The 60,948-nt window shown below is 38.2% G+C and overlaps 1 protein-coding gene and 1 long non-coding RNA gene across 3 annotated transcripts; both read right to left on the reverse strand.

Annotated features, from left to right (window-relative positions):
• Positions 1-32,800: 32,800 nt before the first annotated feature.
• Positions 32,801-37,471, reverse strand: LOC142182557 (uncharacterized). Of its 2 annotated transcripts, XR_012711365.1 has the most exons (3): positions 36,508-37,465; positions 34,020-34,087; positions 32,801-33,075 (listed from the first exon to the last, which is right to left on the reverse strand). It is a non-coding gene; the product is annotated as an uncharacterized LOC142182557 (long non-coding RNA). The 2 variants fall into 2 exon arrangements; XR_012711366.1 differs by lacking the exon at positions 34,020-34,087 and having other exon boundaries at positions 36,508-37,471.
• Positions 37,472-48,781: 11,310 nt separating this feature from the next.
• On the reverse strand, positions 48,782-53,068 carry LOC142162200 (uncharacterized). The gene is made up of 4 exons (XM_075218523.1): positions 51,769-53,068; positions 50,458-50,601; positions 49,106-50,250; positions 48,782-48,877 (listed from the first exon to the last, which is right to left on the reverse strand). Exons 1-4 carry the CDS (start codon positions 53,066-53,068, stop codon positions 48,782-48,784), a joined length of 2,685 nt encoding a protein of 894 aa, XP_075074624.1.
• Positions 53,069-60,948: the final 7,880 nt, after the last annotated feature.

The following is a 60,948-nucleotide window of genomic DNA, read 5'->3' on the forward strand; positions in this document are numbered from 1 at the left end:
GATAATATACTGATTTTGGCTAGATTTGGAGCATCCGGAGATCGATTCGTGAGGGCAAAGGTGTCGCGGGCTAGAGTTTGGACCGGATCAAGGTAAGTAATGATTGTAAATACTGTTCTGAGGGTTTGGAACCCCGGATTTCACATCATTGTGCTACTTTGAGGTGACGCACACGCTAGATGACGAGTGTGGAGTCGTGCACCATTGGGGATTGTGACTTGGTCCATCCCGTAGGACTGTTAAGTCGCGTATTTGATTTGAAATCTTATGATATTCCATATTTTAGAGATTGATATTATATTTTGGGTTGTATACCATGTTTGGGGCCTTGTGCCGACCTGTTGATACCCTTAGAGGCATTTTTATTGTTTTTCCTCACTCTATTTGTTTCGACAGCATATCCTCAGTCATATTTTACCTGATTATTGTTTAAATCTTGTTTTATCACTTTACTTCTTAAATATGTGAAAACTGTTTGGGTTGAGTTCCCTGATTTGCTGATGGCCCGAATGATTGTGAGGTTGATAACTGAGATAGACCGAGGGTCCAATTATGAGGCTAATAACTGAGATAGACCGAGGGTCTGATTGTGAGGTTAATGACTGAGAGAGGCTGAGGGCCTAGTTGTGAGGATTATATATTTATGGATCGGGCTGCACGTCCGTGCAGCACGCGAGTTGTCCATGTGGAACCAGATATTATTATAGCATGTGAGTTGTCCGTGCAGTTTATAGCGCTTGGGCTGAAGGAGCCCCTCCAGAGTCTGCACACCCCTAGTGAGCGCAGTCGACTATATATATGGATCGGGCTGCACGCCTTATTATAAGGTACCTGCTAAGTGTGAGTGATGACTATATGGTACTATTGAGTGTGAGTGCTGAGTGTGAGCGCTGATTGGTAAGAGTTGAGTCATGAGTGACTGAGAGGCTTGCCCGAGGGGCTATAATATATACGTACATGAGTGATGCTTTTGTGATGCTTTGCCTGAGAGGACTGTTTATGGACTTACTGTTTTTCACTCCTCCTTAAAGTGAGTTCTATTGAATATGTTGATTTAATTTATGCTTTTCACTCATCTTTAGATCGAGCCTCTATTGAAAATGTTGAACAAATTCTTTACACAACTTTCATTTAAACTGAAGTTTTTTTAAGTTATGAAATGCTATGAATTTTTGTTATGCCGAGGGGCTGTATACGAGTTATGCTTTGCCCGAGGGGCCGATTATGATTTTCATCACTTTCACTATATATATATATATATATATATATATATATATTTCCTTAAACCTCTATTGAAAAGGTTAGAAAGATATTTTCCAAAGGATTTTTGCCGAAGTTGGAAGTTTAACGAAATGATTTAAATGGTATCCTGTTTTGGGAATATGCTGTAATCATTGTGGTGCTATGACGTGGTCTACGTGATTTCTTACTTCTCAGTCTTTATTTACCTTTATTACTTACTGGGTTGGAGTACTCACATTACTCTTTGCACCTTGTGTGTAGATTCAGGTAATTTTGAGCTTGGTGGCAGTTTCATCGAAGTTAGCAAGGTAGCTGCCCGGCGATCGCGGCTCTGCTTTCTCCCTCATTCTTCTTTCTTATGTATTTTTTGTGATTTTCCCGACCATATTGGTCATGATGTGGTTAGACAGTTGTAGTAGATGCTCATGACTAGTGACACCCCAATGTCGGGCTTGTATATTATTTCTGCACTGTTCATGTAGACTTACATTATGAAACGTTTGTTTAATTAAAGGATTAAAATGATTCTTATTGATCAATGGTTAATTTGGGTGTTGTGTCTGTTGGCCTTATCTTCACGAGAGGCACTGGTCCGAATTCTTGTTTGAACAAAGCTGGCCCATATTGGACATGTAAGAGGCGGGCTCAGTCACTATTTGTTTTCTAACTGGGCCTTTCCACCTCTACTCACGCATTTATAACAATTAAAAATCAACTTGCTTTCAAATAAAATCAGGATATACAACATAGCTCTAATTCATCAATTGATTACATGGTTTACAAGATAAATAAAAATCTATATTTACAATATGACTGACACAGGGAACCTTTTACAGGCGAAAGACGAATTTTCAGGCTTGTGGCTCAGGCCCAATGGCCTAAGCCCAGATTCTTTGGTATTTTTCACCTGGGCTTACTCATAGCTTCAGCTCATTCGAATTAGAGGATAGCCCTTTATCCTTACGAATAGGGCTCATAACTTGGCTTGTTCCACCACAATGGTGATAATAAAATGACAAACAAATGTACTCCTAAAGCAAACATTTTGATCCTTAACATGATATAAAAATCTAATTTATTACAGTTCCGAATAAATAACAAATAAAAGAAGAAATTTTTTTTCAAAAAATCAAAGATGCTGCATCAGATCTATTAACACATATAAACTATTATGTAAACTACTCTATTACATTTTTTAGCAACCCAAACAATCCTTGCCTCTTCTAGACATGATTTGTCCTCACAAGCTGATCCACCATATGGAAAATACTAGTTTCAGCATAACTTTAACCATCAGAATCCTATCTTTAGCTTAGATCTAGCTGATTTGGGCCAACCGGTGGCCAAATCTACAGATTACAGCCATGTGACCAAAAGACATCTTCACACAAAGTTACTTCTAAAAGGAGAAACTACAAGGTTTTTTTGAACAAACTGACCAAATCAAAAGATCATGAAATAGAAAACTAATCAAATCCAATCAACACAATCACAAGTTAATCATGAGAATACATTATCATATGAATTCTAGCAGCTTCAGTTTCATATCATTTCAAATAAGAGCTTTACATGAAAAAGGTCAAGCATAGTACCCAGAACAAACAGCAATAACAGCAAGTAAGCAGGTGAACAAAGAAAATCAGCTGAAGTTTGAAGGAGCAGAAATCAAACAAACAGCAACAGTAGCCTAAAGAAATCAGAAGTTTGAACCAAATCAAGACAGCATTGAAACCAGAAAATCCAGCTCAAGGAACCCAGAAAATCCTCCACTTCAAACCATATTTTCCAGCTTGTGAAAACCAAGAATAAGAAGTTTTTGAATGTTTTCTAAAATTTCTGAAATTTGATCTTTTTTCAGAAAAGAAAAGAGAACTTTGTGCAGTAAAAAATGAAGCTCAATCTCTGTGTGTGAGTGAGGAAATGTTTTACTTTTATAGAGTGCCCAAAAAGACATCAAAAAGGAATATTCTAACATAAAAAATTCTGAAAAACAGAATAGTACAGCATCTTTTATAGCTGTTTGTCCTTTTCCTTATCCAATACCAGCATTTTAGGCTAAAGATAGGGACAGCTGTGCAAAATCTAGAACGTTCTGATATTAGCCTATGTAAAAATCCATTTTTACCCTTCTAATTACTGACTATTTAAGTTTTATCCTAAGTTCTTTTAGTTCAATTAGGTCCCTACAAGTCTTAATAATTTACAGACTAGGGCAAACCAAAATAAAAGTCTATCAACAAATCAAAAAAATGCAAATTGAAAAAATATCAACAGAAACAAAAATAGAAAGAGAGGATGCAATTTGAACTAAAATTAACCTAATTGGTAGACAAGAGTGTTTATCTAATAAAAACAAGACTAAAGTTAAACGGCTAAGCTGAATTTTAAAACCTCACAAAACAAATCAAGGTGGTGAAGCCAAGAAAAATCTAAGGATTATCAGCTAACCAATATTTCTAAGGCTAAATCAATTAAGTCCAGAATTAAACTCAATCAACAATTTCAGCCCCTAAACTTGCACGATTTACTGAAAACGAAAATTGACTAATTATAGAACATTAAAAACTAATTAAGAAGTTTAAAACCCTAAACTAACCAATTAGTTGACAACTAACTACCAATTAAACCTAATCGACAGAAGAAAATAAATAACATAACAGATGAACATGTAAAGAAAATTAAACATAAGGGAAATACTAATTACTGGTTATTTGAAAAAGAACTTTTTTGTTCATGAAAGAAAAACACAAAGATGAGACATATATCAAGAATAAGGAAAAGAAGAAGAAGAAGAAGAAGAAGAAGAAGAAGAAGAAGAAGAAGAAGAAGAAGAAGAAGAAGAAGAAAGGACCTGAGGAGTAGGTAGTTTCGAACTTGGCCAGACTTGAAAAGGGGAAAATATGAACTTGTTGTCCATTAATCGACTGTTCTTTATTAAGAACAATCGGCTAATGGGCGCTTTGGGTTCATATAACCCCACCTTAAACAAAACTCGAGCAAGGACAATTAGGGTTTCCGGAATCTTGGATTTATGATTCGACGAGGCGAGGGATGATTTGAGAGGAACCAAAGGGATATTTAGGAAAAGGAGGAGGAGGATATTGCATGGTGAAGTTTTGGGTTGATTTGGAGAAGTTAGGGTTTGGGTCCGGTTTTTTTAATCTAAAATTGGAGGGATTTGAGAGGGATTCAAGGGAATTGGTTCTGAGATTTGGAAAGAAGAGGAGGTGAGGAGTGTCTGGTATGAATTTGGGGCCCTTTGGAGCAGTTCCACCGCCTTGAGGCGATTTCCGGCGGCGGAGGGCGATGGAGTAAAATATGGCAGCTAGGTTTTCTTTAGTTTAGGTTGAAGAAGATGAATTGAAGGGTTTCAAATGGGGGGGTTCTAATTTCGGACAGTCATATAGTTAGTGGGAGGTGGCTTCAGATGGGGTCTGGACCGGGTATGGATGGTTTGGACTTGGGTTTGGGAGGTGTTTGGGATGGGTTTTTTGGCTTAAAATCAGCCCAGTTTCACAATTGAGCCCTTTTGTCAATTAACCCCTTATTTCCTTTTCATTTCTTTTTTCCTCTTTTTTTTTAATTAATAATCCTAAATTCAAAATCCTAAATTAATCTAAATTGAAAAATTAAACTAATTATCTAATTACCTAATCCTACATTAAAAGAGAAAAATCCCTAATCTAAAAAATTAAAAGGTAAAAATGGGCCTTTTTGTAATTTTTATTTTTAATAACACAAATAATTAACTAACTAATCCTAAAAATGTAAAGATAAAATCTAAATGCAATGCATGGTATTTTTGGAATTTTTCATGATTTTAATAAAAGTTAAACGTGCACAAAATACAAATAATTAATAAAAATCCTACAAAATTCATATAAAATGGCAAATAATTAAAAAAAACTATTTTCTTGGATTTTATAGGAGTAATTCATATAGGGCAAAAATCACATGCTCACACCTGACCCTCTTTGCTCTGAAACACGAAGGGTTTTCGGGCAAAGATAAAATGAGTAATTACGAGGGATTTTTGCCCGTTTGAAACTTCATGAGAAGCATCTTTTGAAAAAGTCTGACCGAACCTTGCTTCAGAGGTTGTCTATATATCCTTGGCTATAAAGGAATCAGGTCAGTGTAGTTCTGAAAGTTTTGGTAGCTAGGACTACCGAAAAACTGTGATTTCACTGTTGTTGCTGTTGTTTCTGCTTGCTGAACTCCTTATTACACCAAAGTGAAAGATGAAAAGCTAAACGAGCTAAGTCTATGTCACGACCCAATTACCGAAGCCGGTCTTGATGGCGCCTCTCGTGAAGACAAGGCCAGTCAGACCAAATAGAACACCTCTTTTAAATAGTTAAATATCATAAATAATTCTAAAGCATGATATAATATCCATAAATTGCGGAATTAATAATAACAACAGTAAAAACCATCCCGACACAGCCCAAACCGGGGTGTCACAAGTCATGAGCAACTAAGAAATCTGAACACAAGTCTACTGAACACTAAATCCGATACAATAGTTCTACAAACATGAAAATGATAAGATAAGGGAGGCACGGGGCTGCGAACGCCAACAGCTACCTCGTAGTCTCCGAATCACTGCCTGAACTAGGAGAATCAGCACTCAGGAGCGGACTCTACGATGCTTGAATCTGCACATATGGTGTAGGAGTAATGTGAGTATTCCGACTCAGTGAGTAATAATTATAAATAATGGCTGAAAGTATGAAAACACTTAAAGGCACAAAGCAATTCTATATCAAGCAGTAAAATCATTTAAAGCAGTAAATCAGTGAAGAAATCAAATGATATTCCTTTTTAAAAACAAGTAAAACAGGTAATTTAACAGGTAAATAACAAGTAGAAATCCGCCCCTCGGGCATAGTATCAATCGCTTAAAACAGTATCATCCCCTCGGGCTCACTCTTAGTACAATATCAGCCCCTCGGGCTCACTCTCAGTACAATATCAGCCCCTCGGGCTCAGTATCAATCACTCAAAACAGTATCAGCCCCTTAGGCTCACTCTCAGATCATAATGGGTACCCGCGCTCACTGTGGGTGTGCAAACTCCGGATGGGCCCCTTGCGGCCCAAGCGCTATATCAAGCCACCTCGTGGAAACATCACTCAGCACTCGGCTTCACATCACTCAAGCCACCTCGTGGCATAGAAAGTATCTCATATCACTCAGCATGTCCTCATATATGGCCCTCAGCCTCACTTAGTCCAGAAATTATCACAAGCCCCTTGGGCATCAATAAAACAGTAGCGCTCAACCCAAACAACATTTTAAAGATCATTTAAGTCTCAAATTCAAGTAAAAGTGGCTGAGTTTGTAAAGCAGTGTAAATCAATAGGACTGAGTTCAAGTAGTATGTCAAAATAGTGAGGAAACAGTGATAAAAGTCCACGAAGGATTCTAATAGTCGGCACGAAGCCCAAATATGGCAATAATCCCAAGTCATGATGATAACAATTAAGTCTCAGTCAAATACGCGGTAAAAACATCAATCGGGATGGACCAAGTCACAATCCCTAATAGTAAATGACCCCGCGCCTGCCATTAAGCGCGTGTCTCACCTCAATATAGCACTACGTTGTGCAATCCGGGGTTTCAAACCCTCAGGACATCATTTACAATCATTACTCACCTCAAGCCGGCCAAAACTCTAGCTCTCTATGCCCTTGCCTCTCAAATCGGCCTCCTCGCGCGTCAAATCTGACCAAAACCACAATGAATACGTCATAATAGGCTAAGGGAACAATACCCATTCGAAAACAATCAAAAATCCCGAAATTGGCAAAACCCGAGCCCCGGGCCCACTTCTCGAAACTTAGAAATTTTTACATCATTAGATTCCTTATCTCGCCACGAGTTCATACATATAAAAATCACAAGAATCGGAGTTCAATTGACCCCTCAAATCCCTAATCTTAGCTCTCTTAAGTTCAAGCCCTAACCTCCATTTTTAGTCCATGATTTTCTTAAATTTCCAGTCTTAATTCATGTAATAACACCATAGGATTGTGTTTTAGGTCCAAAAATCCTTACCTTTTTGAAGCTCCTTGAAATCCCTCTTCAAAATCGTCCAAAATTCTCCAAGTCCGAAGTTAGAAATGAGAAACCCTTCAAAATTCGCGAAGAAGAACTTAAATACCTTCTGCCCAGCCATAACCACATCTACGGTCAAATAGACGCTTCTGCGGTACCACTTCTACGGTTGATACTCTGCATCTACGGAACCTCATGAAGTCCCGCCTGGCCGCATCTGCGGTCTAATAGCCACATCTGCGGCTCCGCAGGTGCGGCTCCCTATCCGCATCTGTGGTCCCAGCCAATCCTTGCCTTTTCCGCTTCTGCGACCCCAACCCGCATCTGCGACACTGCACCTGCGGTCCCCAAACCGCAGGTGCGAAAATACCTGAAGCACCAGAAAATCTGCAACAACACAAGTCCAAACTCTTCCCGTTAGCCATTTGAAACAACCCCGAGGCCCCCGGGACCTCAACCAAACACACCAATGCATCTTAAATCATCAATCAAACTTGTTCCAATCATCAAATCACCTCGAACAACACCAAAACCGTCAATTCACATCGAATTCAAGCCTAAGTTCTTCTAAAACTTCTGAAACACGCATTCGATTAAAAACCCGACCAAATCACCTCCGAACGACCTGAAATTTTACACACATTCTAAATCACCTAATGAAGCTACTGCAACTCTCGGAATTTCGTTCCGACCCTCGGATCAAAATCTCACCTACCAACCGGAAATTGCCAAAATAGTAACTTCTCCAAAACAAGCTAATTTCTACACCGGACCTCCAAAACCCCTTCCGATCACGCTCCTAAGTCACAAATCATCCCCCGAAGCTAACTGAACCACCGTAAATCACATCCGATCCCTCTAACTCATAAGTCAATATCTAATTGACTTTTCCAAACTAAGCCTTCCTTAAAGAGACTAAGTGTCTCATTTCCTACCAAAACCAATCCAAATCGACTCGATTCCACCAATTACAGATAATGAAGCATAAAGAAGCTAAAAACAGGAAAAACAGAGTGGTAACTCATGAGACGATGGGTCGGGTCATCACATCCTATCAACTACGAGTTACAAGATTCCTATCAATAAACCTTCTAAAGCTTGATCTTGAGTCTTGGCCAGTTCTCCATGCAGACTCTGATCTGAATCTTGATGCTCGTTAGCTGCAATCGCTGGTTCATTCTTCTTCGGCTTTTGGATCAAGGCGGGACAATGCAAAACTTGTGACTTCAATCTTATCCTGGGTAGTCTACATCTTTTCTCTGCTTCTACACTGAGAGTTCAACTTCTTTACTTGTTTCTCCTTTTCTTTTATTTGGGTTGAGACTTCTTCTTTTGGTCATCTCGAACCTTGTGCCTCACCGTAAAAGACTTGTTCCAGCACCAAAGCAAACAAACGAACGAAATTTTCTGCCCTAATTTTCACTAGGAAAATTTCGTGAGTTATTAGTAACAAAATCTAAACTATTTTTTATTGAAAGCAATAAAATCAAGATTGTGCATCCTTGGGAAAAAATAGGGAGTGGAGCCCTATATCTATAATGACTTCAACTAGGGAGTGGAGACCCTATATCTAAAATAACTTCAACTAGGGAGTGGAGACCCTATGTTGGAAAAGCAACTAGGGAGTGGGGACCCTATGTCTAAAATAACTTCAACTAGGGAGTGGAGACCCTATGTTGGAAAAAGCAGACTACGGAGTGGAGACCCTATGTCTAAATTAAATTTAACTAGGGAGTGGAGACCCTATGTTGGAAAAGTGACTTGGGAGTGGAGACCGTATATCTAAAATAAATTCAAATAGGGAGTGGTGACCCTATGTTGGAAAAGCAGACTAGGGAGTGGAGACCCTATGTCTAAAATAACTTCAACTAGGGAATGGAGACCCTATGTTAGAAAAGCAGACTAAGGAGTGGAGACCCTATGTCTAAAATAACTTCAATTAGGGAATGGAGACTCTATGTTGGAAAAGTGACTAGGGAGTGGAGACCCTATGTCTAAAATAAATTCAACTAGGGAGTGGAGACCCTATGTTGGAAAAGTGACTAGGGAGTGGAGACCCTATGTCTAAAATAAATTCAACTAGGGAGTGGAGACCCTATGTTGGAAAAGCAGACTAGGGAGTGGAGACCCTATGTCTAAAATAACTTCAACTAGGGAATGGATACCCTATGCTGGAAAAGCGACTAGGGAGTGGAGACCCTTTGTCTAAAGTAAATTCAACTAGGGAGTAGAGACCCTATGTTGAAAAAGTGACTAGGGAGTGAAGACCCTATGTTCAAAATAACTTCAACTAGGGAGTGGAGACCCTATGTTGGAAAAGTGACTAGGGAGTGGAGACCCTATGTCTAAAGTAAATTCAACTTGGGAGTGGAGACCCTATGTTGGAAAAAATGTAACTAGAGATTGGGGACCCTATGCTACCATGTTTTTGAATTTTCTTCTCTTTTTTTATTTTATTTAATAAAAAATGAGTAAGAATGCACGAAAGAATTTGGAAGAGGCTTCCTTTTGGATTGATTATTGTTGCAAGACTGTTTCTAGCCATTGTGCAGTTTCTTTTAGTTGTACCTGCTTCTTGTAAGGTTGCTTTGGATTGCACATGTTTCATGTTTTCAAATAAAGAACAATTGTTAGTTTGAAACGATGGTTAGTTTTGTGGCTTTGATTGTTTTGATCCCTTGATCTCAGCCCAAATATTTCGATAAAACTCTTTGTTGCTCGCTGGCTTTCTGGAGATCAATCCACTTTTAAAACCAGGGATCTTGACCTTCCAAAATTTCACATGATGGTTCGCCCGTGTGGGGCTTTGGTCTTTTCATCTTATTTTGCCTTTATGGGCACTTGACCTTGGATTTCTTTCCTTTTCAATAATTTTAACTTTGAAGTATTGGCCATCATGACCAGTCGAGATCGCCTTGATGCACCTGCTGAGGCTGGATGCTTTTCTTGAATTTCGTTTTTGTTAAGCAGAACCATGTAAAACCAATCTTGCCATCTTTTCTTTGTATTAGTTTTGGAGAAGGATTAAACCGAAAAGAATTCAAAGAACAGTAAACAAAAGAGATGGTGATGAATTTAACAAGAAGTGCCCCTTTTGGGGGAAGAAAGAAGGACTTATCTCGAGTGCATGCAGACTTCAATAGGCATGACATACTTCTTGGACTAGATACCCGATCTGCACAACCATCCAATCTCTCATAAACCCACCATAACTTATGTCTTAAAACCGAGAAACCTGGATAGCATTCTATCAGTGCCGATGGTTGTAAGGAATTAATTCTTTTCAATCAATGGCACGCTTTGCGGGTTTTCGCCAATTGACCTCTCTCATTTCTCTTCTTACCATCACCTTATAGTTCTCTTTGCGAGTTTTCACTAACAAGACTCTCTCATTTTCAGTTTCTCTGCTCACCATCGCCTTACGTACCCGTGTGGGTTTTCACCAATAAGACTCTCTCATTTTATTTCTCTCATTTTGATTGCATTGGATCCAAGTAGCTGCATTCTCTGATCCTTGGTCATTCTCACTGATTTATAGGAAGGACTTGAAAGGATTTGGGTAAAAATGATTTGGACTGAATTACAACTTTGGGAACCATTCAGGCGGGATCATCGCTGAACCATTATAACTTCTGCCTCAGCTTCATTTATGGGGGAATTTGGATTTTTGTTTTAGTGTGACTGAACCCCAGAGAGAGGATGCCTACGTATCCTTTCAGAATCAAGTCGAATGTAGTTCAAGGAAACTTTGTTTTTGATTTTGATTTTGATTTTTTTTACAAACGCTTTCGGGTTCCAAAGAGGGTCGTCAAAGGAAGGTAACCGGCTCAAAGGGTTAACAAAAAGGTTGAAGCGTTTGAGGTAGCGAGAATGAAAACCTTAGTCATCCCGATCGGATAATATTGGTACCGCATAAGGGTTAAACGTAATACCTCTTAACCGCATCTGCATTGACAGCTGTTTCAGGGTCATTTCCTTCAATGTCTCTCAAGTACAATGCCCTTTTCGGCAACAATTTTCTTATAATGTATGGGGCCTTCCAGTTTGGAGCGAACTTTCCTTTTGCTTCCTTGTGATGCAGGAGAATACGTCTCAAAACGAGTTTCCCGACTTCAAAGTTCCTGGGCCGCACTTTCTTGTTGTAGGCATGGGCCATTCTTTGTTGATACAACTTCCCGTGGCAAACTGCGGCTATCCATTTTTCATCAATCAAAGTTAGTTGTTCTAGGGTATTGACCCACTCACTATCCTCAATCTCGGCTTCAACGATGACTTGGAGAGAAGGAATTTCAACTTCTGCTGGTATCACGGCGTCAGTGCCATAAACCAATAGATAGGGTGTTGCTCCAACTGATGTGCGCACAGTTGTGCGATATCCCAACAATGCAAACGACAACTTTTCATGCCATTGTCCAGAACTTTGAATCATTTTTCTAAGGATCTTCTTGATGCTCTTGTTTGCTGCTTCAACAACACCATTAGCTTTGGGCTGATAAGGGATAGAATTCTGATGCGTGATCTTAAATTGCTCACATATCTCCCTTATCAAATGACTGTTCAAATTTGCAGCATTGTTCGTAATGATAGTTTTAGGAATACCAAAATGACAGATGATGTTGGTGTGCACGAAGTCTACCGCTACTTTCTTAGTGACGGCTTTGAGAGTGACTGCTTCAACTCATTTTGTGAAGTAGTCAATAGCAACCAATATGAATATGCCATTTGAAGCTTTTGGCTCGATTGGCCCAATGACATCCATACCCGAAGCAATGAATGGCCACGGTGCTGACATAGGATGCAGTTCTGAAGGTGGTGCATGAATAAGATCATCGTGTACCTGACACTGATGACACTTTCGGACAAAACTGAAGCAATATTTTTCCATAGTCATCCATTAATAGCCTGCTCGAAGGATTTTCTTTGCAAGGACGTATCCATTCATATGGGGACCACACACTCTTGGTGCACTTCATTCATGATTCTTCCGGCCTCTTGGGCATCCATGTATCTTAAAAGGTTCAGATCCGGAGTTATCTTGTACAAGACCTCTCTGCTCAAGAAAAAGCCACTAGAAAACCATCTAATTGTTCTCTTTTAGTCTCCATTGGCTTGCTCGGGATATTCCTTTATTTTCAAAAACCTCTAGATATCATGATACCATGGCTGAACATTTGGTTCAACCTCAACCGTATTGCAATTACCATGCCTTTCTCGGATTTGGATTTTCAACAGGTCAATGTGGACATTTCCTGGATATGGCAACATCGAGGCCAAAGTAGCTAGTGCATCGGCCAAATCATTGTGCAACCGAGGAATGTACCAGAACTCGACTGACTTGTACCGCTTGCTAAGATCTTCCACATGTTGCCTGTATGGAATAAGCTTGACATCCCGAGTTTCCCATTCAACCTGAGCTTGTCGAATAATCAAGTCTGAATCTCCCTGTAGACATGTGATTTTGACCCTCCCCGAGATTTCATTCATTTTAGCGTATATGTTTAGTATAGGGCTAATATCGCTATTTTAATTAGTTTTGACCCTTTTACCTTATTTTATCACAAAAATAAAAATTACAAAAATATTTCTTCTTTTTAGTTGCTTTTAGTTTATATACTTTTCGTAAAACTAAAGAAATAATACAAAAATAGTACCTTATTTTTATTTTAATATAATATTTGAAAATACAAAAATAGTTTCACTTTTAATATCTAGTTTTATCTTGGTAGTGTAGTTTAATTAATTAAGAGTAAGTTTTATATTTTTATATTTTTTAGTTTTCTTAGCCCAAAATTAAGACCCAACAAGACATAGACCCAACCCAATTTCTTGATTTAAAGCACAATACCCTTTAAACCCACTAAAACCCTTCTTTCCTTTAAAAAAACCTAGACCCTAGACCTACTCGAAGGAGACGAACAAAACAAAAATCCTCCATTTTTTGGACCTAGACCCCCCCCCAAACATCATCTTCTTCTTCTTCAGCTAAAGAAGCAAGGCCCATTTTCCCTGATCTTCAAAACCCCCTAAGCAGTTGTTACACCCATGAACACCCTCCACCATCTTACTCTCAAACACAAAACGGCTCTGTATTCCTTCATCACCTTGACCCTTTAGCCGTGGAACAATCTGAAAACCTTAGAGGATTCTAACCCAACGAAGAGATCACCAAACGACTTCCCTGTTCTTCATCTTCTTCAGCAGCCGCAACTGCCAACTTCGACCCCTCTGCTCCTTCACTCGCGTTGCTGCCTCGCCGGAATTGGTCACCGGCGAGTGACGACGCTTCCATCAATAGCAATGGATAGATATGACCCTCATTTTTCTGAAGAGAAGCTACAAATCCAGTCCTCAAAGCTCCAACTCTTCAAAACAAGTTCTCGCATTCAATTTCTGGTCATGGAGATCTCCATTTGAGGTCGTTGCTCTTTGTTTCCATTTGAGGTCCGTTCGTCGTTCTGATTTAGGCTCTAAATGTTTGATGTCTATTTAATACATTCAAGTTATGATGAGTAGAATATAATTCTGATAATCGCATGATTTTTGTGGATTTGTGTTTAATTAATTGGCCTTAGTGTTTGTTAAATAGTATTCACATTAAGAAACACATAAGGATAATATTGTTTTTATGTAGTGGAATTGTTCATGTTTGGATCTTTCAAACCTCCCACATCACCCGTAGTTTCAGGTTTTTGGGGAACTCGATTCCAATTAGTAAGGGGAGATTTTGAAACTACATTATCTTTTTATGGCTGCCTCCTCTTTACCACTTTCTCAACAATATTTTCTTCACGAATGGTTGTATCCAGTGCTTCATTAACCCTAGCTAAAGCATGACTTACAGTAACCACATTAACTTTATAGTGTGATCAATTCCAAGTTATGCATCTTCAAAAGCCTGTTGGGGTTAGAAAACGTTGTGCGGTCCGCACAGGGCATCTGAGGGAAGTATATTTAGATGAGATTTTCAGTTATTTTTTATTTTTTTAAGACACCAAAAACATAAGAGGCGATTTTTCAAACAACCTTTCTTCTCCAAATCAATTGTAAGTCATTTTTAACTAGTTTTCTTCAATCACTAACATCATTTAACATGATTTCAACTTCAAATCAATGATTTTCATGGGGGAAATTGGGTGCTTTGGGTAGAACCTAGGTTTTTCAAAAATTGGGGATTTGGACCTCGATTTGAGGTCCGCTTTCAAAATAAATTACATATTTGAGCTCGTGGGGGAATGAGTAATTGGATTTTGGTTCGAACCTCGGGTTTTGACCGTGTGGGCCCGGGGGCGATTTTGACTTTTTGGGTAAAACTTTGGAAAATCCATTTTCATGCATTCAAATTGATTTATTTAGCGTTTATTGATGTAATTAAGTAACTTATGACTAGATACAAGCAAATTGGTGGTGGGATCAAGGGGTAAAGCTATAATTGAATCGCGAATTGTGTTTGTGGCATCGAGGTAAGTGTTTGGTCTAACCTTAGCTTGAGGGATTAGGAGTTGTGTCCTATTTGCTATTTGCTTCTTGTTGAGTACGACGTATAGGCATGGTGATGAGTATCTATGCGTTGGTATCGAGCATGACCGTGGGTCTTATATTGTGATTTTCATGACTTCGTTGTATTATTCATGCCTTGGTGAAGATTTCCATTTGTTGTGTAAAGTTGTGGAAAAGAATTGTGACCTATGAACATTGAGGAGCATTGGCTCCAATTGTATAATGAATTGTGAAAGTATAAGTGATAATTTAAACTCTAGAGTATTGGTTCGAGTTGTGAAGTGAATTGTGAAGTAAAAGTGAGAAAGAGAAGAGATCATTATGTTGCCCCCTTGTCGGGCTACTGTTGAGTTGTGGTTCCCTTGCATTGTGTTCTTAATTGATATTATGGATGTTTAGGTTGATGATTCTTGTGTTAGGTGTTGTAACAAGTTTGGTTATAGCTGAGGTATTTACTTGTTGTAACAAGTTTGGTTATAGCTGAGGTAGTTAGGTGTTCTAACAAGTTTGGTTATAGCTGAGGTAGTTAGATGTTGTAACAAGTTTGGTTATAGCTAAGGTAGTTAGATGTTGTAACGAGTTTGGTTATAGCTGAGGTAGTTAGGTGTTGTAACGAGTTTGGTTATAGCTATTTCTCCCTTGCCGGGATATTGTTTATTGATATTATTGTTCCTTTGCCGGGATTCCTTATGATTATTGTTGGCTTGTACATGGGAGCGGGTGGTACGCCTACCACAAGATATAATAAAATGGGATCGGGTGGTACGCCTACCACAAGACATAATGAAATGGGAGCGGGTGGTACGTCTACTACAAGATATAATAAAATGGGAGCAGGTGGTACGCCTACCACAAGATATAATGAAATGGGAGAGGGTGGTACGCCGACCACAAGAAATAATGAAATGGGAGCGGGTGGTACGCCTACCACGAGATACAGGAAATGGGATCGGTTTGCACGCCCGTAGCAAGATATGAAAAGAAAGTGAAATCCGCCTTTAATTTCCTTATTCTTGTTAGTGGTTGGATTTTGATTCCTTATAGTTCTCTTGATATTCTATTTTTTCCTGTTATTCCCTGAAGCATGTTTCCCCTGCCCATCTTTACTTGTTTATTTTCATATTTATTTTCCGCTATATATATATATATATTCGAAATGCACAGGTTTATCTGGAGTCTGGTCCTAGCCTCGTCACTACCTCGCCAGGGTTAGGCCAGGCACTTACCAGCATATGGGGTCGGTTGTGCTGATACTACACTCTACACTCTTTTGTACAGAACTCAGTGTTGTAGACTTCGGACCGCAGTGAGATTGTTAATTCTTGTTCATTAGGCGACCCGAGGTAGCCCTGCAAGCGTCTGTAGGCCTTGGCGTCTCCTTCCATCTACTTTCCTGTTTCTTACATGTATTTTCAGAGACAGTGTTGTATTTAATTCTTTCAAACCTTTATTTGTAGTATTCTTAGACCGTTTGTGAAACTGTGACACCAGTTCTGGGTAGTCGAGACTCAAACAGTTGTATTAGACATTCATGTTCAGATGACTTATTGTTTTCGTCCGCTTATGTTATATTCTGTTGTTTATATGTTATTTCTTCGTAATTGTTAAAGAGAATAAAATTGGTAAAAAGACAGATGGTTCAATAAGTGACTTGCCTAGCTTACATTAGTAGGTGCCATCACGACCCCCGAGGTGGAAAATCTGGGTCGTGACACTTTGGCTCTTCAACTGCAATCCCTGTATGTTTCAAAGCTAGCTGCAGCACCACTTCATTCCCATTGTTATCTATTTTAGGAATTTTATTTCCAGCCCTTTTTAGGCAAACTTTTAGGCACGTAATTAAATTGTTACAACTACAGGTACAGTTCCCGTGGCATGGTGGTGATACTTAGTTTTTTTAGAAACGAGTAGGAGTATTCTTGGTTCGCCTTAGAGAAATGCAAATATTTTCTTTTAAAATAAATCGAGGTGCGCCACACGCAAACAAAATCCACAATTTATGGCCCTCATATTAATTATTTTAACTAGTGCAAAAAATGCCTTGAACTCTCGTAGTTTGCCTTAGGCGCGCTAATTAAATAATTGTCATAGCTACAGATACGGTTCCGATGATGTGGTCGTGACACTTAATTTCTAAAATCCGGGGGTACATTTATGTGACTCGGCAACAATTTAATCTTGTTAATTGAAATAAACATGTTGTGGATCGTGGGTACGGTTCCCGTGACATGATTCGCAATGTGTAATCAATAATTAGTCGTATAATAATTGGATTATTAAAAGCGGTTGAAAAGGAATAAAAATGCACATATGTGTCAGAAATGTAATTAATTAGATAATTAGGCCAATATTAACAGTTGAGCGACCATGCTAAAACCACGGAACCCGGGAATGCCTAACACCTTCTCTCGGGTTAACAGAATTCCTTACCCAGATTTCTGTGTTTCGCGGACTGTAAAACAGAGTTAATCTTTCCTCGATTCGGTATTTAAACCGGTGAATTGGGACACTATAAATTATCCCAAGTGGCAACTCTGAATCTTAAATAAATAAACTTGTTTCGATTGTCACTTAAATTGAAAAAAACTCCCTTACACCCTTTGCGGGGGTAGTGAAAAAGGAGGTGTGACACTCCCATAATTAGCAATTCTTCCACATCTTGGTCGATTACCATGTTCATACCCATAATGCAGGCTTCATACTCTGCAGTGTTGTTGGTGCAGAAAAATCCAAGCTGAGTTGTGGCCGGATAGTGCTGACCAGTGGGTGAGATTAAGATTGCCCCAATCCCGATATCTTTTGCCTTCATAGCTCCATCGAAGAACATTTTCCAAGAATTGGCATCTTCTGAAGTTACCTCAACTGAATTTACTTCCTCGTCCATAAAGTAAGTACTCAAAGGCTGATACTCATCATCAACGGGATTTTCCACTAAGTGATCCGCTAACGCTTGAGCTTTCATTGCCGTACGGGTAACATAGACTATGTCAAACTCGGTGAGCAGGATTTGCCATTTTGCTAACCTCCCTGTGGGCATCGGCTTTTGGAATATGTACTTTAAATGATCCAACCTAGTGATGAGATAGGCGGTGTAGGCCAACAGGTAATGCCTAAGCTTCTGGGCGACTCAAGTTAGGGCACAACAAGTCCTTTCCAACAAAATGTATTTGGCTTCGTAACTAGTGAAATTTTTTGCTCAAGTAGTATTATATGGATTGTTCCTTCTTCACGGCCACATCATGTTGCCCGAGAACACATCCAAAGGAATTCTCCAAGACTGTCAAGTATAAAACAAAGGCCTCCCAGGTTTTGGAGGGACCAAAACTGGCGGATTCGACAGATTTTCTTTGATTTTGTCGAAGGCTTCTTGACACTCATCTGTCCATTTAATCGATGTATCTTTCTTTAACAGCTTAAATATGGGCTCACATGTGGAAGTCAACTGAGCAATGAACCAGCTAATGTAATTCAACCTTCCCAACAGACTCATAACCTCTTTCTTGGTTCTCGGAGGAGACAAATTCCGAATAGACTTTATCTTTGTTGGATCTAGCTCGATGCCCCTCCGACTGACTATATATCCCAAGAGTTTCCCAGACGAAACTCCAAATACGCATTTAGTTGGATTCAACTTCAAGTCATACTTACGCAGACGCTCAAAAACTTTCTCAGATCCCGAACATGGTCATCCTGGGTTCTTGATTTAATAATTACATCATCCACATACACCTTGATTTCTTGGTGCATCATGTCATGAAAGATTGCAGTTATAGCCCTCATGTAAGTTGCCTCGGCGTTCTTCAAACCAAAAGGCATGACCCTGTAACAATAGGTTCCCCAGGGTGTGGTGAAGGCTATCTTTTCTGCATCTTCTTCATCCATCAAGACTTGATGATATCCAGCATAACAATCCACGAAAGACTGTATCTCATGTTTGGCACAGTTGTCAACAAGGATGTGGATGTTTGGCCAAGGGAAGTTGTCTTTGGGACTTGCTTTGTTCAGATCTCGATAGTCAACACACGCTCGAGTTTTCCCATCTTTCTTTGGAACTGGAACCACATTAGCCAACCACGTGGTATATCGGACCACTCAGATCACACCCGCTTTTAACTATTCGGTGACCTCTTCTTTGATATTGTCACTGATGTCAGTTTTGAACTATCTCTGTTTTTGCTGGAAAGGGGGATGATCGGGGTAAGTTGTCAATTTGTGCACTACTAAATCAATACTTAATCCTGGCATATCATCATAGGACCAAGCAAACACATCTTTGAATTCGAACAAAAGTTGGATCAATGCATCCCTAGTTCTTTCATCCGTGTGAATGTTTATCATGGTTTCTTGGACCTCTTCCGAACTACCTAAATTAACCGGCTCGGTTTCATTTAAGTTTGGCTTAGGTTTATTCTCAAATTGTTTCAGTTCTCGGTTTATTTCCTTAAAAGCCTCATCTTCATCATATTCTGGTTCTTGATTCATTATTTCACAATTAGACAACGCGTTAGGATCTGGGTATGAAGTCCGCAAGCATGTCATGTTATTTAAGTCCACATTATTAGAACGGGATTCCCGCCTGACTGGGAATAGAGTAGCCTTCCAATTTTGTAGCTTCGCATTTGGCCCCATAAATTGCACCTCAGCAGTGCTCGAGCCTTCTCCAGGTTGGACCATGTGAGTTTCGTATAACATTTGCCTCATGGCTCCACATATGTCCTCAATTTCTCGGCTGTGAAGGCCTCATCTTCCTCTTCTTCTGTGTACTTTGGCTTAACAAATGTTTTGGAGAGATGCGGGACCGTTTGAGGCAACACCCAACCATTGCTCTTTTGTTCATTTACCCATGTCACATCAGCTTTTGTAGCGTGAAAACCCATACCGAAGAACTTCTCACTGGTAGTTAAAGTGATAGGTTCTGTGATACCTTGCAAAGATACCCCGAGCCCCTTCCCGGGCTTATACCCGTGCTTGATCATTTCAGTAGTGACCATGATTGACGCATTTGACAGAAAGGGTTGAGGACACGTGCTTCCTTCCTAACATTGATCTGCGACCACAACCTCAAAAGCTTGATAGACTATGTGCTCGCTACCTTCCTTAGCCTCGAGACATGGGACTGACGGGTCCCTGTAAATTGATTGCTCGTCTTCTATATGGACCATAATTTCCTGATCTTCATGTTCAAACTTAACCATTTGGTGTAGAGTAGAAGGTACGGCCCCTGAAGCATGGATCCAAGACCTTCCTAAGAGAAAATTATAGGAGGTATCCATGTCCAAGACCTGAAATGTCACTTTGAAATCCACATGACCGATAGTCAAGATCAAATAAATCTCCCCTATTGTGTCTCTCTTGATGACATCGAAAGCACGCACACAAACATTGTTAGGCCTGATTCTCTCAGTCCCAATTTCCATTCTTTGAAAAGTTGAGAGAGGGCAGATGTCAACCCCAGATCCACCATCCAGCATGACTTTTTTCACATAGTACCCTTCAGATTTAACTGTCAAATAAAGAGCTTTGTTGTGGGCAGCCCCTTTCGGTGGTAAGTCATTCTTGCTAAATGAAATCTGGTTGACTTCAAAAAATCGCTCCGCCATTCTTTCTAGTTGCTCAATACTGGTTTCAATCATAACATATGCTTCATTGAGGGTCTTTATCAAAACTTTATGGTGCTCATTCGAGCTTATCAGTAGAGACAAGAGCGAGAACTAGGAGGGAGACTTCCGGAGTTGATCAATTACCTCGTAGTCTGTAGTTTTCATTTTTCAGAATAATTCCTCTACTTCTTCGGCATTGACTGGCTTTTAAACGGAAAAAGCTTCTGTTTGGCATTGTTCACTTCTTCCAGATTGAGGTACTTCCCAGGCGGGTTTGTTTCGATCACTTCCCCCACGATTTATTTTCCATTGCACGTCACTACCGCTCTGTTGTAATTCCAGGAGACAGCAGTGGGATCCTTCATGGGCTTCTATGGTGCGCGACTGATAACTACGGGCTCATTCAGCTTTGGTGAAATTACCGGCCCCCGCGCTACATAAGTCCCACTTGGTACGTACATCTTAGGTCCCTTACTTAGGTCGAACCTCTTGGGGGGACTCAGCACAAACTGTTCTTTCATGTGAGCCCGGGGAACATAAAGAATGTCGTCTTTAGGGGGTACTATCCCTGTTTTGGTTTCCACTGTCTTTTCTACACTTTGAGGGGTGGAGTTACTTTGCTTTTTCCCCTTGTTTTGCTTTGCAGCCGCCCTTGGCTTCTTTTCACCATTGGTGATGGCAATAACGGCTTTCAGGGCTGGGTCAAACTCCTTATCTTTGCAAATCATCCCAATAATTGGCCCATTGTTGTGAGCCGATAATGGGTTATATGTCACATTAGGAATCTCTTCATTTTCAGCACTATCCGTTTTTGCTCTATCAGACTTTCGACCTCCCTTTTAAGAGTCCAACAGTCTTTAGTGTCATGCCCTTCCGCTCCTGAATGGTAAGCACATCGAGCAACGTGTCGGTAGGAGGGCGACTCCGAGTTTTGCCTGTTTTGGGGTACAGGTTGCAACAACCCCATTTGGACCAGTTTAGGGAAAATGATAGAATATGATTCACCAATAGACGTGAAGTTATTTCTTCTGGGTGGATCCCAGGCACGGGCATTGTATGGAAAATTATTTTGTGGGGGGACGGGGATTATATGGAGCTGGGTGAGAAGGGTTATTTCTAGGAAGTGGAGCTCGATTTTGGTTAAACTATTGTTGTGGCCGAGCGTATGGTTGGGCATTCATCATCGCATAAGGCTGAGGAGCCATGGCATAAGCCACATCTTGGTAAGGATAATAATGTTGTGGGGTGTTTGGCGGGAAGTAACTTCGGGGTTGACGAGGGTTCCTTAGGCTTGAAGCCACCATTGCCACTTCTTCTTTATTCTTTCTGTTTGTTACACCTCCTGACCCGCCCTGGATTGCTTGAGATGTAGCTCTTATAGCAGATTGGCTCAATATACGACCGGTTCATACCATTCTCGGCCATCTCCCCAATCTTGATAGCCTCAGCAAATGGCTTTCCCATTGCAGGCATTATATTTTGGAAGTAATCAACCTCTTGGGCTTATAGAAAAACACTGACCATCTCGGTCTCATCCATCATGGGCTTCACCCTGGCCATTGTTCGCGCCACTTAACATCATATTCTCGGAAAATCTCCGAAGACTTCTTTTTGAGATTTGACAGAGAATTTTTGTCTAGAGCTATGTCTATGTTGTAATAGAATTGCTTAACGAAATTTCGAGCCAAATCATCCCATATGTGTCAGCAAGATATGTCTTGATCCATGTACCACTCGGATGCAATGCCAACTAGACTCTCTTCGAAATAAGCCATTAGGAGCTCTTCTTTTCCGCCCGCCCCTCTCAGTTGATTGCAATACCTCTTGAGGTGGGCAATGGGGTCCCCGTTCCAGTCATACTTTTCGAACTTGGAGGTCTTGAAATCGATTGGCAAAGGAACATGCGGCAACATACATAAATCAGCGTATGATACGCTCTTTTGGCCACTTAAACCTTGTATATTCTTAAGTCTTTGTTCCATGCTTCTCATTTTCCGAGTGATTTCCTCTTGCTCGGGATTCTTTATAGCTCTCTCTTGCCCCGCGATAAACTCATACCGAGGTTGTTGAGGGGAAGAATTGGTGGTGAAATGGGCAGTGTCTAGTAGAAAAGATGGCACTTGGAAGGTAAAGGATGATGGATCAAAGCTTGGCCTGGGCAAGGTTGGCGGTGCCGTAGCCAAAGTTGACAGTGCATTAAATATGTTAGAATCCACTCCCGAAATCAATGCCTGGGGGTGAATCTCAGAAGGCGTTCCGGCGAAGTGGGATGACATGGTGGGGTATCCAAGTGGGGTATTCGGGTAACTTATTGGGATGTTGGAAGTTCCACTTGCTCTGGAAAGTAGCTCGAGGAAACTAGGTATGGCACTAGGTGGCTCTCTACCGTTGGACCAAGCGTCCCACATTTCCAACATGCGGAGGCACAACACCCTATTCTCTTCAGCAGTCGCTGACTCTGAGTTTGGGATAACCGATAGTGGGCTATCTTCTGGGATGGGAATTGTTGGTAGATTACCTTTTGATGACATTTCTACACTTCCCTTGGATCTTGTAAAGTAAGGGTGCGAACTCAGGTTACCACAAAACCAACCACCTTAGAACAGAACCTAAACTCAATAGTAGACACAACAAACTGATTAGTTCGAAGCAATTAACACATAGGGAATCCCACATTGGGGGTGTGATGCACCTATACAGTTAAATGTGTTTCTACATGTTTTGCAACGATTGCACGTCTCATCTCGACTTTTGTTTATCTCCCCGATCTTTTCTCTCGCTCCCTTTTGTACTCTCTTATTTTTCTCTCTTGTTCTTATCCTCTTTTTCTTGTTTTCTGTCTTTTACTTTTTTTTCTTTTGATTTTCTCTTTTCGTCATTCTCTCTTTTGAGTTATTTAAAACCATGACTGGATACGTATCACGACACTGTGAATCAGATCATCACGTGGTTCAAGGAATAAATGCATCAAATAAATAAACACAATTTTTTGTTTTTCTTCAAATTTCATAAAAACTCCTAACCTTTTCTATTAGAATGACTCTATCATACTTTTCTAGGAATTAAAAGATTAAAAACAGACTTGAAACAGACTCTAGAACTAGAAACTGAAATACAAACTTGAAACAAAAATCAAGAATACATAAGAGCTTCTACTCCAGGGGCCCGTGGGACATCAGTCGGTCTCACCACGGGCCTGCGTGCAAGATCTCTTGGAGACGATCCAGGTCATTCATTATTTGGTTAACAAAGGTCATCACTGCGGCGAAGAAGGTGGTTCTAGTCATGTCCTTACATTCATGGCATTTCATGACAATGTAGTCGGCAATTGCTCTAACCATTTCCCTAATGATACCTTTCTCTTGGAGCAAACATCCAATTTGTTGAGACCTAGCTTCTAGCACTTGGGTGTCATGATGGCTCTGACCCTACAACTGTTGCATATCTTCTTCTAGCTGAGACATTAGCGCATAACAATGTTCCCTCTCTGTTTTAAAGTTCTTTGTTTGTTTGGCCATCTCATTCTTGATGGTAGTTAGCTTTTTCTTCAGGTTTGCGACTTCTCCATCATACTTCCTTTTCAATTGCCAGATAAACTCTGCACGTCCCTCTATGTTCTTTGCCAACTGTGCCCGGGCTCTTGCCAGACTACCCTCGAATTTTTTCAAATCATCCTCGTACTCAGATACTTTTCTTCTAAGACCATTTATGAGTCTTTATTCGTTCGGCTCCTTTCCTGATTTTCAGCAGCTATCTTCATTTTTTGGATCTGGGCTCGAAGGGCCTTATTTTCTTGGGTCAACTTTTTCTTTTCCCCTTCATCAGCAATAGCCTGTACACTACTATCAAATTTGAGATCTCTGATTTGCCCCTCCAATTTGCTTATTTTGGCCCTGTAGCTTGTCTCTTTGCCAACTAATCCCATTGCTCTTGCACTCAATCAGTGAACTATTGGACATGGGGACTTTTGGCGGTCTGTTCAGGCTCTTGATGGACTTGAAACCTTTTACCGTACCAAGCCATGTAACTAGGCTCTAATTCGCCTTTGGACAAATCTCGCACCCGAGTCTGTGGCTCCAGGAATCGACACTAATGCCAAATCTAGCGAACCTTTTCTTTCGTGAATGTAGCTTTTGGACCTAATTATATGACTTGTCGACTCAAATCTTCATCATGAGGAACAGTTTGGTACAAGCCTAGCTGGCGCAAAACCCTGTGTGGAGTATATGGCTGAATACTCTGAAGACTCATCAATAGAAGAAAACATACTTCAGCCGACATATAAATGACTTTAGTGATCGGTAGCCAACCGAACGTCCATTCAATTTTGCTTGCAGTCAAAGAACTCAAATGCGCGACCATGCCTCCGTACCTTCTGGAAACTCATGACCCTCCATCCGATTTTCATGTTCTTCAATGCAGTTAAGCCCAGTCATACCATAATTCATGTACCCCGGACGATGGCAAAGGTGTTCTTCCATCCAAAGTTATAAAAGCATGTTTCAACCCTCAAAAAAATTTCCTCCTTCTCGGCAAAGAATTAAAGCTTGATAAATCTCTACTAGGATCATCAGTACAATGGTGACATTAGCCTTTTTAGTCATGAAGTCGGCCATTCCCTTGAGCCCTAACTCTATATTTCCATCCTTTCTTGGGCAGATTAAGACGCCCAGGAATGCCACTAAAAGCCAATCCCCGACGTGTTTCCCATTTACCTTTGTTCCCTGAATGAGTTAGACCAGTATCTGGAGCCTCAAAACCGCGAGGATCCCCGTAACGCCGGTACAAGAAGTAGAATGTGCAAAATCTCTCAGCCAAATTTCCATCTTTAACTTCCCGACTGATACTCAGAAGGTCCAGAAACTTATGAGGAGTCACCGCTCTAGGTGCCACTGGTTATCGATTTCTGAGATTCTCACTAAGATCAGTATAGCCCGCTATTTCCTCAAGCGTAGGGGTTAGCTCAAAATCAAAAAAATGGAACACATTATGCGTCGGGTCCCAAAAAGGTATTAAAGCCTCAATTATATCCAACCTCGGCTTAATCTTCAAAAGACAAAAGAAACCGCCCAAAGTTTTTATCACAGTATCTCAGGTGCTTTCCCTAAATCACTCCACCACATATGGAGTTCTAACGGGATTTTCTCAAGGACTGTGAAGGGTTCATTTTCAATAGTGTTCATCCTGCACATTTATTTAAAGTGATCGGTTAAAAGACCATGATTTATTTTGACTCAAGAGAAAATTATCAATTTTTCAAAATTGCAATTCAAAACAAAAACACCTTTGCAAATACAGCCCTTCAGCATCTCAGGAAAGAAGATTTTAGGGTTGTGTTTGCTAATTGGCCAAAAAATTTAAAAAGGTACCGTAGGTTGCTATTCTTGCAAAAGCAACCTTCCGGTGCCCTTTTGGGGGCATTTTGGCTATTTAGACAAGAACGACATTACCTAATTTTATTTATGACAACATTTCAAGAAACAAATTGGGTTATTTTTGCAAAAACGGAGTTGGATCCATGAGGGTTGCCTACGTATCCCACATCCAGTGAGAATTAAACTTGCGTAGTTCGGGAAATTTTGACGCAACAGAAAACAACACCAAATATTTTTTGAAACAATTTTCCTTTTCTTTTTTCAAAATTTCGGTACTTTTTGGACACTAAACTTTCTGAAGACAGGTAATTATCTCTCTCATACCTCAATTTGATTTTTTCAATTTTTCTCCCTTATTCTAGAAGCCGGTCAACATGCAATTCGAGGTAAATAAATGCAAGTAGCAAGTAAAATGCATCAGGATGGTCTTTTGATTTTGGGTACACCTGTCTTAGACGGACCCAACCCCTGTGTTGAGTCCCCAAAGTCAAATATACGTGATGCAAACAAGAGTTCCTACTAGGGATCTGGCATGAGGCTATTTTATACTAGATTTAAAAATCTAGGTGTATTGTTCTAGACTTGGCTTACCTGAGCGGACAGCTCGAGCCGGGGGGGGGGGGGCAGCGTACCGGGAATACAGAAGCTTCACCAATTTTGCAACTTGTCCGAACCTCGTTCTAAAATTAGGATATGACTCTAACAGAAAAGAAGTTACACGAAGTGTACCCTTCCCAGATGATTTAGAAGACTCAGAGAGAGGAGGGTTTCGTAGCAATTTATATATAGTCCAAACAATATCAAAGCGGTAAAAAACGGCAATTAGCACATTAGGCTCAATCATATAAAAATTAGATAAAAACAAGCCAACTATAACAGTTATTCTAAGCTCGAATTCTTGAACCCTGAACCAAAGTTCTGGGTTTTGATCCCCAGTGGAGTCGCCAGAGCTGTCACACCTCCTTTTTACACCCGAGGGTATATGAAAGTTTTTCCAATTAAAGTGACATAAAGCGAAATGAGATTATTTAATTTATCAGAGTCACCACTTGGAATAGTTAATTTGGTATTCCAAGTCACCGGTTTATTTTAAAATCCCAAATCGAGGAAATTTTTATTTTTTTAAAGTCCGCGAACTAGAAATTCTAGATAAGGAATTTTGTTAATCCGGGAGAAGCTTTTAGGCATTTACGGATTCCGTAGTTCTAGCACGGTCGCTTAAACTATTAATATTGGTCTATTATCTGATTAATTACGCATTTTAAACCTATGGGCATTTTTACGACTTTTACTGTTTTTAGGAAAATTCAACGTTATTTAAAACACATCTTAAACCACACTACATGAAATGCACCCGCGGTTCGCGACACATTTTATTTAATATTGTTGGAAATTGAAGTCGGGTCACATGAAATGTACACCCGGATTTTAGAAATCACAACTACGTTATGGGAGATGTACTCGTAGCCATGATAATTTAATGTAGCGCGCCTAAAGCAACTACGAAGATTCATTTTTAATATCTAAGTTACAATATTTGTGAGGGCCATGGATGATCTAATTTATGGATGTCACACCTCCAACCCTTTTCTCTTTAAAGGAAATGTATTTAACTATAACAACTACAAGTGTTAGCTCTTAATCTAATTTATGTGGGCCATGAGTTATGGGTTTTGTTCGTGTATGACACACCTCAACTTGTTTCTTTTTAGAGGAAAAATTACACTTAATTAAAAGGGCTAAGCTTAAATTATTTCTTTTGAAAAATGAGTATAGGCTTGGGGTTCATTACTCGATTAAATTAGAATGGGTTCAGCTTTGCAAAAAGTTGCATCTGGCTTAAGACTTGGCCCAAGAAAAATGAAAGAGCCCCAGCAGGATCTTGCTGGCCGAATTCTTGTTTGAACAAAGCTAGCCCATATTGGACTTGTAAGAGGCGGGCCCAGTCACTATTTGTTTCCTAACTGAGCATGTCCACCTCTATTCACAGATTTATAAGAATTAAAAATCAACCTGCTTTCAAATAAAATCAGGATATACAACGTAGCTCTAATTCATCAATTGATTACATGGTTTACAAGATGAATAAAAACCTATATTTACAATATGACTCATACAGGTAACCTTTTACAGACGAAAGATGAATTTTCAGGCTTGTGGCTCAGGCCCAATGGCCTAAGCCCAGATTCTTTGGTATTTTTCACCTGGGCTTACTCATAGCTTCAGCTCATTCGAATTAGAGGATAGCCCTTTATCCTTACGAATAGGGCTCATAACTTGGCTTGTTCCACCACAATGGTGATAATAAAATGACAAACAAATGTACTCCTAAAGCAAACATTTTGATCCTTAACATGATATAAAAATCTGATTTATTACAGTTCTGAATAAATAACAAATAAAAGAAGAATTTTTTTTTCAGAAAATCAAATATGTTGCATCAGATCTATTAACACATATAAACTATTATGTAAACTACTCTATTACATTTTTCAGCAACCCAAACAATCCTTGCCTCTTCTAGACATGATTTGTCCTCACAAGCTGATACACCATATGGAAAATACTAGTTTCAGCATAACTTTAACCATCAGAATCCTATCTTTAGCTTAGATCTAGCTGATTTGGGCCAACCGGTGGCCAAATCTGCAGATTACAGCCATGTGACCAAAAGACATCTTCACACAAAGTTACTTCTAAAAGGAGAAACTACAAGGTTTTTTTGAACAAACTGACCAAATCAAAAGCTCATGAAATAGAAAATTATTCAAATCCAATCAACACAATCACAAGTTAATCATGAGAATACATTATCATATGAATTCTAGCAGCTTCAGTTTCATATCATTTCAAATAAGAGCTTTACATGAAAAAGGTCAAGCATAGTACCTTGAACAAACAGCAATAAACTAGCAAGTAAGCAGGTGAACAAAGAAAATCAGCTGAAGCTTGAAGGAGCAGAAATCAAACAAACAGCAACATCAGCCCAAAGAAATCAGAAGTTTGAACAAAATCAAGACAGCTTTGAAACTAGAAAATCTAGCTAAAGGAACCCAGAAAATCCTCCACTTCAAACCATATTTCTCAGCTTGTGAAAACCAAGAATAAGAAATTTTTGAATGTTTTCTAAAATTTCTGAAATTTGATCTTTTTTCATAAAAGAAAAGAGAACTTTGTGCAGTAAAAATGATGCTCAATCTATGTGTGTGAGTGAGGGACTGTTTTCCATTTATAGAGTGCCCAAAAAGGCATCAAAAAGGAATATTCTAACCTAAAAAATTCTGAAAATCAGAATAGTACAGCATCGTTTATAGCTGTCTGTCCTTTCTTCTTATCCAATACCAGCATTTTAGGCTAAGGATAGGGACAGGTGTGCAAAATCTAGAACATTCTGATATTAGCCTATGTAAAAATCCATTTTTACCCTTCTAATTACTGACCATTTAAGCTTTATCCTAAGTTCTTTAGTTCAATTAGGCCCTACAAATCTTAATGATTTGAAGACTAGGGCAAACTAAAACAAAAGTCTATCAACAAATCAATAAAATGCAAATTGAAAAAATGTCAACAGAAACAAAAATAGAAAAGAGGATGCAATTTGAATTAAAATTAACCTAATTGGTAGACAAGAGTGTTTATCTAATCAAAACAAGTCTAAAGTTAAACGGCTAAGCTGAATTTTAAAACCTCACAAAACAAATCAAGGTGGTGAAGCCAAAAAAAATCTAAGGATTATCAGCTAACCAATGTTTCTAAGGCTAAATCAATTAAGTCCAACATTAAACTCAATCAACAATTTCAACCCCTGAACTTGCACGATTTACTGAAAATGAAAATTGACTAATTATAGCATATTAAAAACTAATTAAGAAGTCTGAAACCCTAAACTAATCAATTAGTTGACAATTAACTACCAATTAAACCTAATCGACAGAAGAAAATAAACAACAGAACAGATGAACATGTAAAGAAAATTAAACATAAGGGAAATCCTAATTAGTGGTTATTTGAAACAAAACCTTTTTGTTCATGAAAGAAAAACACAAAGATAAGACAGATATCAAGAACAAGGAAAAGAAAAAAAAAGGACCTGAGGCTTTGGAATAGGCAGTTTCGAACTTGGCCAGACTTGAAAAGGGGGAAATATGAACTTGTTTATCCATTAATCGGCTATTCTTTGTTGAGAACAATCGGCTAAAGGGCGCTTTGGGTTCATATAACCCCACCTTAAACAAAACTCGAGCAGGGACAATTAGGGTTTCCGGAATCTTGGATTTACGATTCGAGGAGGCAGGGGCTGATTTGAAATGAACCAAAGGGATATTTGGGAAGAGGAGGAGGAGGATATTGCATGGTGAAGTTTTGGGTTGATTTGGAGAAGTTAGGGTTTGGGTCCGATTTTTGGATCTAAAATTGGAGGGATTTTAGAGGGATTCGAGGTAATTGGTTCTGGGATTTGAAAAGAAGAGGAGGTAAGGAGTGTCTGGTACGAATTTGGGGCCATTTGGAGCAGTTCCTCCACCGTGAGGCGGTTTCCGGCGGCGGAGGGCGATGGAGGCAATGGAGTAAAATAGGGCGGCTAGGTTTTCTTTAGTTTAGGTTTAAGGAGATGAACTAAAGGGTTTTGAAGGGGGGTTTCTAATTTCGGATAGTCATATAGTTAGTGGGAGGTGAGTTCTCATCCGTTCGATCAAACGAGATCAACGGATGGGATTTACTGAACATGGAACGACGTTGTTTGGCTTTAGATGGGGTCTGGACTGGGTATGGATGGTTTGGGCTTGGGTTTGGGAGGTGTTTGGGACAGGGTTTTTGGCTTAAAATCAGCCCAGTTTCACAATTGAGCCCTTTTTGTCAATTAACCCCTTATTTCCTTTTCTTTTCTTTTTTCCTCTTTTTTTAAAATTTAAAATCCTAAATTAATCTAAATTGCAAAATAAACTAATTATCTAATTACAATAATTATGAGAATTACCTAATCCTACATTAAAAGAGAAAAATCCCTAATCTAAAAAATTAAAAGGTAAAAATGTAAAAATGGGCCTTTTGTAATTTTTATTTTTAATAACACAAATAATTAACTAATTAATCCTAAAAATATAAAAATAAAATCTAAATGCAATGCATGGTATTTTTGGCATTTTTTATGATTTTAATAAAAATTAAACATGCACAAAATACAAACAATTAATGAAAATCCTACAAAATTCATATAAAATGGCAAATAATTAATAAAAACCTATTTTCTTGGATTTTATAGGAGTAATTCATATAGGGCAAAAATCACATGCTCACAGTATACATAACATCTGTCTACAATCCTCTAAAAGTACATACTTATCATAAGGTCGGGACAGGGCCCTGCCATATAAAACAATATGTGTCTAAATCATACTGACCAAACAAGCCACTCCGGAGCAAATGGAGCACACCAACATCTTCCACTGAGCTAATAGCCTACTTGGAGGATTCTCGATCTGTCTATCGGGACCTGCAGGCATGAAACGCAGCATCCCCAAGCAAAAGGGACGCCAGTACGAATAATGTACCGAGTATGTAAGGTACATAAATAAGTACATAAAAGACATGGAAGAAATATAGAGTACATGACTCAACCTGTAAGTTTGGACAACTCTGTAAATCATGAAATACTTATAGTGGCATGCATATGCGTATGAATATCATGTCGTGCATGTGTTCATAATATCATCAAGCCTCTGAGAGCATCCCATCATATCATCTCAGCCACTGTGGGCAAAATCATTAACGTATACCAGCTGATCAAGTGGTGGTGCGTATATAACACCATAACCTTTTCCCGTATCCTATATACATATATACGCGTATATAACTCCATCTGGTCATGGGTCAAAGTACATAAATTCAATGCATGAGAAGTACGTCAATAAAATCTTTTGGAATGTCATAAGACCATTATGCCTTTGAGTAATATCATGAAGTAAACTTTTTTCAACTTTCTTATTTTTTTGAGACCCACGAATAGATGATAGAATAATATAATTTATGAAGAATCAAGAACATAAGCATCTCTAGCATTTCTATGAATAGAGTCATTTATGGAAATTGCGCATTTGCTCGTTTCGTTTGTGTCGTATAGATCATGCCAAAAGAAAGAAGGGATAGCCTTAACATACCTGAGTCGATTCTCTTGATAATACCTCTAACATACATTAATTGTGATGAAACATGTAACGACGAGATCGAAATAGGGAACAATCCGTATAAAATGCTCAAAGCAACAATGTTGCTATTGCAAAATCATCTTTTGTTGAAACTCTTTCTCAAGGGATTTAGAAATTACGTTATGGGAGGGAAAGCTTACTGAAAACTCTTCTTAAGAGAATGGAATTGACATTATAAGAAATGAAAAGCTTTCTGAATTTGTGCTTAAGAGACTACAAAATATTGTTTGATTATGACTATTATCTTTAATATTTAGGTAGGTCCCAAATTCCAAGATTGGTGTCACTTTTCTTGGTCATTGTGACACCTCTCCACCTTATTTAATTAGCCATTAGGTTGTCTTTAAAGAGCTGCCACATTTGGAGATGTAACACTTATCCAAATATTTGGATTAATTATCCACAAATCACTTGATTAACTTGTTAATCTCTCATTAACCAATTACCCACATAATTAAGTATCTCAAATTTTTTATAACACCACCCATTTTTAACATACCTTATACACCTTACTATCATGGCCATGTGGTACCTTGTATGGTACTAGTCTATAAATACCGGGTATTTTAGCTCGCGCCGTATTTTATCCCAAAATGTCAAACTTCGACGAAATTCATTTTCTTCGATTTGCTTACCTTCTCACCGTCACGAATTTACTCATTACTTGTTTGAAATACCATAAAATGCTTATAATCTCCAAATAATCTACCACGACCCTAACCCCGAACCCGATCGTGATGGCGCCTCTCGTGAAGACAAGGCCAGCCAGACCAAAACAGAACACCTCATTTAAACAGTTAAACATCATAAATAGTTCTAAAACATGATATAATGACCATAATTTGCGAAAATAACGATAAAAATAGTAGAAACCATCCCGACACAGCCCAAACCGGGGTGTCACAAGTCATGAGCAACTAAGGATCCCGATACGAGTCTACTAGATATGAAATCTGATACAGAAGTTCAAGAACATAAAAATAGTAAGATAAGGGAGGCACGGGGGCTGCGGACGCTAACAACTACCTCGTAATCTCCGAAAAACACTGCCTGGACTGGGAGGATCAACACTCAGGAGCGGACTCTGCGATGCCTGAATCTGCACACATGGTGTAGGGAGTAATGTGAGTACTCCGACTCAGTGAGTAATAAATATAAATAATGGTTGAAAGAAAGAAAACACGTAAAGGCACAAAGCAATTCTATATCAAGCAGTAAAATCACTTAAAGCAGTAAATCAGTGAGGCAGTCAAATGAAATTCCTTTAAATCAAGTAAAACAGGTACTTTAGCAGGTAAATAACAAGTAGAAATACGCCCCTCGGGCACGGTAATAATCGCTCAGAACAGTATCAGCCTCCCGGGCTCACTCTCAGTACAGTATCAGTCCCTCGGGCTCACTCTCAGATCATGATGGGTACCAGCGCTCACTGTGGGTGTGCAGACTCTGGAGGGGGCCCTTACGGCCCAAGTGCTATATCAAGCCACCTCGTGGCATCATCACTCGGCACTCGGCCTCACATCACTCAAGCCACCTTGTGGCGTATAAAAGTATCTTAGGCCCTCGGCCTCATATCGCTAGGCATATCCTCACATATGTCCCTCGGCCTCACTCGGTCCAAAAATCATCACAAGCCCCTCAGGCATTAGTAAAATAGTAGTTCTCGGCCAAAACAACTTTTAGAAATATCATTTAAGTTTCAAATCTGAGTAAAAGTGGCTGAGTTTGTAAAACAGTAAATATCAAAAGGACTGAGTTCAAGTGATAAATCAATACAGTGAGAAAATAATGATAAAAATCCCTGGAGGGTTCAAATAGTTGGCACGAAACCCAAATATGGCAATCAGCCCAAATCATGATGATAACAAATGGGTTTCAGTCAAATACGCAGAAAAATCATCAGTCGGGACGGACCAAGTCACAATCCCCAATAGTAAATGACTCCACGCTCATCATCAAGCGCGTGTCTCATCTCAATATAGCACTGCGATGTGTAATCCAGGGTTTCAAACACTCAGGACATCATTTACAATCATTACTTACCTCGAACCGGCTACAACTCTAGCTCGCGACGCCTTTGCCCCTCGAATCGGCCTCCACACGCGTTAAATCTATCCAAAATCAGAACGAATACATCACAATATGCTAAGGGAACAAAACCCAAGCGAAAACAATCGAAAAATATCAAAAATCCCGAAATTAGCAAAACCCGAGCCCCGGGCCCACTTTTCGAAACTTAGAAATTTTCACATCATTAGATTCCTTATCACCCCACGAGTTCATACATATCAAAAGTTCTCCAATCCGACCTCAAATGGTCCTTCAAATCCCAATTCAAAAGTTCAAAATTCCAAGCCCTAGTTCTTCCATTTTTAGCTTAAGTTCCATGAATTTCTCGATTGATTTCACAATAGAATCACGTTTTAAGTTCAAAAATCCTACCTCCAATCAATTCTCCTTGAATCCTTCTTTAATCACCCTCAAAAAGCTCTCAAAATGCTCGACTATGGAGGAAAAATGACTCAAAATTGCGGATGAAATAACTTATACACTTTCTGCCCAGTTCTGATATTCCTTCTTCACGAATGCGGTCAAACTCTCGCGTTCGCGATGCACAACTTATCTTGACCAGATTTCCTTCTACGCGATCGCGACCAAGGGCTCGCGAATGCGATGCTTTAGACTCCTCAACCTACGCGAACGCAACCTTACACTGCGAATGCGATGTTTCCCTTTTCCAAACTATGCGAACGCGAGACCTCAGCTGCGAACGCGAAGAGCAATTACCCCTGAACCACAAATCCTTATACGCGAATGCGGGAAGTTTCATGCGAACGCAAATAACCATCTTACAGCCTTACGCGAATGTGATACCTCAAACGCGAACGTGAAGGCTTAAATTCCTGCCTTCCAAATTCCTCCTACGTGATCGCAACACAACCTACGCGATCGCGAAGGCCAAAATCTCTGCAACACCTGAACAGCAAATCTGCAACTTCTCAAAGCCAAAAATGGTCCGATTGACCATCTGAAACTCACCCGAGGCCCCCGGGACCTCAACTAAAAGCACCAAGACATCCTAAAACCTCATTCAAACTTGTTCCAATCATCAAAACACCTCAAACAACACCAAATCCATCAATTCACATCGAATTCAAGCCTAAGTTTTTCTAAAAACTTCCGAAATATGCTTTCGATCAAAAACTCAACCAAAACACGTCCGAATGACCTGAAATTTTGCACACACATCCCAAATGACATAACGAAGCTATTGCAACTCTCGGAATCTCATTCCGACCCTCAAATCAAAATCTCACCTACCCACCGACAATCGCCAAAATACTAATTTCGCCAATTCAAGCCTAATTCTACACCGAACCTCCAAAACCAATTTTGATCACACTCCTAAGTCATAAATTACCTCCCGAAGCTAACCGAACCACCGAAACTCACATCCGAGCCCTCTAACACATAAGTCAATATCCGGTTGACTTTTCCAACTCAAACCTTCTTAAAAGAGACTAAGTGTCTCATTTCTTACCAAATCCACCCCAAACGCAAATAATCAACTCGGTCACATAAAATGCGAATAATAAGGCATAAAGAAGCAGAAATGGGGGAAACGGAGCGGTAACTCATGAGATGACTGGTCGGGTCATCACATCATCTTTTCCTTAGACTGATGTCAATTACCTTACGAAAAATTCAACGTATAATACTATAGGGTGCAATATCGTTGTAATTTAATACTACGAAGCGTAACATCATCGTAATGTAATACTGCAAGGCATAACATCATCGTAATATAATACTGCAGGATGTAACATTATCGTAATATAATACTGCGAGACGTAATATCGACGTAATATTGCGGGGCGTAACATCCTTAAATATTCTCCATTGAATTTTGGAAATTCCACCTTAGTGTATTTGTTAAATAGAATATTAGGCAAGGTGGTGTTGTGGTTGGTGTGGAGGTTTGGATATTAACTGGTAACATGTATGTCTGGGAAAGGAAGAGGAATAAGAATATAAGGTATTTGATGGTATAGGGAAGGGGAAATACGTATAGTCCGAGTGTGGTAGGTAGAAGGAAATGTTGCACTTTGGTAGTAGGGGTAATGGAAGTGTGGTGCTCCTACTGGTGTTCCCTGACTTGGAGGATAAACTCTTCCAAATATAGGGACAGAGGGCATATAGGAAGAGAGAAATTGAGAAGTGAGTCTAGGTCGTGGAGAATGGAAATTTTGGAATTGAAACTGAGTAGGCTGGATGGTGTATTGTGGTGGAACAGAGGTACGAACAAGGTTTCTTGGTGATGGAAGGTTAGGGTTTGCTGATAGATTTAGCGAGATCTGTGCCATGTAAGCCATATTCAAGCTTTGGAGGTTTTGAGTAATAGAGGGGTGTTGAACTTGAACACTAGTTGGAGAAGGAATACTTTATGTTACTAAGCTACCAGTTGCACTCCTAGTTGGGGTCATAATTTCACCAAAATCAAATGACATGTCATGAGGAGAGTATATCACACCTTCTGTTGTTGCTAGACTATTTCCCCCTTCTGGTCTTCTTCCTCCATGAACGACCTCATTCAGCACATCTCTGATTTTACCCAAAACTTCCTCTTGTATCCTGCTACTTTGCTCTTGGCTTGATTCCAATTGATCTTGTCGAGCAGTAAATCCAGATACATCAGTAGCTAGTTTTTGTAATAGGCTCACGACCTCATTCATATCAGTAGCCATGAATTCCCATAGAGCCAATAAGTGCTCTAATACCATTGATGCAAAAGATAATGGAACAGTAAAAAGAAATAAAAGAAACAAGGAAGAAAAATGCAATGAAAGGAAGAAAATTGAAATACGAAGCAAAAAAGTAAAATGGGTTTCAATTCATACCCAGAATGAAGGAATTACAAGCATATATAAGGCTACTGAGCTAAGCACCTCTGATAGTCTCTTTGCCAGTTTCTAACAAAAATGATATGGACTAGATGTGAATACGACAAAGTAAATTAGGGGACCTATGTGTAACTACGGGGAACGTAAGGGACTCAAGAGTCTGACTAACAAACTTTAATAAAACACTTTAGTTTAACTAACATAACTAACTCTATTACTATGGCAACAAGATGTACAACCTCCGCAAGCTTAACTGCTATATATTCGTATCAGCAACAAATCATAATATGGAACTAGTGTTACATGATTCTCACATGCCATATGTTGACAAATACATTGACTTTGCCCCTCGCAAAATAAGAGTTTGTTTCGATCAACTTCATTTACACAATTTCTAACATGACTAGTAAGGATAGCCCGGGCCGAACAGAACAAAGCTATTTCATTTCAAAAGGCATGTGTAATGATAACTTAGAGTAATAACAAAAGGATCATACTCTACTTCAGCAACATAATGATGTGACCTCAGATAATATGGCACATATGACTCTATTTCAAAAAAGTTGTCCAAGATTTAGTACATGCCACCTCTATTAAAATGTGTAGATGTAAGCTAATTCTTCTCAGAAAAAACATGTAGTTATATCTCGAAAAGAACTCATAGCATAGAAAGCATATGCTAACAGGAAACTCCATCAAGATCAGAAAAACTATTTGTAAGTGAGTCAGTCAACATGCTCAGTCAGAGAAATATTTTTATTTTTAAATAGATTTTTATATATATAGGCTTTCAACTCTTTCTTGAACGACCGTTATTCACTTCCAGCAATACTTCGTAAAGACCTATTAAATACCAATAGAATGCATCAGCTAGTTGACAAATCTAACAATATGAAATGAAAAAGAAAGAGCAGAAATAACCGCTGTAAATTTGTAGGGGAAAACTCACATCTATTAGTTTAGAAAAGATCCATCAACATGTTCACTCTTCAATATGATCATAACATGTCACAATTGATTCACAAAAGTTGGTGTTATGGTTGCACACCTAAGAATTTTGAATAGACCATGTGGAAGAATCAGCAAGTAGAAAATTGAATGACCTTTTTTGGTATTGTGAAATAATAAAAATTACTAAAGTAGTTCTCGTATATAAATCAATATTAACCTATTTCTTGTGAGTTGCAATAACCTGAATCAGCTAGCATAAATAATACAAAAAATGCAAATTATCTTAGATGAAGTCATCACAACTATATAACTAAATATCAAATTATGTGAAACTTCTATTTCGCCATGAACTAATGCGTTTTTAAGTAATATCATTAGACTAAAAGAGCACTTTGTGCCAAGCTAAACAAGCATGACGTTTTAAAAAGTTACTAATGGGTTAGAAAGATAAGCTTCACCTTCTCACTAGAACTTTTCCCTTGTAAAATAATCTACCAATTTCCTTCTTCTTCAACGAAACCATGAATGACACTCCTCCAATGACCAATACAGAACCTCCAGATCCGAGCTTCACGAATATAGATGACTCAGCCACCAATAACAATCACCCTTCCTTTATGCAGACACTATTAAATAAATAACCATACTATGTCACTTCCACCAATTTATACTACCCAATCACACATTGACATGTCTGATGAAGTGCTACAAGACCTAACGCCATACAACTTTATACCCATTTCCAATGCAGACAAATCCATACTTTATAATCCCAGGAAATACTCAATTATAGATAAAGTTTTTGGACGCATGGGTCATTTATCCCTCAAACAAAAATTATAAACTATGTGGAAACCCACTGAAATACTATCACTCATCGACCTAGGTAATGAATTTTTTAATAAAATACCAACAAGAAGAAAACATGAACAAAGCATTGCATAACGGACTGTAGTTTGTATTAAATTATTTTATTTTTGTGCGACGATGGGAACCTAAATTCCTAGCATCCACCACAAACGTCAAATATATTGCAATTTGGACTCGACTCCCTGAGCTTTCAACAGAGTAATATGATTTTGAAATACTACAATAAATAGAAAACAAACTTTGCAAACTCTTACAAATTGATACATGCACATCTGCTACATTTTGTGGCTGTTATGCTCGTATTTGGATAGAAGTGCCGCTAGAACAACCATTAAAGTCCCATGTTTTCATTGGGACATTGATAATTAGAGATTTTGACAACTTATTTGCTCTCTTTTACTTTCGTTTTAGACCAAAATTGCTTAAAGGTACTCCCAAAAACTAATGAAATGTGCTTGCTTGCAGGAATGATAGAACATGAGCTAAAGAGATGAAAATCAACTCAAAAAGAAGTAATTTTGGATAAGGACAGAAACAAGGCTAAACGGGCAGTGTGCGGTCGCACAATATTGAGTGCGGCAACAGATCATGAAGAAGACCTCTGATAAGAAATGACATGCAAAGTGCTGACCGCACAATTCTGGTGCGGCCGTAAAAGACAAAGATCAGAATGATAGGATTTTAAGTTCAAGAAGAAATACGGACCGCACTATTTTTGTGCGGTCGTTTAATCAAGAGCGCAGCCGCACTCATTTTTATGCAGTCCGTAGAAGTCTCACACAGGCAAAGCCCAAGATCAAGGAGTGCGGACCGCACTATAATTGTGCGGTCACAGAAGAAAGAGTATGGTTGCACTCATAAATGTGTGGTCCGTAGAAGTAGAAGGAGTGCGGCCGCAATCCAGAATTGTGCAGCCGCATAACTGGAACATGTCAAGCCAAATCTCATTGTGCGGACCACACACATAATTGTGCGGCCGCACAGCCTCCACAGAGGCAATTTTGTCAGATATTTTCAGTTTAGTATAAATAGAACTTTTTCTCATTCTTAGATCAAGTTTTGTTTTGAGGGAGCACCTGAGCCGTTTTTCTTTACTGTATTGGGTAACATTGTACTAGATTAGCATTTTAACATTAGATTTCTTCCCGTAATCTTCTATTATGGATTTTATCTTAATTTCTTCTTTAATTTCTGCATTTTTCGTGAGTAGCTAAATCTCTAGTTAGGGTTGTGACCCAACCGTAGTGTGGGTACTTAACGAGTGTTTGATTTAGGGCTTGTTTGTGATTGAGTTAGTGATATTTAGCCTAGTTCTTGCTTGAATTCAAGAATTAATGGTTGCAAACATTGATTCGTGCCTAATTGACTTAGGGTGTGTTTGGTATGAAGGAAAACATTTTCCGAAAAATATTTTCCAATTTTTCCATGTTTGGTTAGCTTAAATATTTTGAAATATATTTTCCTTGAGAACTCATTTTCCTCCAATTGGAGGAAAATGTTTTCCTTATCAAAAGAAGGGAAAACATTTTTCAAAACTCCTATTTAACCTTCCCCACCCTCACCAACCCAACCCACCCCCTCTCTCCAAAAAAGACTTCTTCTTTTTTTCAAATTTCAATTTTTCTATTACCACCCACCCTACTAACCCTCCACTCCACCCCCCACCTCCCGCAAAAAAAAAATATTTTAACCTTATTTTTTTTTGCAATTTTAAATTTCTATTTTTTTATTTTTTCTGCAGCACCCACCCTCATCCCCAACTGTGCCCCCCCCCCCCCCCAGGAAAAAATATTTTTTTAATATATTTTTCAATTTTAGTTTTATTATTTATCGGTTTAAAGGTTCAAAATTTTACAGGTTTCAAAGTTATGAGTTCGGAGGTTTATGTGTTTGGAAGTTTACGGGTTTAGAAATTATAAAGTTTACGGGTTCAAAATTTTGTGGTTTCGAAAGTTTATGAAAAATGTGGGCTCGGAAGGTTATTGGTTTGAAAGTTTATGTTTCATGTTTATTATATCTAAATTATTTATAAATACTCTTGAGAAGCCATTTTCCTTAATTTGCGTACCAAATTGCGGTGAAATGAATAAGATTACTACTTGTTTTCCAAGAAAATATTTTCTTGGAAAATATTTTCCGTTATACCAAACACACCCTTAGTCTCTACTTGAAAAAGAAAGATTAAGTATAGGAAGACTTGGCTAACAAGAAATTGGGGTGAACTCAAAAAATTGATAGCCCCAATTAAAGAGTTGATTCTAGAGATAGTAAGATCTTACTTGAGCATTTATCTCTTGTTTTATGCAATACACAATTGGACTTGAGAAAGTCAAAGTGGGCAAAAATTACTCAAACTACCGAGAGGTATAGAGTGAGTAATCGAGTGTGATTGCTATGTTACAACCCCGACTAATCAAACTTACCCTAGAGTTTACAACCCATTGGGTAACCACCTAAGTGGAAGTCACTACCCTAGACCTTTTATTAACTTGAAAAATAACAACACCAAAAATATTGTCTCTTAGCTTTTTATTTGCAAACATTAGCATAATCAATAGAAGTAGAAAGAAACAACCAAATATGTAGAAGTACAATCTTGGATACATCATACACCTACTCTAGACATATACCTAATTCCATATCTAACTCCTTACGAATTCGACCCCGACTTGCATTGAGTTTTTATTATTGCTTCGATCGCCTCACAACCTATATTTGTGGTGTGAGTTTGGGAGACATCAGACACACCGTCAACAAGTACTTTACGAAGGTCTAAATATGTTATGTGTTAGTTATGGACGACTGGGTCACACCCGACTTGTTTGTCCCCATAGCCAAAGACATCACCCATAAAAAAAACATATCACAACAATCATCAACTTCTGCAAATATCCCCATCCTTACATATGAAACTCAAGAAACAGACTCGGAATGGAAAATTGTAGTCTTCCCACGAAGATCCAACAAACAACAAGGGCGACAACAATATACAACTCACAGTCTTCGCTCAACGATGTCTTAGATTGAACGTTGACTTATCTTATTGCCGTTCAATCTCTAAGGCGGGTTTCCTGAAACAAGCACATCACCACCGCGTATAGTAACTACTAGAAAAACTACCATAATATCGAAGACAACGGCAACCCACGAGACACTCACAAGTACGCTTCCTAAGTCTTCCTCCGCAAACCCTGATACTCCATTAATATCTAAAAATATGTTGAATGACTCTGGATTAGCACTTAAAATTAAATTTAATATTCTAAACAAGCAAGAAATTTATTAGACATAAATAATACTGCTCATCAAAAAAGCCCAAAACAACAAATAGTGGCCCAAAATGAAGCAGCGCAGACGGAAATTATCCGGCCCAAGGAATTACCACAATTACCTTTACTCAAACATAGAAACCCTAATAAAAACACACACCAATGCACACGTTACACAAATGATCAGTGACTTCATGGACACTATGCCAATGCCTCAAACTGCCACGTCAACGCCACCTCCACATTCAACCAATCAAAATCTGTTAACCAACCACTCCTTACAAGATCAGACAAGCCCACCAATCTTGTTACTAGGCAATCATGACCTAGACATAGTAGATACCAAGCCCAACACATCACTTCACCTTTATACTACTGCCCCATGCAAACCCCCTTCCACAAAGGCATCCTACGTGAAAAGACCAAAGCACAAGACCACAATACTCCACCACGTCTCCCTCCTTTACTAATACTGCCACCAAATCGTTAGAGTCCTCACCTTACACGCAATACTCTAAAGCCTTCTCTTTTTCTATTTCAATCACTCTTCATGCAACACCACAAATGCACCAACATTCCAACTCAGAACTCATCACTAGCGCCCGTCCCAACTCCCCTATAGACCACTCAACCTCCACTTCCTCTCTCCACCAACCATGGCCAACCAAACTCCACCACCCCACAATTACCTAGTAATATACACCTCTCAAACTCCAAACCCATTCACTCCACCACAATCTTGGCTCCATATGGGGCTACAAAATTATGCATTGACCTTCTTAATGCTAGTGACCAATCAAGAAGTGATCATTCATCTCCAAAATCCTCAGGACCTAGAACAGATAGTAACGGAGGGACTGACAGCTGCTATGAACCTCTATGGCCAATACCAGTGGGAAAACACACAAATGAATCCATCACCCATGAAGGGGATACACCATCAACCTCAGCCATACCACTACCCATGGAACACACTTCCACAACTCAATAGCCACCATCAGATGAACAACTACGAGGAGTTATCATTCTACCCACCAACCAAATCTCCCCATTTCATGGTTACATGACTATACCTACATGCAACAACACTTAATACCAATGTCGCCAATGAGCCCATTCGAACCACTCACTCCAACAACAAGCCCAATTAGCCCATAGCCACCAACTCCAAACGATCAAGAAATTCTCACGCCCCAGGAAATCGTAGTATTATGGAAGAGATGAGGGAAACAAGAACGGAACTAGTGTGGCTAAGGGCTTACCATATCTCCGTCTTAAAAGGGCAATACGATAAAAAAAATATTACTCAACTGCCCTCCAGAAGTGATCAAATGCTTGATCAAACTACGTCCCATAGTGAACCCAGAGGCGAAAAAATTTGATGTAGTGATAACATCAACACTCAGGGAAATGACTCCATCACCCATGGAGGAGACACCAACTCTATAGGAGAATCCTCTTCAAACTAGCATCACCCACTCGTACTAAGTCTATGAATTTTGTCATATGGAACTGCAAAGGTGCATAGTCTCTACAATTTAGAAGGAACTTTCGATCTATGCTAAATTATTATAGGCCACCACTGGTGGTTCTATTAGAAACACACCTTGCAGATCATGTCCTGCTGAGAGATGATTTCCATTTCACTAGCTTTTCACAAGCTCCAGAGAAAGGACAAGCAGAGGGTATAGTCGTTTTGTGGAATAACAATATTGTGCATGTTAGTAAAATTGCACTCACAAATCAGGAGATCCACTACATGGTGCATATATATCCTCAAGGCCATTCCTTTATGCCATCAGGCATATATGCTAGTCATATATTAAATAATAGGAAATTAATGCGGCAAAATTTAATGTCTATAGTGGATGCCTATAAGGGTCATTGGCTAATGGGGCGCGATTTCAATGATATACTCTACTCCAATTAAAAATTTGGAGGATGTCTTATAAATAATTCTTGGGCAAATTTAATATTAAATTATTTTAATTGTTGTAATCTACTAAATATAAGGTTTAGAGGTAGTAAATATACGTGGATAAATAAACGTAGAAGGGCTGCCTTGATTCTTGAGAGATTAGATAGAATAGTGACAAATTATGAATGACTTAATATTTTTCCTGATGCTCATATGCAACACTTACCTAGAATTCACTATGACCATAGCCCGTTACTATTAACTATTCAAACAAATACTCCTAAACGAAATAGTATCTTTAGGTTTGAAACTATGTGGTTATCACATCAAGATTTTCCTAAAATAGTAAATCATATGTGGAATACAAACCCACCATTGATAGAAGTTGTTGAGGATTTTACTAAAATTGTCCAAGTCGGGAACAAAGACACTTGAGAAATTTTTACCAAAAAATTATATTCAAGCCCGATTAGCGGGCATTCAAAAATCTCACAACTACCCTACCAGTATTTTTTTTACAAATATTAGAAAAGGATTTAATAAAGCAATTTAACAATATATTGAAACTTGAAGAAGATTATTGAAAATTTAAATCTAGAGTGAACTGGCTCAATAATGGTGACGCAAATACTAGATTCTTCCATTTATCTACTTTAAAACGATCGCGACGCAATCGCATAATGGCTCTAAAAGATCATATGGGTAGCTGGATTACAGATCATGAGGAACCAAAAAATCTAGTACTGAATTATTACCAAGAATTATCACTACGTCTCATACTGTATCTAAATATGCGCACTCAATAACTACTTTTAATACAATTCCCCAGGAAAATGATACCTCTATAGTAACACCACTTACTGACAAAGAAATCATAGAGGTAATTTACTCCTTCCAAAATTAAAATCGCCAGGCCCAGACGATTTCCACCCCTATTCTTCCAAAAATATTGGCCTCAAATTAAGCACTCCGTACTCCAATTCTGCAATGACATATTTTAGAATGGACACATTCCTCAAACATTAAATAAAATATATATTTGCTTAATCTTTAGGATTAAAAGCCTGTTCACAATTGCCCATTTAAGGTTGATTAGTTTATGTAATACCTTTATAAGGCCATTACAAAAATTATAATTAATCGTATTATACCTTTACTCGATAACATTATTCACTCAACACAGTCAGCTTTCCAGAAAAATCGTAGAGCTGCAAATAATGCAATCATAGTGCAAGAATTGCTTCACCACTTCCATAATTCTAAATCAAAATGCTCTAACATGCTTTTAAAAATTGACATTGAAAAAGCTTTTGATAGATTGGAATGGACTTTTATCCGTCAAACTCTCACCTATTTTAACTTCCCTACTCATTTAATCACTCTCATCATGTTGTGTGTAGCCAAACCAACAATATCGATACGCATTAATGGCATATCAACCCATTTCTTTACCCCCACCAGGGGTATTAGGCAAGGAGACTCTTTCTCTCCCCTATCTCTTTATAATGTGCATGGAGATGCTTTTACGAAACATTAACATGGCGATCAACTACAATCGTTGGAAGCCAATCTCTCTAAACCCTAAATCCCTCCTTATATCACACTTGTTCTTTGCAGACGATATTATATTAGCCTCCAAAATTACTACCACTAGTCGTCATACTATTATTGACCAACTAGACCAATTTACACATATTTCAGGCCAAAAAATTAATTTTGAGAAATCAAAAGTTTTCTTCTCAAAATATGTAAAATCTGCCGATAAAGTGTTTGTCCTTACATTCTTTAACATGATGGAAGACAAATCTTTTGAAAAATATCTAGGATTCCCTATCTTTAGTACCAAACCCACAAAGCAGGATTTTCAATTTATTGTCGACAATTTAAAAAATATACTAGCAGGATGGAAAACAAACCATCTTTTATTAGCGGGGCGTACCACTCTTATCAAGCAACTCTTAATTCTATCCCCAATCATATAATGCAATTCATAGCTCTACCCAATTATATAATCACTCGGTTAGAATCCTTTCAAAAGAATTTTTTTTGGAGTACAACATCTCAAAAGAAATACTCCATTTATTAAAATGGGACTACGTAACTAACCCAAAAGAACAAAAGAGGCTAGGAATCCAAAAACTTAAGGAAAAAGATAATGCCTTACTTGCAAATACAACATGGAGATTATTTCATAACCCTCAGACCCTTTGGGCTTCGATCCTGCTATCTAAATATATAACCACTGATAAAAGTCATTTGGCAAGAACTTCAACACTTTGGAAGCACATTACTACTGGATGGCAGGTGTGTCAAAAAGAGCTAGTTTGGCATGTCATACAAGGCACGCACGTAGTTTTGGGCTGACAATTGATTAGCCTCAAACCTGAATATTTGCACACTAATTAAGGGACCTCCACAACATAATAAGGACCAATTAAAAATCAAAGAGGCACTCTCTACTAGCAACAATCAATCCTCAGCCATCTCCTTTGATACCACCAGCCATTACAGATTAAATCAATAGTGCTTATATGTCTTTCAATTCCCATCGTTCAAATAGCATAATTTGGGGGCTTATGCCAAGGGGACAATTCACCATGCTACAAAGCACTCACACACTCGAATCACCTTCCAAACTTTCACGGCTGGATTTGGTGTCTCCACTTACCACCAAAAATTAAATCATTTTGGTTAATAGGCCATAACTGTCTTCCAACTAACTCCTACTTATATAGACTTGGAATCCAATCTTCCAATCTATGTACTTTATGTCAAGTGCACGAAGAAACAATTAGTCACATTCTATTCAATTGCACTAACGCAAGACACTGTTGGCATACTATGAAATTAATGGGTTTAATACAAAATACTAATCATGCAATTGTTCCTAACTATGCATGGCTTAGAAAACTTATTCAATCACATAGTTTCACCAATAAGAGTTCAATACCTCATCAAGTACAACTCCCCTTCACTTTATGGCATTTGTGGAACATTAAAAATAAAAACATCTTCGAAAATTCCAAATATACACCCAACATTAATTTTATAAATCAACTTGCAACCGATTTTTTTTACCTAACCAATAGCGCCACACACAAAAAAAAATTATTACCAATGTATATCAAGTGGGAACCTCCACCAATGGGTTATTTCAAATTAAAAACAGACGGAGCAGTCAAAGCGTCAACTACTAATGTTGGATTTGGGAGGGTGTTCATTGATACAAATGGGGATTGAGTGATGGGACATGCGGAAAACCATCCCACGACAAATGTCACTAATATATGACTCATGGCATTGCTTCGAGGATTACAACTAGCAGCAACACACAAACTCACACCATTGCAAATCCACACGGACGCGAAAGAGGTAATTGTCATGCTTAATAGTACATCCACAATGCACTCATACTTGCTTAATAATTGTAGATCCCTGAACCAGACACTAAGTAATACAGTCATGGCCCCCACTTACAAGGAGTTGAACACAGTAGCTGACAAACTAGCACATTTTTGGAATGGAACTGATGGGCAACAATATCACCTTTTTGCCAACTCCACCAAACTTTATAGGAGGATCTTCTTGAGACAATCTGGGTTGCTGCAAACTTAGGCATATTCTACAACAAATCCTACAACAACGGGATCATAAGTAGCTTTTTGTAACTCTTTTGATGTAGCTTCTGGTAGTGACAACACAAAATACTTTTTTGTAATAGAGCAGTCGCTCAAAATGACGCTCATCATCCACTTACTATCAGTAATAGTAGTGATGTTCCAACTATTTGTACAACTGCATCTTCGCAGATGCTTCCTGTATTTCCTCGTTAACTAATAAATGCAGTCTTTCAAACCCAAAAAAACATGACTTTTGTCCTAGATTTAGTTCTACACCGCTGTTGAAACTTTTTTACAATACGGGCATGATCTTCTTGTAATCTTTAGTAATTCCCACAACACACTCTTCCATATCATGTACTTTTATAATGTCGTAGATCCACAAATGATGTATCATAAGCAACTAGTAGGTCAACACACCTGTTAGAAATAAAATAATCAAATCGGCTTTGAGGCGTGAAAATCAACTGTCCTTAAAGAGTTATCGCCTGTATACTAATTTAGGGAAAATACAAAACGATTCTCTTCAGGATACAACAAAGCCTGCAGTAACACTTGTGATTTTCTATATCCACTTCGTTGGAATTCTTGTGTATTTATAGGCAACTAACATACCCTTTCTGATAGGATGTCTTGTTTCACAAACAGACACGACTATTTATCCAAATTTTGAATTTAAAATTCAAATAAATAATTAACTCTAGGATCTCGTGCCTGTTGAGTTAATCTCGTGTCTGTTGAATCAGTCTCGTGTCTGTTGAGTCAGTCTCGTGCCTGTTGAAACAAACTCGTGCCTGTTGAGACAAACTCGTGCCTGTTGAGACAAACTCGTGCCTGTTGAGACAATCTCGTGCCTGTTATGCGCTATTTCATTATGATAAGTTCCGAGGCTAACAGGTACGGTACGAGTAAGAAACCTCCCACTTCCAACTTACCAATAACAAACTATCTTACAATCCCCCACTAGTTTGTTATTTCACTTCATAACACTTGTGAATAATTGAAAGTATCTTTTACAGATTTGAACTTTCCTTTAGTGTAAGTATTTTAAAGTTTTGACGAAATTAATGGTATCTTAAAATTTTAACCACAAATCCTTGTGCCAAAACCGAAAATACCACACACACAGCGTTATCTAGTAGCTTAGAAAATCCAGTATTCGCTTTAGCACGTTTACGGCCATGTGCTCATCCTGAATTCATGAATATTTACAAGATCAACCCTTTAAATCTTGCTAGAAGCGGCACCACTTCAATATTCATATAGGTGGAATTAGTTATATGTCCTTGTTACTCCAGACATTAATAATTCCATTAAGATTAATCAACCTTTTCATGTAACAGTATGCACTTTGGAGTTTGTCTTTATGCCCCTGTTATAACAAGCATTTAACAACTCCTTAACTCCTCATATAACAGTAAGTAGTACATTAGAATTAGGGCTCCTAAAGAGGAGATCAGTGCTTAAACAATACAAGTAACTTGTTATTACCCATTGAACTTATATTGTTAGAGTGTATACTAACTCAAAGTGGGGTTCCCATTCCTTGTATTTAATTTAAGGGTCTCAGCCCCATCTCTCCACAAGTTTGTTGTACTACATCTCTACCTAATGGCTTCGTAAGTGGATCAGCCAAATTCTTATTTGATCTCACATATATTATAGCTATAGCTCTATTAGTAATTAATTCTCTTATATAAGCATGTCTCAAGCTTATATGTCTCGATTTCCCATTATATATTTTATTGTGAGCAACACACATTGTAGTCTCACTATCACAGAATATGGAAATGGCTGGCATAGGTTGTGGCCACAACTTTATATCAAGTAACATATTCCTCAGCCATTCTGCTTCTTTTCCAGTAGCTACTAATGCAATAAATTCAGATTCCATAGTAGAATGGGAAATACATGTTTGTTTCTTGGATGCCCAACTAATGGCTCCACCGCCTAGAGTAAATATCCATCCTGATGTGGATTTATTATCATTAATACTTGTAATCCAACTTGCATCAGAATATCCCTCTAATACATTAGGAAAACCATTATAGCAAATGCCTAAGTGCTTTGTATATTTTAAATATCCAAGTACTCTACTTATTGCTTTCCAATGATCATTACCTGGATTACTGGTAAACCTTGAAAGTTTACAAACAGCAAATGCAATGTCGGGTCTAGTGCAATGCATTGCATACATCATACTACCTATCGCACTTGCATACTCCAACTGTGCTACTGCTCTTCCAGTATTTGCAGTTAGCTTAACACTAGAATCATAAGGAGTATTATACCCCTTTATTCCTAAATGACTGAATTTAGTAAGGATTTTATCTATATAATGTGCTTGTGACAAAGTCACTTGCTTGTTATCTCTTTTGACCTTGATTACCAAAATAGTATCAACTTCATTTAAATCCTTCATTTTAAAAACTGAGGTTAGATACTTTTTGGTCTCGATAATTCCTTGTAGATTCGTACCAAAAATCAGCATGTCATCGACATATAAACAAATTATTACTCCATATTCTTTTGTAAATTTAGAGTAAATGCACTTGTCTGCATTATTATGTACGAATCCGGTTGATAGTATTACACTATCAAATCTTTCATGCCATTGTTTAGGCGCTTGTTTAAGACCATAAAGAGACTTTATCAATTTGCAAACTTTCTTCTTGTTTCCCGGAAGAACAAAACCTTCAGGTTGTTGCATATATATTTCCTCACTAAGGTTCCCATTTAAAAAAGCTGTTTTAACATCCATTTGATGTACGTAAAGATCATAGATAGAGGCCAAGGATAAAAGGACTCTAATCGATGTTATTCTTGCAACAGGAGCATATGTATCAAAATAGTCTATGCCTTCCTTTTGAGTGAAACCTTTTGCAACTAATCTTGCTTTGAAGGTTTGGATGGAACCATCTGTATTGTACTTTCTCCTAAAGACCCACTTACAACCTATAGGTTTTGATACAAGAGGAAAATCAACCAAAACCCAAGTGTTGTTGGATATAATTGAGTCCATTTCATCATTAATGGCCTCTTTCCAAAAAGCAGCGTCTATAAAAGACATTGCTTCTTGAAACGTCTTTGGGTCTTCTTCAACATTTAATACAATTGGAATTTGATTACAAACGTTTGTCCTATCTCCTTCAACAAGAAATACTATAGATTGTGAAGAAATAAAATCAGAACCAAGATGTTTTTCTTTTCTTATTCTTTGGCTTTTCCTTGGTTCTATCTGCATATCATCACTTCTTTCCTTAGTTTTAATAATTTCAGGAAGCGACAATTTATTAGCATCAATACGTTTTCCATTTATTTCAGTCATTTCATCAACATTGTCATTTATAAATCTATTTTCAATAAATTCAACATGTATAAATTCTATAATGATATTAGATTCTAGATCTAGCAGTCTATAAGCTTTGGAGTGTTGTGCATATCCTATAAAAACACTTTTAATTCCTCTAGGACCCAATTTTGTTCTTTGATGGTCAGGTACTCTATAATAGGATATACACCCCCACACTTTAAAATAATTTAAATTTGGTTTTCTACCATTCCAAAGCTCATAAGGCGAAATATGCATACTCTTTGAAGGCACTCTATTTAAAATATAACATGCAGTTAGTAGTGCTTCACCCCATAAATTATGTGGCAAATGTGCATTAAGTAACATAGCATTAACCATATCCACCAGAGTTCTATTTTTCCTTTCCGCTAACCCATTTTGTTGAGGAGTATAAGGGGCATTCATTTGATGTATTAGGTCATGCTCTTCACAGAACTTATTAAATTCGTTAGAAAAATATTCTCCGCCTCTATCACTTCGAATAATTTTAATTTTCTTACTCCTTTGATTTTCCACAACAGACTTGTATTCTTTAAACTTTTGAAAAGCTTCGTCCTTAGTTCTAAGTAGGTAAACATATGTAAATCTAGAGAAGTCGTCTATAAAAGTAATAAAATATCTTTTGCCTCCTCTAGTTGATTCTCCATTTAATTCACACAAGTCTGAATGTATTAAATCTAATAGTTCTGTGGATCTTTCAACTTTACGAAATGGTTTCTTTGTCATCTTTGCTTGTATGCAAATTTCACATTTTATATGTTGAGTTTTACATGAGATATAACCATTTTTGGACATATAATTCAAAGAGCCAAAATTTAAATGTCCTAGTCTAGCATGCCATAAACAAGAATCAGACTCAACGATGTAAGCAGAAACATAATTTATTTCATTAATACTCAATTTGAACATGCCGTTACAGTTATAGCCTTTTCCAACAAAAACACCATTCTTAGACACTATTACATGATCAGACTCAATAACTATCTTGAAGCCTTTCTTTGATAGCAAAGCAGCGGACATTAAGTTTTTCTTCATATCAGGAACATGATACACATTCAGTAACGTCAACTTCTGGCCAGATGTGAAGTTAATCTCAATACTTCCTTTTCCAGCAACATCTGCCGCAACATGGTTTCCCATCAAGACTTGCTCAGAATCCTGCACTTCTGCATATGTCTTGAACATCTTCTTGTCATAACAGACATGAATAGTAGCACCCAAATCTAGCCACCAGTCTTGAGTTTTTGTAGCAGTGGTAGCCACATTCAACTCTGTGACCATACCAATTTGCATTGCGGAAACCATGGCAACCAGTCCTTGGGCAGAATTTTCCACTATGTTTGCCTTTTCAGAATTTCCAGATTTTTCAATCTTTCTAGACTTTTCGGTATTGCCTGCATTGAAATTTATTCCTGCCTTTCTATATCTGCAGTCCCGAATCATATGGCCTTTCTTTCCACAATGATGACAACTAAAGTTCTTTCTCTTTTTAAAAGAAGACTTTTTGGAAACTTTCAGATGTTTGTTCCCACTTCCTGAACCATTCTGACTGACAAAATTGACTGCGGAACTCGAAGGCTGACTAATAGCATCACGAGCACGAGTCTCACTTTCAATTTGAATGTGAGTACGAAATTGTTCCACCGTCATTTTATCCATAGAATGTAGGATTTTCTTTCTATAGTCATTCCAAGAGGAAGGCAATTTCGAAAGAATAGCACCTATTTGAAGTGCATCAGGAATTTTAACTTCAAGATCACTTAGTTTTGATATTAAGATTTGCAGTTCATGAATTTGATCCATTATAGGCCTAGTATCAAATATTTTAAATTCAAAGTACTGCAGAGCCAGGAATTTGTCAATACCTCGTTTTTCATTCTGGTATGCAGTTTGTAGAGCAGTCCAAATTTCTCTTGGTGACTTCAGATTGCAGTAAAGATCATAGAGTCGATCTGTCAAAGTATTCAGAATATGGCCGCGACACAACAGTTCATCATGTTCTCGTTTCTTCCTTTCTTCCTTGACTACGTCAGAATATTCTGCTGTGGGCTCAGGCATCAGAGGCAAGGCATAATCAAGAACATAGTAGATATTGAGAGCGGACAACAAGAATATCATCTTGTCTCTCCAACGGGTAAAGTTCGTTCTATCAAAGCGATCAAGTTTGATGAATTCCTTCGGATTCTCAACAACAGACATCAATTTCTCCATAGCAGAATAACTCTTTAAGATTGTTAGAAATAAAATAATCAAATTGGCTTTGAGGCGTGAAAATCAACTGTCCTTAAAGAGTTATCGCCTGTATACTAATTTAGGGAAAATACAAAACGATTCTCTTCAGGATACAACAAAGCCTGCAGTAACACTTGTGATTTTCTATATCCACTTCGTTGGAATTCTTGTGTATTTATAGGCAACTAACATACCCTTTCTGATAGGATGTCTTGTTTCACAAATAGACACGACTATTTATTCAAATTTTGAATTTAAAATTCAAATAAATAATTAACTCTAGGATCTCGTGCCTGTTGAGTTAATCTCGTGTCTGTTGAGTCAGTCTCGTGCCTGTTGAGTCAGTCTCGTGCCTGTTGAGACAATCTCGTGTCTGTTGAGACAAACTCGTGCATGTTGAGTCAGTCTCGTGCCTGTTGAGACAATCTCGTGCCTGTTGAGACAAACTCATGCCTGTTGAGACAAACTCGTGCCTGTTGAGACAAACTCGTTTTCTGAAATATATACCCTCGTCAAATCACTCCCATTTAGCAATGCCATTTCCTTAATCATCTGGAGATCATCCCCCTAATCATCTGAAGCTCATTTCTCTAATCATCTGAAACTACCCGTGTTGTCTAAGAATTTTATGACTTTCTGTTCAAAATTGAATCATAACCTTACACACGCAAGTCTCAATACTCCACAACATACCGCATATACCATACCATCCTAGGATAATATGAGAACTTCATCTCCCTTCCAAGCCACAAATATCTACGTACTCTACTAGTCAAGAACTTTCCATTGATCCCATCTAGAAGGAAATCACTATTTATCCCATGCTCCTCATGCCCATAGAAAATATACATCTCCAACCGAGGTGAAACCATCAAGAACTCTCCGAGTTCCCCTTGCACAAACAAGACCTGCCAGGACTGAATCCTTCTATCTAGACCAAGCTACGCAAGCCATCAAAACCTAAGAGCATTGCCGCGAAATACCTGTAGGAACTTATTACCCCGTACACACCCAAGGAACTAATTATATCCTTACCATACTGATCCGGCCTACTACCCAGCTATCCCATCTATCCAAGTTTCCTTTTGATTTACCTTCAACTTGATATGCCCTCTTGCTGTAGCACCACAATTCCTCAACCCAGAATTACCACATGAGACCCAAGCATAAAACCACACTGTTTAAGGCTCATAAGCCGCTGAGTACTCTCTTAAATGTTTCCAAAAGCACCACGTTCAAATACCTACCCCAAAGGGACTTCCTACGAATCTAGAACCATTACCTTCCTAATACTGATATATAGAATCCATAGTTAATATAGAAAGTACCACAAGTCTTGACATCTTCCAAATGAAAACTCAGTTCCTAACCACATATACAACATTAAAATACCCATATGTTACATGTAGAATCTTGAACATATTAGAACCATTCTCGAGAGTCATTTACTCTATTCAAACTGCAATTAGTCTGATCAAATGAACCAAATAACACGTGCCTCATTGGCACTCCGACACCATAGAATGTAACCTCAACCCAATACAACCAAGCAACTTCCTGCTTTATGCATCGAGCATTCTTGTCAATAACAACTCAAGACATCTCGTGATTCTCACACACCTATGAAGCATAATATAATCTTCGTCAAAATTTTCCTTTACCCAAGCCATCCTCGGTCTCAACCTCCGTAGGCCATACCTGATTCACCCGAACGTCTCAAATCGGAACCAACATAGCACATAACCATGCAATCGCTTAATCAATAGCAGACTCTCCCACTTGGCTCGGAGTCGTAGACCAAAACACACACAATAACTCATAACGCATATACTCTATTGTTGTCACAATACCATAGTGAGATTAAACTCAAACCTTCATAAGCTCGTGAAACACAGACCATCTGGTACCTTGAATCTTCTGCAAATCTTGCATTCATCCTTGCAACAGTTAAGCCCACTCTCTTAAGCGACTCAAAATTCAAATTTCAACACTTATATTTCACTTGTAAATGAGACCTTCTAAAAGACACATAAGGATCGCATAACCTCGGAACACTTCGCAGGAGATAACCCACCTGCCTTGTCTTCAACTAACATTTTTGTATACCTTCCACCATTACAAACATTACGCAGTCACTTAGCCTTCCTAAGTCTGAACTCATACCGCAACATGAAATTTACTTCACTCCCAGCTAGGACACATGAAAAGACTCTTCGCACACCCATAACTCGGGGATATACCTCAAATCAAGATGAAAATCAAGCACCTAATAGTCCTTCCATCCTCCAGCAGACCCTCCTCGTCGCTTCCAATTCATAAGAATACATCTCGCAGTCACAACATACTCATCACATAGCCATGCAACCATCACTTCCACTAATAGGGACACTACCGAACATATCAGTTCGAAGAGACTTGCTCACACAATCAGCACCTCGGTGCTCAAGCTATAGGCAAAGATTCGGCCGCAAGCCCTCCAAACTGGCCCAACATCAACTCACAGAGATCACGTCTTGCCCCTCGATCGGGGAATCATAAGCCATTGATGCACATCTAATACTGAGCGCTCATGCGCGCATACGAACACGTGGAATGAATTCAAAGAGTTACATTTCAAGATGAGTCAAAGGACGCACAATAAGAATTCAAGAATGTGAAGTTTTCCTAAAGGTTCTACAGCCTCTCCAGGATAAATACAGATATCTCTGTACCGATCCGCGAGACTCTACTAAACCTGCTCATGACTTGTGAAACCTATATAACCTAGGCTCTGATACTAACTATCACGACCCTAACCCCGAACCCGGTCGTGATGGTGCCTCTCGTGAAGATAAGGCCAGCTAATTAAACCTAATTCACTTTTTAAAATAGTTAAACAATATAAAAGCAGTCTAAATATGATTTAATGATAATAAGTAGCGGAAATACACCCCGGTTAGGGTTGTGTTGGCTTGTATTTCCGCTACTTATTATCATTAAATCATGTTTAGACTGCTTTTATATTGTTTAACTGTTTTAAAAAGTGAATTGGGTTTAATTGGCTGGCCTTGTCTTCACGAGAGGCACCATCACGGCCGAGTTCAGGGTTAGGGTCGTGACATAGACCTCAACCAAATACATTCTCGACTTGCTTCATGAATATCAATTATCTTAACATGATTAGAAGAAATAGCCACGATTGATTGCTTAGTCGATCGCCAAGATATGACAGTGCCTCCACATGTAAACACATAGCATGTTTGAGATCAAGCCTTGTGTGTGTCAGATAAATACTCTACATCGGCATAACCAACAAGATCGGGATTGCAATCATTGCCATAAAATAAGCCCACATTGGTAGTCCCTTTTAGATAACACAATATGTGTTTGATTTCACTCCAATGTCTCCTTGTAGGAGCAGAGCTATATCTTGCTAAGACATTAACTGAAAACGTTATGTCACGCCTTGTAGTGTTAGCAAGATACATTAGTGCATCAATTGCACTAAGATATGGTACTTCAGGACCAACAAGTTCTTCATTATTTTCATGAGGTCGGAATGGATCTTTATTTATATCGAGTGATCTCACAATCATCGGGGTACTAAATAGATGTGTTTTATCCATATAAAATCGCTTTAAAATCTTTTCAGTGTATGCTGATTGATTGATAAAAATTTCATCTTTCATATACTCAATTTGTAGACCAAGACAAAAAGTCTTTCCAAGATCTTTCATTTCAAATTCTTTCTTTAAACAGTCTATTGCTCTAGGAAGCTGCTTGGGAGTTGTAATGATATTTGAATCATCAACATACACAGAGATTATAACAAATTCAAATCCAGATCTTTTTATAAAGATACAAGGACAAATTGAATCATTCTTGTACCCTTCTTTCAATAGGTACTCACACGGGCAATTATACCACATGCGCCCTGATTGTTTCAATCCGTATAAGGATTTTTGAAGCTTTATTTAATAAATTTCTTGGAAACATTAATATGATTCAGAACAATTTTAATCCTTCAATGATTTCCATGATACGCATATCAAGTTTTCATGTATTGCCAGATTAAAACCTGAAATGATTATATCCACCATAAGAGAACATGTCTCCATATAATCAATGTGAGGATATTTACTAATTTTCTTGTGTCACAAGTCGTCTTTATGTCTATCGACTTGAACTTTTTGCACAAGAACACATTTATACCTCCATTGGCTTTATATTTTTAGGTGTTGGGACTATCCGCCCAACTTCATATTTTTTCAAGTGAAGTCAATTTTCATTGCGTATTTTTCATTTGGCCAATCATTTATCTGTCCAAATTTCATGACAGATTTGAGCTCAAGATCCTCATCAATATTAATAATATTGAGCGCTATATTATGTTAACAATATCGTCAACGATCACTTTACATTGGTTCCATTATTACCTAATAAAAACATAACTTATTGAGATCTCTTTATCTCATTATTTTCAGGTACTTGAGCCTCTCCCATGAGGTCTTATGAAGTATTATGTCGTGGTGCTCAGCACTTGCCTCCTTATTATGACCATCTTGAACATTTGCCCATCTCCTTCTTCAAGGAGTTTATCTTTGGAATCAATTGGTCTGTTACACTTCATGTGTGACATAGACTCTGTCCCTTATGGACTTTATTTTATTTGGAGCATTAGCAGTTGAAATATGACATTTAGCTTTAGGTCAACAAATGTGTCTGGCAATAATTTATAAATTAATTATCACTTGAACTTCAAGTTCATATTTTCTTGTACGAGGATCTATATGTATTCATAATAATTTATTTTACGTATCACTTTCTCATTTATCCATTTTCTCCCGCTAATATTGGGATCTCCAACACATTTTCAAACCTTCTTTGGGAACTCATCTTTGTGTATTTTGGTGGCATAATTAAATCATATAGCAAATCCATATTTCTATATAGAAATTATTTGGTTCCTGATCCTGAACCGATTGTGATAGCGAGAAATTTTTATAACTTGGCTAGATGCGTACAAGTGCTGTTGTATATTAAATAATACATCTCATACCAAATTTCGTTTTTGGGAGTTTTGTTCTCATAACCAATGATTTAACTATAATTGGAGGCATACAATTTCTGCTAAACCAACTTGGATTTAAACCAATATTATTAAGATAAATCATCATAATTTATATTCTGAAACTGTGCTCTAAAAACTTGAGCAAGCAATCTTGCAAAAGCCAAACTGCAAGTTGATAACAAATGCACATGTGACCATAGAATAGATGCATCTATTAAAATTATATAATAGTAAACGGTCCACATGACAGGTGACTGGGCCCATATATTTATCACCTTTTATTTGTTCCAAAAATTAAGGGATTCATTCCCAACCTTAACTGGTATATCATGTGAATATACAACACAAGATAATTCTTGAAGAATTTTCTATTCTTCAATATATGTCAATGTAATTATCAATTAATTTTTCGCATCATAATTGAACCAGGACGGTCAACCGGTTATGCCAACTAATATTTGTTTTAGTAAACCTCTAGTTTACTTGTGGCATATGATTCCATCATCATGCTTATATTTGTGTAGTACAAATAGAAAAAAAATCGGGTAACCTTTCATATTTACCCGGTATGATTATACAAATATGAAAATATTCAATCTTCCTTTCATTTATAGTCTCAATATGCCAACCACTTTGACTTATACATTTGAAACTCAAAACGTTTCTTTGGAGACTTTACAATATCAATGTCATGAATAATTTTATTCATCCGGGTAGTAACAAATTAGTTTTTCTGGAGCTCTTAACAACTTTTGTACTACAAGATCTTTTATCATACCATTCATATGGTAAATGTCTCATTCACAGAGAAACTTATATCATAATAAATTGGCATGGTCAGAATTATCATAAGCAAAATCATTTCTAGCTTTAATTTTGCCTTTAATAACTTTTATAAGGCATGACAAAATAATATTTGGCATATCACATGTATGCGACCAATGACATATTCATGTAACCACACAATAATATTGTGATGACCCAAAAGGTCATCACTTGCTTTAAATTAAATTTTGTGTTCTGAGGCCTTGAAAACCTTATTTAGAGTCACCTCTATTTGCATGCGCAGTCCGGGCGCGTAGCCGGAAAGCTTAAATATGAAATTCTGTGAAAAATGATAAAATTTGGTTATAAAATGAGTTAATTTGACTTCGGTCAATGTTTTGGGTAAAGGGACTCGAACCTGTGATTTGACGATCCCGGAGGGTCCGTAGGAAAATATGGGACTTGGGCGTATGCCCAAAATCGAATTTCGAGGTCCCAAGCCCTAGAAATGATTTTTTTTAAAAAAGAAATTGTTTTCTGAAACTGTTTAAGGAAAATTGAAATGAAATTTGCTTAGAACATGATGGTATCGGCCCCGTATTTTGGTTCTGGCGCCCGGTACAGGTCTTATATATGATTTAAGATGTTTCCGTGAAATTTGGTGAAAAAACGGAGTTTATTTGACGTGAATTGGACTTCCCGTTGAGGAGTTATGGACTTTGAAATTTCTTGATGAAAATGTTAAGTTTTGAGGTTTAATTCATGATTTTACATGTTATTTTGATGATGTGATCGCACGAGTAGGTCAATCTGATGTTTTTGAGTTAGTATGCACACTTGGTTTGGAGTTCCGATGGCTCGGGTAGGTTTCGGGATGTTTTAGGCTTAAAACTAGAAGTTGCAGGTCTTTGAACCCACCAGTGCGGTCCGCGGTCGACCTTGTGCGGTGCACGGTGGAGGCTGTGCGGCTGCAGTCGACTTTGTGCGGTCCGCACAGGGCGTTGCTATACGGCCGCAGTTGACTTTGAGCGGTCCGCACAGGGAACTGGACCGCAGTAACCTTAGGAAGGCCTGTGCGGCCGCAGTCGATTTTGTGCGGTCCACACAGGGGGTATGAGAGGTTTAAACGGACTTTTCAGTTATTTTTCTTTTTCATTTTTCAAAACCCCAAAAATATAAAAGGCGATTTTTCAAACAACCTTTCTTCTCCAAATCAATTGTAAGTCATTTTTAACTAGTTTTCTTCAATCATTAACATCTTTTAACATAATTTCAACTTCAAATCAATGATTTTCATGGGGGAAATTGGGTGTTTTGGGTAAAACATAGGTTTTTTAAAATGGGGATTTGGACCTCGATTTGAGGTCCGATTTCAAAATAAATTATATATTTGAGTTCGTGGGGGAATGGATGATCGGATTTTTGTTCGAACCTCGAGTTTTGACCACGTGGACCTGGGGGCGATTTTGACTTTTTGGGTAAAACTTTGGAAAACTCATTTTCATGCATTCAAATTGATTCATTTAGAGTTTATTGATGTAATTAAGTAACTTTTGGCTAGATACGAGCGAATTGGCGGTGGAATCAAGGGGTAAAGCTATAATTGAAACTTGAGTTGTGTTCGAGGCATCGAGGTAAGTGTTCGGTCTAACCTTAGCTTGAGGGATTAGGAGTTGAGTCCTATTTGCTATTTGCTTCTTGTTGAGTACGACGTATAGGCATGGTGACGAGTATCTATACGTTGGTGTCAAGCATGACCGTGCGTCTTAAATTGATACTTGTTGTATTCTTGAATGTTACTATGGTTGAAACTTGATATTGAGCAAAGACTTAGTTTGTTTATCATGGAATCTACTTATGATTGAGAAATGGTGGTAATTGAGACGAGTAGAAGTTGAGTGAAGATTGGTTATAGCTGATTCTCCCTTTCTGGGACGTATATACTTGTACTGCTGAGTTCCCTTGCCGGGATAGTGTAGTCTATTGTTGATACCTTGCCGGGACGGTTAATTATGATTATTGTATACTGTATAGTTGGAACGGG

Source organism: Nicotiana tabacum, chromosome 7 (genome assembly GCF_000715075.1).
Source record: "Nicotiana tabacum cultivar K326 chromosome 7, ASM71507v2, whole genome shotgun sequence".
In the NCBI taxonomy this organism is placed as follows: Eukaryota; Viridiplantae; Streptophyta; class Magnoliopsida; order Solanales; family Solanaceae; genus Nicotiana; species Nicotiana tabacum.

Bases quoted from the DNA above. Each gene is read 5' to 3' on its own strand.
- LOC142162200 (XM_075218523.1), bottom strand. From the start codon at position 53,068: ATGGAGAAATTGATGTCTGTTGTTGAGAATCCGAAGGAATTCATCAAA. The intron at 50,602-51,768 runs GCATGTTCAAAT...TAAATGTTGAAG, and splicing joins AAAAGGCTATAACTGTAACG to AAGACCCAAAGACGTTTCAA. The intron at 48,878-49,105 runs GTAGTACAACAA...TTGTTATAACAG, and splicing joins CGAAGCCATTAGGTAGAGAT to GGGCATAAAGACAAACTCCA.